The sequence below is a fragment of the Mirounga leonina genome, unplaced genomic scaffold, assembly GCF_011800145.1.
Source record: "Mirounga leonina isolate KUSES-001 unplaced genomic scaffold, KU_Mleo_1.0 Mir_127, whole genome shotgun sequence".
Lineage (NCBI taxonomy): Eukaryota > Metazoa > Chordata > Mammalia > Carnivora > Phocidae > Mirounga > Mirounga leonina.
The window spans coordinates 60133736-60205824 of NW_023270316.1; the positions used below are offsets into that span (position 1 = coordinate 60133736).

Consider the following 72089-nt stretch of genomic DNA (forward strand, 5'->3'; position numbering starts at 1 on the left):
AGGGGTTCCTCCACACCACTATGCAATTCTTTGACACCAGTTGGGTGTTCTACAATTCAACTGAATTCTGATACTTCCAGCCAGAGAAAGCATCAAGTTAACCCACAGGTTAAGAGCTCAGTCCCACAAAATGCCTTCCCCAATTCAGATGCCAATCCCAAGCCCCAGCTGATACCTGTGCTTCTGACTGACTGGCTGAAAATCAGATGTTCCCATCAGCTCCTCCTTGGGTTCTATTAATTTGCTCCCAGAACCCAGGAAACTAACACTCACTAGATTATTGGTTTATTACAAAGGATGTTAAGGGATATGAATTAATAGCCCAATGAAGAGATACACAGGGCAAGGTCCCAAGGAAAGGAGCTCTGCCCTCAGGAAGTTTGGGGCCTGGCACATGGAAGCATTCTAGTTTGCCAACCTGGAAGCTCAGAATGTTGTCTCAGAATTGAACTATATATATGTGTATGTAGCAGGAATTCCTGTATTCCATACACATATAGTTCAATTCTGAGACACGTTCAAAATGCGAACTCTGTCACATTTTGTGTTCTTATGGAGGCTTCATTATATAGGCATGATTGGGTATATCATTGGCCACTGGCTCTCTGTTCAACCTCCAGCCCCTGTCTCCTCCCAGAAGGTTGGGTGGGACTGAAAGTTCCAACTCTCTAAACACAAGATTGATTCCACTGGCAATTAGCCCCCATCCTGTGGTGCTTTCCAAAAGCACCTCATTAACATAACATAATACACTTTTACAGTTCTCAACACTTAGAAAATTCCAAGAGTTTTAAAAGCTCTACAAGGTTTATCTCATTTTCTCCCTTTTTTGGTCTTTCAAACAACATTGCCTCAAGGCAGGAAAATGGATAGAAGAGCTTTATTCATATTCTTCTAGGTATAACTATTCATTCAATGTGAGTGTAAACAGTATCCCTGCTATGTACACATATAGTTCAATTCTGAGTTACACAGGAAATAGGTGACTAACAAATATCATATAGTCTGAGACTATATGAAAGGCAAAAGAAAATATGAAAAATTGAGAAAAAGAACCAGAAACCAACATCCATTTATTTATGTATAAAATAGTGTTTAGATACAAAAACCATAATGCAGTTAATAGCCTTATGAATGCCTTTGCCCTCAAATTCTATGGAATATGGTCCAAGACATGGAGAAGATTGAGACTGAGAGGACAAGATGCTGAAGACAGAGGATTGAATGAGATTGTGTATAAAATACCTGTCACATCAGCACTACCCAAATTATAAAGGTGACATGAACAGTTTCATGTGTGAGAATCATTGTTATTTTTCATTTGAGCAAATCAGCAAATGAACCAAACTCATTTGATGAACTCTTCAAGGTGAGTCAGTGAATATCTCCAAGGACATTAACTTTCCAAATTATTCTATTGCTTTCTTCATGTTTGGGATTACAGCACCTCATCTCAGATGTACTTCCTTGCCTTCCCACTAGCCCAGACACACACACACGCACACACACACATACACACACACACACCAGATTTTTCAAAGTGTATCCTGTACTCTTAAGCTACATTCAGAGCTGCAGTGACACATGCAGGAAAGAGAAGGGGATTTTGTAGAACCTCTTTTCTTCTCTTTGGATCAAACTTAAGTCAGTGGTTTTCTGTGACTTGTATCTAGGATCACTGTGAATTTACTTCTGTACCAGATACTCTTTAAGCTCCATAGACTTTTCTTAATGCTTTTTTAAGGAAAAAGACAATGAATCCATAATGATTATCAAAGTCTTCACCAAGGCAAGGGGAACAATTAGTGTTACTTCTGTGCTGGAAAAATTTCTGCCAATCTTGAAAGTATCTCCTGACTTACGACTAAGATCAGATATGAGCTTATCTATAAGAAGAGAAACTTATAAACTATGGCTCAGCTTTAAATATCACTTCTCTTGAGTATAGTAGTAAACAAGTCACATCAGACAAAGGTAAGCTCTCTGGTAACACATGCCAGGGCTATCATAGCCCAGACCTTTGGTTCTTATGTGTATTTAAGTGCAACCAGGACTGTGGTAAATTTTTTGGCTGTAGAATAGAATACTGGGATCCCTAGTTAGGATACCCAGATTATATGGAACACTTCTTATTTGAAGTTCTGCTAAATTAAATGTGTCTTGAAACTCATGGGTCCAAAGAATTTATATTCCTCTCAGATAGATTTACTACATAAGTATCTGGCACTGGAGCATGAAGAACAATGAAAAATGGTGCTGAGTGTTGGAGGGAATTTTTAGATGTGAAAGGCTTGATTCTCACAGTCCTATGCTCTGTTTGAAACAAGTATCTTACAGTTTTCTACTCACCAAAGACCTTCATTTAAACCAAGAACACTAACCTACTTTGGAGAGAAACTATGCCAGTTAGAAGAGTGAGAGAGCACTTATATGGGGGAAGAGAACAGATTTAGAAGAGGCAAAAGAAAATGGAACACAGCCAAAGGAACCTGAAGATAGTTTCTATGTCAGCATAAGGCATGCCATCAAAAGATGTAGAGGAGTTTGATCTGGAAGCTCATGGAACTTCCAAAGAAGTAGAGAAAGCAGTGAGGAGACCATCTAAGGAAGAGAGAAGGTGTGTAGATACCATCTTGTCATTGTTTGTCCATCCCTACTTAGGAAGTTCCCAGTATGGCCCCTATTTTTATTCCATAAGCAAATGTGTTTCCACCATCCAGAAATCTGTTATGGAGCTTTGAAACATAAGAGTCTAGAGGAATAGAAGCATGAAGTATCCAAAGAAATCCAACAGAGAAAATATCAGATGACTCAAATTTTTCTCAACATTATGAAGAGACATCCAGAATCTGTCCTTATGCAAATATCACATACTGCTTAAGGCACTACATGGTCTTAAACAAACAAACAAAAAAACTACAGCCTGACTCCAAGATGCCAAATCTCTCCAGACATTGCTGGAGTCACAAAAATGTGGGAATTTTTATTAAGATTGTTGTTATTGTTGTTGTTGTTGATGATGATGATATGGCTATGGAAGAAAATAGCCCACAATAATAAAGTTTAAAATGTGCCTTTTTAAACAGACATTTATGTAACATTCAAGGTAAAGGGAAAGAGGAAAAAGACTACAAGGAAAAGCTGAGGAAAAAAGGACTTCTCTTCAGAGTGACTTTGTCTGGCCCTGTCATTTTATGAGCATCATGATCATTAACCATTTATTGAATAGTAGCTACATGACTGTTTTTAACCCAACACTTAACCAAAATGTTCTAAATAATTTAATCCTTAAAATTGTCCTTTTAACTTTTTACTTTGTGTTTAGATAGTTACTGAAAGATGTAAGACTAGGAGAATACTGGAGGGATCAAATCCCCCATTAAAATGCCACTTCTGATGGCATTTAGGGTCCACTCAGATAATCTCAGAAAATCTAATTTCATTATCTGTAATTTAATCACCTCTGTTACTATCTAAGGTCATAATTATTTTGGGGGGGATATATGGTAATCATCACACATTCTCCTGATTAGGACATGGACATACCCTTTGGGGGCCACCATTCAATACACTACAATGGTCAATAAGCACATAAATTTAGGCCATTACAGGATGGCCTTATGAAGAAAACAGAGCAGTGAGAAGGGATAAGAGAGTGACAGGGGATGCTATCTTTGATAAGGGAGGGCCTCTTTAATGAGGGGCATTGGAGTAGAGACCTACTTGAAGTAGTTGGGAAAGAAGTCTTTCAGGCAGAGGAATGAGTAACACAAAGGCCCTAAAACTAGTTGTGTTTGAAGAGGTGAGAACCGATGTTGTTAGAGTAGAAATGTAGTAGGAGATGGGTCAGAGGCAGAATTTGAATTTTATTCTGAGTAAAAAGGGAAGCCATTGGCTTGACAGTAGAGGAGTAATTAGTCTGATTTATACTACTGTGACTGATAGAGAATAAATAATAGGGAGAGGGCACTGAACTAGTGTGACCATTTAAGAAAGTACTGTGATACTCCAGGCAGGAGTAGGACTAGCGTAGTGGCTATGGAGATGGTGAGAAGTGATATGATTTGGGATATATTTTGAAGGTTGAGCCATTAGGATTTGCTGACTGAGTGGCTATATGTGAGAGTAATAGAAGAGTCAAGGATGATTTTAATGTTCTTTTTGTGTATGTGGCTGGAAGGATATAAGTCACCACCAAGTAAGAGTTAGAAGATGTGGTGGGGAGAAAAGCAGATTTGGGGATCAAGAATTCTGTTTTGGAATTGAAAAGCCCTTTAAACATTCAAGTAGAGATACTCTATAGTGATTTGGCTACAGGAATCTGGAGTTCGGGGTGAAAGACATATGTCTTGGCATCATTGGTGAATAGCTGGTATTTAAAATCACTGTGGAGTAAGTGTAAAATAGAAAAAGGACCAAGACCAAGACTGAGGAACTCTAAAATTAAGAAGTCAGGGCAATGTGGAGGAAATAAGAAACAGTTCTGGGAGTGAGTTAGTGAAGTAAAATCAAGAAAGTCTGCTGACCTGAAAACCAAAATAAGATGACTCAAGGAGGGGGTGCCTGGGTGGCTCAGTTGGTTGGGCGACTGCCTTCGGCTCAGGTCATGATCCTGGAGTCCCGGGATCGAGTCCCGCATCGGGCTCCCTGCTCGGCGGGGAGCCTGCTTCTTCCTCTGACCCTCCCCCCTCTCATGTGCTCTCTCTCTCTCATTCTGTCTCAAATAAATAAAAATAAATAAAATCTTTAAAAAAAAAAAAGACTCAAGGAGGGAGTAGTCAACCATGTCAAAAGCTGCTGATAGATCAAGTAAGATGAGGATTGAGAATTTACCATTGAATTTATCAGTGGGCAGTCAATGGGAGTCGTGACAAGAACATTTTTGGTGGAGTGTGGGCACAAAATTCATCTAGAGTGAGCTCAGAAGGGAATTGGGAAAAAAAGAATGGTAGACAACTAATTTGGACAACTGCCATGAGTTTTCCTCTTAAGGGGAGGAGATAAATAAAGTAGTAGCTGGGGGAATTGTTTTTCAAAGATTGGAGGAATTACTATAAGATAATAGCATGCTGATAGAAATGCTCCTATTGAGAGGCAAGAATTGATACTGCAGGCAAAAGAATGAGTACAAAAGGGAAGTGCTCAAGTAAGTGAGAGGAAACAGGGTCCAGTGCCTGAGTGGTCAGTCAGCTTTGGGCAGGAGTAGGACATGTCTTTCTTATAACAAAGGGGAACTCAGTATATGGTTGATCTGTTAGTGTGAAGATGAACATGTTTTTCTGAGGGCTTTTATTTTCCCTATGCAATGAAAGACAAGGTCATCAGCTGAGAATGAGGAGAATGGAGAAGAAACAAGTGTGAGAAGGTGTGGAACAACCTTCCTGAGAAAGTAAATTGTCAAGCACAGTGTTGAATTATCTAGTGAATTTTCTAGGACATCACTATCCATAGAAATAGAATGCAAGCCGTGTATGGAATTTCAAACTTTCTAGCAGCCACCTTAAAAGGGTAAAATAAAACTGGTAAAATTATTTTTAATAATATATTTTATTTAACCAAATATGTTCAAAGTATTATCATTTCAGCATGTATCAGTATTAAAAAATGAGATCTTTTACATTCTTTTTTTTAGTATTAACTTCTTAAAAGCCAGTGTGCATTTTACATTTTCAAGCATATCTCAGTTCAGACGAGCCATATTCAAGTGCTCAATAGCCACATGTAGCCAATGGCTACCGTACTGGATATTGCAGGTCTAGGAAATGAAGTAGTACTAATGGATAATATGAGGTCCCCTTGAGATTGGGAACCATGAATTGAAGTGAAATTTGCATGGCTGTGTGTTGTACTCAAGCTACATTCAGAACTCATATAGAGATGTGGAATAAGCAGAGAGTTGGTCTTGACCAGGAATGGAGTTTTATCTACAGCATTCAACCAAAGGAAAAGAGAAGGAGTTGGTGACATGTACAACCAAATGATCATACAAATTGAGCATAGCACATAAGCCACAGAAGTAAGAGGTGGGGGCAGTGTGAAAAGGTGATAAAGACACAGAAGTTCTAGTAGAGTCAAGGAACTTTTAGAATTGTAGTTGTTATGCAATATACAAATATGTCTAAAATAATCCCTGCCCTCAGCAAGCTGATCTTGGTTGCAAGTATACCAGTAGCCTTGGTATAACATGGTATGTAATAATACCAGTATGAGTTCAGAGGAAGAAGAATCCATGTCCTACTAGGATGATCCAGGAGAGTGCAATGAGGAGGTAGTAGGTAAATCAGGACTTAAAGTATGAAATAGGGTTTTAATTGGTCTATGGGAAACACATTGCAAAATGAGGGGGAAAAAACACAAGAACAGATAGAAAGAAGCAAAAATGTTTAATATCTCTTGGGGATGAGAGTAAAAAAAAAAAAAAAGCCTTAATGTTAATATTTATTTAGAGAGAGCTATTGACTACAATGGGGAAGGCAGCCTATAAATAATGATAGGTCTTTAGAGAACAGTCCTGGGATAATTTCCCCAGGGAAAGAAAGACTTCACTGTAAAATATGGTGACAGTCCCAGAATACAATGTTTCCTAGGAATGAGAGAACTAAGTACCAAAGACTGTTTCCAAGAAATAAATGCCCTTCTTTTCTGGCCCACCTCACCCTTATACACACACACACACACACACACACACACACACATACCTTTCATCTTTCATTTAGAATTCAGTCCCATAAATGTAATTCTCTTCTATGGAATGGTCAGTTACATCTAAAGAGAAGGAATATATTTACCTTTCATCATTATATCCTGGGATAAAATTTTGGAACCAACTAGGATTAGAATATGTGGAATTTAAAAGGCTTTGACTACTACTAACACTTTATTTTTTAAAAGCAGATCTACTCTCACCATACAGACCTAGTTTTTAATTCCTTCAGAAAATAAGCTGCACGTAGACAGTGTACTCTTTTTTCTAAATCTGATGCCATTTCTATTAAACTTTTAAGAGAAAGGCAGCATTGCAATTTACTTTGGTTCTCAATACAGTCATCATTAAACAACAGGAAATTTAGTTTTTCCTAAGCATGTTCAGATCACTGGTGCAAAAAAAAAGTTAGCCTCTCTTTTCCTAGCTCTAAATATTTAGGGAAACCTGCCAGGGTATCCACTCCCTCCTGTTTTTCACAAGAATTTCCTACTTCAATTGGAATATTTAGAAACAGTAAGAAGAGCTACATGTTTCCACATGAGACTTTAATAATACTGTACTTTGTATTTACATATCATATATCCTTGGTACTTCGTAGCTCATTATCATTGTAAATTTACAAATCAGTATATGAAAGCACAAGGCTTAGAAGCAATTCTTTTCCTGTCCAACAGTAAGTTATTAATGCCAGCATCGGAACTCATAATTACTGACACATGTGGTCCTACAACATCTAAAGATGATTTTCATAACATAAAATGAAATCCTCAGTAAGTAGAACATATCAATTGTCAAATATCCTATTTATTCAAGATAATTTTAAGAACCATGAAGCTTTAATCATATAACCATATATAAATAACCATATTAAATAACATATTAAACCACATAGGCCTACATTAATATAAGTATAGATAAATGTATCATTTGATCAAAACTAATACTTAATATGAATTAGTAAATATATACATATATAATCCTATCAGTTCCACAAAGTAGAATATATTTCAATCAAAAAGTAAGCAAATATCTCAACATACTTAAAAATGTGAACTACTGCTTTAAAAAATTTTCACCAACATGCTATAATCTAAAGGGTACAGACGCCATTGGTCAGACTGCTGTATATGTCATCAAGTCTCTCCTTGCTGGGGATAAAAGCATCCATTGTCTGCTGATTGAATTAGGAAGGTAAGATACCCAGTTCTCTTGGCAGTACCAGCTATGGTTTTAGTTCTGGTGTCTTGAACATCATATGTCTGGGAGATTCTGTAAGATCTGTCTCAAAGAAGCACAGGCTACCACGTGGGCATCTGAAGGAAGATTAGCAAGTGACTGAATCAGCTTCTTGACTATTGTCTTCAAACACTGGTGGGCAGCATTCAAATCTCTGTCAAACTGTTGTCCTTGAATTTGTAGAGCCAAATGACTGCAGATGTTTCTAAACTCAACACTATCCTGAAATAAACAGCAAACACAAGCAGTTAGATAGGTTATGGGGACATTTGTTGTGTTTTGTGTACCCAGCTTCCATTCCCATTTCTTCCCATCACAGGACCTCAATTATTTTCTGAGAGAACTACTGTCCTCCATTCTCAGCCTATGTGATTTGATCAAAGCTGACCCACCCACTCTACAACTCCAGGACTAGGCCAATCAGAGACTACCACCCCTCAATCACTTTGGATTGGTCAGGAATGGACAAGTGACCTAACACAGACCAATAAGCCACAGTTCTAGAATGTCTGTTAGACTGGGAAAGAGAAGCTCTCTTTAGCTGGGGCTTTTGGAAGGCATCCTGCCACCATAAGGGGAGAATCCAAATGAGAATGAAGCCAGCACTGAAAAAAAAAAAAAAAAAAGAACCAAGGGATTAAAAGAGATTGATTCTAATTACATTCTCTGAGCATATTGATCCAGCTATACTTGAAAAATAAACCCCAGGATTTTTTGGTTATCTGAGTCAATAAATATGCCTTTTTTACTTAAGCCATTCGGAGTTGAGTTTCTGTTATTTGTTCCTAACAGAGCTTTAAAGAATACACAAACAGCCTCTGTTCCTATTATTCCATACTCATAGTCTTCAAAATTCCAACACAGGATTTGGTATTTAATGAACACAGAGTCAAGAACTTTCCAACGCAAATTTAGAAAGAATAGTTCCCAGGTAGTTTAAAAGAACAAAATAACTAAATATATTTTTAATTCCTAAATGTTCCACATTCTAAAATCCATTGTATAGAAATGGTACACTAAAATTATTCCAATAAACAAACAAACAAACAAATGAAATTATTCCATGTCAGAGATAGTGTTGAATATATAATTTATTTTAAATACATGTAAATGACTCTCCACAGACTTCCAGTTCTGGTAACATGGCACACTTAGTTTCCCCAAAACCCTTTGGGGAAACTGAATTCTAAATAAAATAGAGCAAACATCCTTTCTGATATTGCAAGAACACAGTGGAAATCCCTAGGGGCCAGAGATAAAGGAAAAGTAGATTATTTTAGCTGCCCACCAATATTCATCAAAAAAAGAAAGTTAATCTGGAGCTGGGTTTGGGGTAGAGGATAAACTTGCCCCAACAACGCATAACTGTTGACTTGTACTACACAACAGCTGAAGTTGGGAGCTGCCCTCTATACCATCCATATACATGTTCTGGGAACACTCATGCTAAGAAATTAATTTAAAAATTGGAACTGGGCTGAAATATCCATGGATACATGGTAAAAGGAAATAAAAGCCTGTTCCATGGGGACACATCCACAACCCATGCCCCACAGAAGTATTCCCATAATACTCTGTCAAAGACAAACTCAGAATATGAAATTTAACATATCCACCATGATACAGCAGATACTAATACAGGGCAGAATTTCCAAGTATTTCAGCTAGAAACTATAAAATCTGTTTAAAGTGATTAAAAATATAAAAGAAGGAATAAAACACTTTTTAAGTAAAAACAGGCTTGGAAAAGAACCAAATACATTTCCAGAAATAACAACTATTTTGACAAATTAAAAACTCAATAGACAATTTAAACACCTGAATATATTCGAACTGAGGAATAGTAAACTGGATGATGAATATGAGAAAATTACTCAGAATGTAAGATAAAAAGCCAGACATAGGAATTATGAATGGGAAGTTAAACAACATGGATGATAAATAATGAAGCCCAACAGATACACTTCCAGGAGAAAGAGAGAGGTTGGGGGAGAAGAGGGGAGACAATATTTAAAGAGAATAATGAATAAGAATTATTCAAAATTGATCCAAAACATGAATCCAGGTTCACGAACATAAATTCAGGAAGTAAAATGAGATTCCAATCTAAACTTATTAAGGCAAAACTACTCTTAAAAGCAACCAGGGGGTGGGGGGGAAGACTGATGGCTTTCAAGGGATGACAAGACAGACTGCCAACTACTAAGCTACAATGATTGAAGTCAGAAAAGAATGGGATAATTTTTCAAATAATTGTCAACATAGAATTTTTTTTAATCCAACAAAACTATTAATTAAACATCAGGGCAAAATAAATATGCCTTCATTTAAAAGGACAATAGGCATTACCACCCTCACTGTCATATTTTCCTAGAGATGTAATTCAGAAAGGGGACATTCAATTCAGAAGGAAAGAATGAGACACAAGAAGCAACAATGAACAGAGAAACTTAAAAATATGATGTAAATCTAAAGAATTGATTGTTCAAAACCAAAATTATAACAATTAACTTGGGACTTACAAAAGCAAGATGGTTCCAAAATGCTGAATAGTAGTAACATGTGGGATGGAGTGGCATTCTAAGGCATTGTACTATTTAGAAAAGTGGCAAAGTTGATAAATTTCAGACTTATTTCAGTATGCGTGTGAGAAATATAAGGGTTATCATTAAAGGACAGAAATAATATGTAAAACTTCAAAGCAGACAAAAGGAATATTAAAACTTAATTGATTCTATTTTTAGAAGGTAAAAATGAAGAAATATATAAACATAAATCAAGGGGAACAGAAAACACCAAATCAGACAACTTTTGAAATACAGTGGTTACCAGACTGGATTTTAAAAGATCTGTTGATAAGTTCTTTACAAGAAACACATTCAAAACTAAAAATACCAAAAGACTTAAAGTAAATGAATGCTAAAATATATACAAGGCAAAGAGAAGCCAAAACAAAGCCAGGAAAATCATTATTAAGGATAAAATAAGCTACAGTTAATAAAAGGAACCCCAAGAAGGTATAACAATTTTGTACTTTGTGTGTGCCTAATATGATTATCTTAATTTACATTCAATCCATAAACATAAAAAACTGATTTCTACCCAGCTTTCTGAGACACATAAATCAAACAACAAAATGATCAGCCTGGAGAGAAAAGACTGAAACACTAATCACAAGCTTGGCCCAATAAAGATAAGCAAATACAAATTTTCCCAAAGATATATGGAATATTTATGAAAGCTGACTGTATTATAATATGCCAAAAGTAAATTCTTAATGAATATCTAGTAGTCTATATCATACAAATCACAATGCAAATAAATGAGAAATCAGTAACATAACCTTCCCAATACATACATGACTTAAAAATCTACTTCCAAATAATCCATGGATCAGTGAAAAAATAATTGAAATTTTAAAATACTTTACACTGAACAATTATGGACATAATATATCACAAACTTGTGGGACACACCTGCATTGAGAAATTCATACACTTAATGCTATTTAAGTAAAGAATAATCACTGAAAAAGCATGAGCTAAGAATTCAACTCAAGAACTTAGGAAAAGAAAAAACATAATCCAAAAGAAAATGAAAGAAAGAGCTAAAAGCTGAACTGAAGTTTTTTTGTTCTTTTAATTTTTTTAATTTTTTTTTTATTTTTTAAATTTTATTGTTATGTTAGTCACCATAGAATACTGACCTGAAGTTTGAAACTAGAATTTTCTTCCTAATTCTGTGTAGAAAGAGAAGCTATTCTTCTCCCTAACAAAAACTCTGTCACTTGGGTTAGAAGGACCTGCGTCTCTGGCAAAGTGTTTATTAGAGAACATCTTCTGGGAAACAAAACAAACTTTCATCTATTGAGTTTGGCCAACAATGGCAGCAGGACCCCAGTGTGAGTAAAGTGCTGGGATAGAAAAATCAACACAACACGCCATAGTTCCTTTACTCAAGTATTCACAGGCTACCATGCTTCTTGTTTTTTCTTCCTCTTTAAAGCATTCTAGCTTCCCCGCCTTTGCGTGTTGCTCATTTCTGCTTAGAAGGTATCAAGGGGCTACTTAGATAATCTCTCCCATAGTTTTTGGAGTAACCTATATTCCTGGAGCATATTGCTTGAGAATGGGAAAGTAGAGGGGAAAAATATGCCTCTGGACTACTTCCCCTAGATCCACATCAAGGGAAATTGTCTGCTTGCTTTATAGAAGTAATCCAACTCTAAGTACAAAGTGGAAGGATCAAAGACAACATGCAAAGGGAAATTCAAAATTGAAGGAACCACTGAAATGTGTGCTGACGTGTGCCTATTAGCCAGTCTGCAAAGGCATTCATCACCCAAATAAGATTAAAATGCCTTTAAAAATATGTTTGTGGGCCTAAAATCTGAAGTCAATTTCACGTTTACTGTAAAGAATCAAAGAAGGCATCACTTGGGGCAAAGTATACATGTAATAAAATTCCACTCCTGGCCTGTACTGGTCCCCGAGGCCGTGGGTAAACTTCAGATCTCTGGCAAGCTTTGCAAAGTCTCTTTATTTTACTCCTTTAGTACAGTATTTCTTCTTAATCCTTTCTCAAATATATTAACAGTCAAAGAAGACGAATTAATAGGCATGGGCTTTCCATGGGACTCTTAAGCCTGGGAATGGAAAAATAAAACAGGTGGTTGCTTCTCTTCCTTTCTGAAGGGTCTGAAGGCCAACTGTGGATCCAATGATCATGGCCTCCAACCAAACCTCTACTGATTCTGTTGCATAGGCGGGGGCCAAAAATTCACAGCATTGAGGCAGTGGCATATTGAATGGTTCATGGGCTTTCAGTAGAAAATCACATGATCAATATTCATAATGATTTTGTGTATGGTGCTTTCCATTCAATGACAGAACACATCCTCCCAGCAGCTTTTATTTAGCAAGTCCCAGATGCTTCCAGAAATGATGAAATAGCCTACGTAGGGTTTGAGCATGCTGCCAGAATTAGAAAATTATGACTTAGCAATCTAAAGACAGGTTTTGGAACTTCTAAAACCTTGTGTAATTTCAGACTCTGGATATGAAATGTATTGGTTGTTACAGTGGTTCAAACTGATAGGGGGCATTTACATTTTATAGTGACTCAACCAATCTACTGCGGCAATGGCTTCAGACTCAGTTAATGCAACAGTTACATTTCTTTGAAACATGTGAAGTCTCCACTACATGATTGACCACACTGGGTAAAAAGCAGTAAGACACGAGTACCTAGTCTCTAAAAAGCTTTTAACCTAGTAGGAGGATTGAGGCACATAGAACATATACCCAAATGTCCAATGAAATGGAATGGGGGTTCTGGTAAAAACACAAAAACCCAACCTTACAGAAGAATAGACATTTATAGACTCATAATCCAAGCACTTTAGAGAGTTATACAAAGCTCTTCCTGATGTGTGAGTCCTTTCTAGAGCATACCTGGTGTCACACTGTTTGCCACACAGGAGAAACCCATGTGCTTAGGAGGCAACTCTTGGCTCTAGTTTCCAGAACATTTTTCCCTTAATTCTTAGCTGAAATCTGCCCTGTAGTAGACAGAATAATGGCCTCCCAAAGATGTCCATGTCCTAATCCCCAAAACCTGTGAGCATTTTACCCTATGTGGCAAAAAGGACTTTCCAGATGTTAGTAAGGATCATAGCCCTCCAGGCACCTGAAAAGACCCCTGGGATGCTGGGGTTATTCCTTCACAAGCACTGGACTTGCCGTCGGAGGCCTGGTTCTGTCCCTTTGACAGGACATCCATGGACAAGACATTTTATCTATGGAATAATCAGTTTTCTAATGTGTAAAATGGAAACAAATAGCTACCACATGGAGACACTGTGAAGGTCAAATAAGCTCATGGTCATGCAAACTTTGAATTTATAAGGCACTCCATCCATCTAAAGTTGTGCATAAAGTACTCCACTAGATGGGAGGTCAGCAAGAAGGAGAGAGGGGGAAGGAAGGACAGAAAAGAAAAGAACAATATGCTCTATAGAAGGTGGGAATCTAACTGGTGGAGATGAAACTATTCAAGCTGTTCAGAAGAGATGTCACACAGAATAAGATTAAGGCTCCGAAAGAGTGGCCAAGCTCACCTCGTATCAATCAGGATGACTACTATCGAAAAAAACCCTGAAAATAGCCAGTGTTGGTGAGGATGTGGAGAAACTGCAGCCCTCATGCACTGCCGACAGGAACGTAAAATCACACACACGCCACTACGGAAAACAGCATGGAGGCTCCTCAAAAAAACGAAAAACGGAATTATCATATGATCCAGCAATTCCACTTCCGGAATATGTATTCAAAAGGATTGAAATCAGGATCTTAAAGAGATATTTGCACACCCATGTTCCTCACTATTCACAATAGCCAAGAGGTGAAAGCAGCTCAAGGGTCCATTGACAAACGAATGGATGAACAAACTATGGTGTATACATAGAATGAAATACTACTTAGCCTTAAAAAGGAAGGAAATTCTGGAACGTGCTCCAACATGAATGGACCTTGAAGACGTTATGCTCACTGAAATAAACCAGACACGAAAAGATAAATACCGTATGATTCCGCTTACTCGCAGTACTTAGAGTCATCAAACTCACAGAAAGAGAGAAGAATGGTGGATGCCAGAGGCAAGGGGAGGGGGAAATGGGCATTTGTTGTTTATTGTGTACAGAGTTTCAGATTTACAAGATGAAAAAAATTTTGGAGATCGGTTGCACAATAATGTGAATGCTCTTGATACTGCTGAGCTATACACGAAAAATGGTCAATTTTATGTTACACTCTTTTTTTTAACCACAATAAAATTAAAAAAAAAAAAAAGTGGTCAAGACCATCAGAGTGCTCTAGCCTTTGCAGAAGGGACTGAAGTTTAGGATGAGGCATCAGGGTAGGCTGTACAGATGTTACAAGACAGCTGGTGCAGGGAATGCAGTCTTTGCCTCTCAGGCAAGAGATGGCCCTCCCGGTTAGAATGAACAACACAAGCAAAGGCCTGAAGTCAAGTAGGGGCTGGGACTGGGAGGAGGCCAGTCTGAAAAGAGCAGAGCTTTGTGCTGGGAATGAGGACACAAACTAGTGTGGGAGCCTTGAGTGCCACAGTAAAGTCCCTGATCACTTCCAAGCATGGAGATGACATGGCAAGCCAGCATTTTAAAAACACTGGTCTGACTTAACCTGCTAGGTACAGGATCCAAAGCCAGGCTTCTGATCTACCTTGTCTCACTCAAGCCTCACAATGGTCCGTGAATGACCGATGAAGAAACGTGGCTTAGAGAGATAAAGCAACATACCCAAGTCGCACAGCAAATGAGGGGCAGAGCTTGAATTATCCTCTCTTCCCAAGCTCAAATTTTCATCCAAGACCCGCCCCAAATTTAGAAACTGGGCTGGGTACAGTGATGACTCCGAGAGCACAGCTCACTACCCACGGCGGGAGACAGACTGGGGAACTTGAACTACAGGGCCTCAGATGCCCTAGTGGGATGAGCAGGGATATCATGAAAGCAAGCAGGGGAAGCACCAACCTAGCTTTGAGATGGAACAAAAATGTCTACAAGTGAATGTTTCTTTTTTGGCCATATTCATACTATTTTTCTTGAGGTTAACTGAGTGTTAACGAAGCTCCAATTGGCATTGGTCACATCCAAATTGAAGATTGGTCTGTTGGCCCATCCCTCTTCCCTGCAACATAATTGAGAGGGTTTGGCTGTCTGGAAGATATTCAAGGCGTGGAACCTTCTACACCCCATGTCAAGCCAACTCCTAGCTAATCAGAGACCCTCCCTAACTGGAGCTCTCTCTTCCTCCATTCTGTTCTCTCCTGCCCAGTGTAAGGGAGGTCTCTTAGAAAAACTGCCACACTTGCACTTTTCTGCATTATGCATTGTGTTTATTAGGAATGCACACATCTGGAATCTTTGAGCAACTGCAAATGCACCTGCAAAGTCCAAAAGGGAAAAAAAGCTGGAACTTTTTTAGCTTTGTACTGAAAATAAGCACTCCCATCAAAACTGTAGTCTTGAAGGCAAGAAGAATCTGGCATCAACAGTCAGCTTCAAAGCTTATTTTCTGAAACCAACACCAATGGGTAATCGAGTAAAAAATACAATATGACTTTATAGGCTCTACAATGCAGATCACTTTTAAACAATCCACAAGGAAGATTTTTGGGTTTTTTCCTACCTCATCACCTTCAAAATCACTGCTCGATCTACATAAACTCTAAGTCAGCTCATATCCCCTTCACCACTGGCTTTAAAATAAGTTGGTTCTTTTCAAGACAGTCACATCTTGAGCTATACTCTCTTACAATGGCCTCCACAAATTTGTTTCTTCTCACATTTTCCTTTCTCGCTCCCCCTGAATGCTTAATGCTCCCTATGGAGAGCACTGAAGAAAGAGCTCTTCCCAGCTTTCTGTGATGGGGCCTCCTGACCTTAATGAACTTCAGCAGACCACTCTCCACTACAGGTCCCCAGGGCTGGGCCCCCCAAAGGAGCACAAATCCCTTCCCCAGACCCATCACGATCCTCCATACTGGATGTGTACCTAAAATGGGAATGCCATTTCTCTATTTAGAGGGATGTTGTGAAAACCATGCTGTCAGAAACAGTATACTACAAATTGCCCCCTTGGTTCATCAACATCTGGCTTTGAACTACAAATTCACAGGGCCCAGAGGAGCCACCAGTTGCCTGAACCCAAGGTCAATCTCAAATAGATATGTAACCGTGTGTTAATAAAACACTCAGTGAAGAACTAAAGTATCTGCCAGTCACCATAAAAAGTCTATTGTCCACAGGAAATTAAACATTTTTACTTGTGGTGTACCCAGTGTAAATGCTCACAAGTAACTAAGGTTTTTTATGCATTTGCTTTGGGTATGGTACCATTTTCATTAGAAAAGTCCAGTTAAAACACTTTATAATGGATATAAGCACTTAATTCAGGTATGCTCATAAGGCAAATCCCAAAATTATAAAACAAAGCACGGCAGCATTTCCACTAAGATGTTAAACATAAGTAGTTTTGTTTTAGGGCCTTCCTGCAACATCTTTCCCAAAATTTTCATTTTGGCAATTGTAAATGTCCTGATTTTCCTATCATTCACATTATGAGCAAGGACAAAGCTATAATTAAGCTACTTGTAGTCACTGGGCCTTTTTGTCACAGAAAACCACGATTTTATCCCAAATGAAGAGCAATTCTCTGGCTATGCTATTTTTTTTTTTTAAGATTTTATTTATTTATTTGAGAGAGAGAGAATGAGAGAAAGAGAGCATGAGAAGGAGGAGGGTCAGAGGGAGAAGCAGACTCCCTGCCGAGCAGGGAGCCCGATACGGGACTCGATCCCAGGACTCCAGGATCATGACCTGAGCCGAAGGCAGTCGCTTAACCAACTGAGCCACCCAGGCGCCCGCTGGCTATGCTATTAATCATATAACCCTGAGCATTTATTTCTTCAATAGTTTGCTAGCAATTTTTAAAGACACGATTCCCAAATTTGCAGAAAGTCTTCACACTCATGTTAATGAGGAAAAAAAGCACTCATCACCAATGTCTTCCTCTGAGTGACCCAATGTTCACACCTGCAGTTTGCAAAGAGCATTAGCAGTGACTGTGAAGCCAAAGCCAGTGGTTTTATAACTGCCGTTCTTGGTATGTAGAATGAGAAAACCAGCAACGATTACTGAGCTTGATGGAACAACTGGTACCAGAATCAGCTAATTGGAATGGGTGAACTCACAGGCAAGTTTAATCTGTAATAGCAGGAAAGTTCTCCTGCTTCTGAAAGTTGGCATCAGCCATAGTTTCCATGAAACTTGCATCAGAGCAGAACTCTTGGAAACTATAAGTGTTTTTGACTCTCAAAGGAAGACAGAAAAACTCAATCAGAGTGACTTCATAATTGGCTTGGTTAATGGTGTCTATATGAGTTGGTCATTTTTAGGCAGTTCTTAAAATCCTAGACTGGCTTCCATCTGGTCCTGTGCACATTTCTATGCTCTGAGTGGTGAGTGCCTAAGACATTCATGATAGTTATTACTAGTTTGATAATCATTTCCTACATTCAACTGGTGCTTTGGGTCACTATGTAATGTGGCCATCATATAAAGAGACACACAAATCACCCAGTATAATGGGTTAAATGGTGTCTCCCCACAAAAAAAAAGTCCATGTGTTGAAACATAACCTCCAGTTTGACTGTACTGGAAATAGGACCTTTAGGGAGGTAATTAAGGTTATATGAGGTCATAAGGGTGGGGCCCTAACCCAATAGGGTCAGTGTCCTTGTAAGAAGAGGAAGAGACATCCAAGATCTCTCTCTCTCCCTCTCTGCATGCACAGAGGACAAACTATTCAAGACAGAGCAGGAAGGTGGCAGTCTATGAACTAGGAAGAAAGACCTTACTAGAAACCAAATTTTTGATCTTCAGCTTTCCAGCCTTCAGAACAATGAGAAAATAAATGTCTGTGGTTTAAGCCACACCATCTATGGCATTTTGTCATGACAGCCCAAGCTGACCAAGATACCCAGTCTACAAGGTGACTGTTGCAGCCCAAGCAGTGTGCAGTGCACAGCCCGTCCAACGCTGCCCTGTCTACCAACCAGACACACTCATGGAATTTATTTCTGCATGACATTCATCACACCTCTTTAATCCAGCACTGTGATTTGGTAGAAAAAGCCAGATAAAACCATGTTTGGACCATGGGCCATCACTTTCCAGCTGTGAGATCTTTAGCAAAATCCTAAATTCCTCTGAGTCTCAGTTTTCTCCTGTAATAAATGTTTTCTAGCTGGTTAACTCTAGCCTCTCCAACAAATTTAACAAGACTCAGTACTGTGAAGCATTTTTTATCCACTCTAAAGAAACTCACTTCATGTAGTTTTTGCACATGTGTGATAATCTCTAAATATTCAGGAAGAATATTAAGTGTCGGTATCTTTAAGAAAAGAGTAAAATGCTATAAAAAGAAGTCCATTAGTATTGTACTGAGAATTTCTCTGCCTTCATACCTGAAAATTTCACTTCCTTAAGCCTCAGTGGTTTGATCAGCAAGTCATTTGGGGACAACATCTCTAAGTCAGTCATCAGGCATGTGCTAAAGCCAACCTCTGGATAGTGGAGGCTTCTTGGAACTCTCCATGGGTCATCCTAACTTTGCTTTTGTCAACAGTCTCAGAAAAATCAATAGAGTCCATGGGTCAGATCCATCAATATCAGGACTGGAACTCACAACAATAATAGTCAATGAGAACGTGAGGCAACAACCTGTTAATAATAATAATAATAAAAGTTTAAAGGTATTGAGAGTTTGTATGGGCAGCCACTAGCTAAGACTTCATGTGCATTATCCTAATAACCCTGTAAGGTTAGATACCTCTATCCCCACTTTAAGGCAAGGAGACTGAGGCACAGGAAAGCTAAATATTTTGCCCAAGGGCCTACAGCAGGAAGTAGAATGGTAGGTTTGAAAGGCTCTGCAGGACCAGATCACTGGGCTGTGCTGCGCTGTCTCTACTTTGGGTCCCTAATGCTTTTCATCTGGGCCGTGGGCTTTCATTCAAGTGAGTCCTCCTCCTCTCTGTGGCAAGGGTAACACTGTGGGAGAGAATTGATGTTAGAGGGATAGTTTCCACACACTTCCAAGTGATACACAGGTATTATTTCCATTAGCACAAATCCTCCTGAAATCATTCTGTGTCTAAAATCAATCCACATGTTCTTAATTTAAAAAATATAGAAAACGTGAAAGGAATTGGAGAAGACACACATAAATGGAAAGATATTCCATATTTTTGGATTGAAAGAATATATATATATTTAATATTGTTGAAATGTCCATACTACTCAAAGCAATTTACAGGTTCAGTGAAATACCTAATCAAAATTTCAATGGCCTACTTCACAGAACTAGAACAAGTAATTCTAAAATGTGTGTGGAACCACAAAAGACCCCAAATAGCCAAAGCCATTTTGAAAAAGAACAGAGCTGGAGGTACCATGCTCCCTGGTTTCAAGATATACTATAAAGCTACAGTAACCAAAACAGGATGATATTGGTATAAAAACAGACACATGAATCATTGGAACAGAATTAAGAGCCCACAAGTAAATCCACATAGATATGGACAATTAACCTACAACAAAGGAGACAAGAACAGACAATGGAGAAAGGACAGTCTCTTCAATAAATGGTAATAAGAACACTCAACAGCCACAGGCAAAAGAATGAAACCAGACCACCATCTTAAACTATACACAAAAATTAATGCAAAATGTATTAAAGACTTGAAGGTAAGACGTGAAACCATAAAATTCCTAGGGGGAAAACAACATAAGCAGTAAATTCCTTGACATCAGTCTTAGGAACGTCTTTGTGGATCTGACTCTAAAGGCAATGGAAAGAAAAGCAAAAATAAACAAATATGGGCGCCTGGGTGGCTTAGTTGGTTAAGCGACTGCCTTTGGCTCAGGTCATGATCCCAGAGCCCTGGGATCAAGTCCAGCATTGGGCTTCCTTCTCAGCAGGGAGTCTGCTTCTCCCTCTGACCCTACCCCCTCTTGCGCTCTCTGTCACACTCTCTCTCTCAAATAAATAAATAAAATAAAATCTTTAAAAAAAAATTAAAAAATAAACAAATGTGACTACATCAAACAGAATCTCATTAGATTCTGCACAGCACAGGAAACCATCACCAAAATGAACAAACAACATATCGAATGGGAGAAGATATTTGCAAACCAAATATCTGACAAGGGGTTAATATCCAAATATATATAAAGAACTCCTACAACTCAACAACAACAAAATAAATAAATTACCGGTTAAAAAATGTGCAAAGCATGTGAATAGACATTTCTTCAAAGAAAACATACAGATGGCCAAACAGGTACATGAAAAGATGCTCAACATCACTAATTATTAGAGAAATGCAAATCAAAAGCACAGTGAGATACCTCCCAACACCTGTTATAATGGCTATTTTCAAAAAGACAAGAAAGAACAAGTGTTGGTGAGGGTGTGGAGAAAAGGGAACCCTTGTGCACTGTTGGTGGGGCTGTAAATCAGTGCAGCCACTATGGAAAACAGTATGGAGATTCCTCAAAAAATTAAGAACAGAACTACCACATGACCCAGCTATTCCACTTCTGGGCATTTAACCCAAAAATATGAAAACACTAATTTTAAAAGATATATGCACCCCATGTTTATTGCAGCATTATTTACAATAGCCAAGATATGGAAGCAACCGAAATGTCCAGTGATAGATAAATGGATAAAGAGGTAGTGTGTGTGTGTATATATATATATATACACACACACACAAACCCACACACACAGTGGAATATTACTTAGCCATAAAAAAGATTTTATTTATTTATTTGACAGAGATTGCGAGAACAGGAACATAAGCAGGGGAAGTGAGAGAGGGAGCCCGATGCAGGGCTCGATCCCAGGACCCTGGGATCATGACCTGAGCTGAAGGCAGACACTTAATGACTGAGCCATCCAGGCGCCCCTACTTAGCCATAAAAAAGAATAAAATCTTGCCATTTGCAACAGCATGGATGGACCTTAAGGGTATTATGCTAAGTGACATAAGTCAGACAGAGAAAGGCAAATACTCTATGATTTCACTCATACGTGAAATCTAAAAGATGAAACGGGGCGCCTGGGTGGCTCAGTTGGTTAAGCGACTGCCTTCGGCTCAGGTCATGATCCTGGAGTCCCTGGATCGAGTCCCGCATCGGGCTCCCTGCTTGGCAGGGAGCCTGCTTCTGCCTCTGGCCCCCCCCCCTCTCATGTGCTCTCTCTCATTCTCTCTCTCTCAAATAAATAAATAAAATCTTTAAAATAAATAAATAAATAAATAAAAGATGAAACAAATGAACAAACAAAATAAAGACAAAGTCATCGATGCGGAGAACAGACTAGTGGTTCCCAGAAGGGAAGGGGGTTGAGGGGGGGTGAAATGGGTGAAGGCAGTCAACTGTATGCTGATGGATGGTAACTGGACTTATGGGGGTGATCACTTTGTAGTATATGCAGATGTCAAATTAACACTAGTAATAATGAAGCCAAGTCAGGATAACCAGCCCCCTGGAAAGACAGACTACTGTGCCCTTAAGTCTAAGTTCTTTGTAATCACTACTCTACAAATAGAGATATTACCTTTTCTCCAAACAGAAAACCAAGCAAAATTCCAAGATGTTGGCCAGGAGGCAAATCATCCAGAGAAACCTCTCCCTGTTTCTCTCCCTTCTGAAAGCACTCCCTATTCACTCAAAACTCATTATTCCCCTGCAGGTGAACAGGAGACTCCAGTAGAAAGACTACTTTGTGTTGGGGGTTGGGGGGACCAAACAACATTTCTTTATAAGAGACAAGAAGGAAGATGAGTAGAAGTGAGATTTTTTAGGTAGAGAGGAAGATATTTGTGTCCAATGGCCTCCATTTTCTCAGAAGAGGAGTGAGCCGGTTGAGGTTTGGATAAACAAAGCTTGAGAAGGATGGAAAATGTTGAGGACAAAAAGTCAAGTAGAAAGCGTTAGAAGGATTACCAAGTAGAAGTGATGGCTACATGATGTTCGAGTGGCATGATTTGTAGGCCACAGCAGAGAGCTCCAGTGCATCCGAGCTGGGCCAGGCCCTTGGAGAGTGGTCTCCAACCTGATCCCCCAACTGCAACCTCACCTGCTGTGACTTATCTAGGGTCAGGTCCTCGCCTCAGTCATTTCAACGGTTACCTTTGCCTGCAAGACAATTCAAGGCCCTCTGCATGACATGCAGGCCTTTCTTGCCATCTGACCCCACTTACCTGTCCAGCATCCTGTTTTACCTTCTGCCATAGTGAACTAATTTTAATTCGTTCACCTTTTCATTGCTTCTGGGCCTTGGATCACACAGCTCCCCTGAAATGTTTTTTCCTTTTCATGTCTGTGGGACAAACATTCTTTTTTTTTTTTTTAAAGATTACTTCCTCCAAGAAGCCTTCCGAGATCACCTAAGGTAAAGCCGATCACTCAGTCTCTCCTTTTGCCAACATACATGTGCCCTGTATATGCCCCTAACATCACACAGCCCTTCCTATTTCAGCAATTCTAAGATGCACCCTTTTTCACATTTCAAAAATCTCTGACGTGATCTTACAATAGATGGTGCGTCATAGTTTAATTGGCAGGATTTTTTATTTCTTTGTGGTATCAAAGAAAGGTGCATTCTACACGAGATCATTAGTGAAGTGCAGCTTCATTTTTTAACTTCCTAACGTGAGTGGGGCCGTGCTCCACCTTTGGAGGCGATCTTATTTTCCCTCCCCCCAACACACATTTGGGAATATTTGGTTGTATCAGTTTGTTGGGGGGGTGGGTAAGGCTGCTGGCATCTCCTGGGTTGAGGCCAAGGATGGTGCTAAACATCCTATAATGCACAGGACAACCCCACAATTGTCCAGCCCAAAATGTCAACAGCAGGAGATTGAGAAACCATCGTGTTAGAGTAACAATACTTTTTTGGGTGTATCATAGCCTTTATTATATTTAATTTCAAGTCAGTCTTTTACAGTGTATAGTAATCTAAAACATAGCAATTTTTTCCAAATCTTGGCTTGTAGAGCAAGAATAACAACTCTTGGGAACTGCTCTAAGCTTTCTTCATCATTCCCCCCTCATTTCCTTCTGCTAGCCTCCCAAGGGGAAGGAAGGAAGCAAAATTGGAAAGCCAAAAGACCTCAAAGAGATCTGTGACCTTAAACCAATTAGGCTAGTTAATGATAAGGTGGAGACTGGATCCCAAGACCTCCAGATTTCCACAGCCCCACTCAGCCTGAGAGGCAGCTACTGTGCTCCCTGGCTACACGGACCAGCACAGTTTGGTACCATGAGAGGAAACGGGCCCTACAAATAGGAGCTGCGTGACTTAGCAGGAGTTTAGCATTAGTATTTACGCTTTGACACCCGGGATCCACCCCGCTCTCACCCCCCTTTATGAGAATTTAGGTTGACTCTGTAAGGCCTCTGAACTCTGTGGGGAATTGGGTTTATGCAAAAATAATTTTGATTCTTAAGTGTGAAGGAACTTTAAATAAATCTAGGTGATTCTGTCATGCAAAAGGCAGAGGGGACTTAATAGGGGTATTGAAGGCTCTGGAGTAAGGGTTATTAATTTGGAAGCGGGGAGCAGGGACAGCTGTCCTCCATCCCAGGAGCTGCGCAAGTGGAAAGGGCCTTGGGCTAGAGCAGGAAGCTGATTGATGTGAGAGGGAGAAAGGAGTTCCAGGGGAAGGTTTTGGCAAGGCCTCCCCGCGTCTCAGTTCCGCAATCAGCTGGGCCCCAGGTGGACCCCGAGTTCCTGGACTCAAGTCCCAGGGCTGTCACCTCCCGCCTTCCGTCTCACAGACGCTGAATCCCCTGGACCGCTCAGGTTTTCAATGGGTGGCCCCTCCGGGCTTTATCCCGGCCCTGCAGCCCCGCCCTGCCGCGGGATCCTGCGCCCCAGCCGGGTGCTCGAGGCCAGACTCACCTTCAGATGGATGGGGAAGGACCGCTCCTGCTGGAGGGGGCCCAGCAGCGTCTGCTCCACGCTGACCAGCTCCGAGGTCGAGTCCACCACGCGGGCCAGCGCGCTGCGCATCGCCATCTGGGCCAGGGTGCAGGGCCCCCGACCCCTGGGGAAGGGCAGCAGCTCCGCGCCCCCTTCGGCGCCTCGCACCACTTCTACTTCTGGGGAGCTTGCCCGCGCCCCAGACCCGCCACTCCTGGGCCCCCGCCGCCCTCCCCCCTCTTCGCGCCCGGGCCCCAGCCGGGCCCTCCGCGGGCCTGTGCGACGCGCTGGGGCAGCGGACACGTGGTCTGGATCGCGCGGGATCCCCGCGTCGCCCGGACCGTCCCCCCAGCCCCACTCCTGCTGCAGCAGCTGCAGAGTCTGCAGAGCCACCATTTGGTGGCTGATGGAGGCCACTAAGGGCGCAGGGCTAGCCATCGCCTCTGCCGGCGGCTCCGCGCGCTCCGCGGGCAGGTGTAGCAGTGAGCGAGAGAGGCGGGGGCGTTTGGGGTCGCCAGGGTCACATTTCCCAACCCGCTTGTTGGCCTTGTTGCCTCTCGAGGGTGGAGCCTGCCCCGCAGGAGGTGACCAGCGCTGGCCCCCCGAATTCCTATCCGAATGGGCGTGTCCGGACCCAAGGCTGCAGGAGGCACTGCTCCCGGTGCGCTCGAAAATCAGCCAATGCTGAGCGCGGGTTCTTCCTCTTCTCCAGGGCTTTGCTGGGAAAACCTGCTGCTTGGTGCAGAAGCATCTATCGGCAGGGATACCCCGCCCCCATCTCCTTTGAAGGATGCCTGTCAGTGATCATTCATGCCTTGGGTGCTGGGGGTGGCAGGTTAAAGACCTACCCTGAGCAAAAGTGCCAAAAGCCAGAGAAAGCTCGCAAAAGGAAGACCGATCCCGATCCTCCTCCCTCCCTTTCCTAACCCTAGGAGAATTTTCAGCAACTTCTTGGAGTAACCTTCAAGGCCTCGTGTCCCCAAACAAAAGAAGGGGACTTGTGTATGTGGAAGTTCTGCTCTTCTCTGCTTTGCTCAAGCCACACGCGCTCAGGGAATCTGGCGGCTAAAGAAGCATCAGGGCACAGCTGGGGAGGCCCGCTTCCCCAAGTGACTGGGGAAGCGCGGGTTTGGCACTGCCCAGACCAGGAGCCCAAGGACGTGGGCAGCGGGGTTTGAAGCTAAATCCTTTTACGAGCCATGAACCCAGGGACAGCTGTACAAATAGTTGCTGCTTTTAATTAAACCTAACTTTGCTGCTTCCTTGGCTTAGGAGAAAAGACTGGGAAATTTACGCTTTGATAGATTGGAACCTATTGTGATTACATTTTATTAAAAAAAAAAAAAAAGCAGCAGACATTTGAGGAGAATGGTGTGGAAAAGTGTTACCGAGTAGCATGGTTTTGGCTTTCTTCCTGCATGGAAAACCACTGAACATAACTTCACAACACAGGGAAGCGAGTACCAGGGGTGCAGGCACGTGACAGACACTGGACCCTCCTGACCTGGACAGTGGGATTTCCTGCTTCCTTTAGAAGGGAGAGTCCCCCCTTGGTGTGGTGGAGTAAGAACTGGAGAGGCCTTTGTGTGGGAAAGCTGCTCCAGTGAGTCTATTAGTCTAAAGGGCAGTCATCAGAGATATGCGGTGGAATTCAGGGTCCTTCAAGGTTTCGTCAACTGTAGGATAACATGACCCTGTATAATCCTCCCAACTCTCCAGTGAAGGTTCCTTCTAGTTCTCAGTGTTTTCTTCGCCTATGAAAACAAATCTGAATGCCAAGGTAAAGAAAACCTTTCTTAAACAAAAACGAGTATGTTCACACTAATTATAACTAAGTGAAAATGCATGTCTGTGCATTGACAGGAAATTACTTTGGAGGGAAGTAAATAGTTTGATGTTAATTAGATTCTCTTGATGAAGTTACTTAAGGTCATGATAAAAAAATAGAAAAATTCTTCTTTGAGTGTGTGTGTGTGTGTGTGTGTGTGTGTGAATCCTCAAATATTGAAATGCATTAGGGTTAGCAGAGACTAACCAGGAATAGCAAAAACTAACCCCTAATTTTCACAGAGCATGTCAGATCTCCAGGGGTGCTCCTCTTTCCAGATAGGCAGGAAATCCAGTTTCATGGACTAACTCTTCCACTATCAAATGGCTGACTGCAAAACCTTCTTGACAGATGGAATTCCAGCCAACAGCAGAATTGAAATCACTAGACGCAGCCTGACCTGAGGCCCCACTGTTCTACGTCCCAGGCTGACTCTGAGACCCATGAGATGAGCTGAACTTCAGGGAATATGAGAGAAGGGGCCAGAGAACCATGGGACCTATGGGATGGTACGTGCAGCTTCAATCACTGTCTGCGTTTCCTCATATCTTTTAGAGAGGCCTGGACTATCTAGCATCTCAAGGGTTGTTTGTCTTGGCCACGGACCACATTTTTCTTTGCCATGACCTTAGAATGGCTGCTGTTCCAAAGGCTCTGAGTGAGGAAAAGTATTCATGGGCTAGTGAGATGGGTCAGTGGCACAGCAGATCTGCCTTTGATCTGAACACCTCCGAAGTTATATACACTGGGCTACCAGACCAAGTGCTGAATTACACACTCCTTACTCACCATACTGACAGGTCAAAGCCACAGTGTAATAGAAGGCACACTGAAAGGGATGCAGTCCTGGACACCTGATATCTTGGATTCCTAATATCTATTTCACTATTTTATGGAAACATACCCTCATTTGCCAGGAGATATCGCTCCTCCTCCATGTTCAGTCCATACAGTCAGGAAAGAGGAGGCTGTCCCACTGCAGAGTGGGCTGGGGCATCTTAGGCTGGGGCCAATTACACATCATAGTCTCATGGTGAATGGTCAGGAAGGGGCATGTGACCCACCTGGAGCCAATATGACAATAATATTTAAGATGCTTTCAGCTGAATGTACTGTATAAAACAAAATAATGGAACTAGAAGAAAGTGTAGGCCAAAAGATGAAACAGCAAAAAAAAAAAAAAAAAAAAAAAAAATTCCTTTGAAAAAAAAAAAAAAAAAAAAAAAAAAAAAAAAAAAAAAAGAATTCCTTTGTAACAAGAAAACTTAATATAAAGTCATTTAATCAATAAGAATAAATTATTGTCTCCCATCACAAGTCTTAAGGTAGTATGGCTCCAGGGCTGGTTAATCTTGAGGAGTGTCAGATCTCCAGGCATGCTCCTCTTTCCAGATACTCTGGAAATCCAGTTTCATGCAGCTCACCCTTCCACTATCAAGTGGCTGACTGCAATGACCCCTTCTGGATGTGAAACTAAGAAGATGTAAGTTATGGAGCTTCTGCAGGCCTCTCGTGAGTCCGAGGGGAGAGCCTGCAAGGAATGATCCAACACTAACGAGAGAACGCAAGGGATCTATAGAGAGAAGCTGGCGGTCTTACAACACCATCTGAGGCTTACGTTTAGCAGCATGAGGAGACAGCCCTACCTTTGAGCTTTTCAGTGATGCAGGCCACAAAAATCTCTTTTGGCTTGAGCCGCTTTAGGTTGAGTGTATGGCCTCTTGCAACAGAAAGTCACAACTAAAGCAAATTGCCTGACGCGTACTCTAGCGCAGATATGATGTTAACGGAGCAATCTGTGACCCAGAGCCCCTCAGGCAAAACATCCTTAAAAGGTCCCTCATGGCCATTTCCAGCAACACTTCTGTCATTCACCTAAACTTTCCACTATTTCAGCAATTGTGGGAAAACCTCTTTGAGCAACTCTGGTCATTGCCGACAACTGATGGGAGCATTAATAAATGAGCAATGGAAATACTCATGACCCTGGGTAATGTGAGATGAAAACTCAGTGAAGTGAGAAGCAGTGTTTTACCTGTTAATAAACATGAGAGAGTCTGGCTAGAGAAACAAGTATTCTGGCCCTTTTGTGACTCTAAAGGTTCTTTTCCACAGGATTCTTTCTTTTTTCTCCTTTTATTATTTCTTTTATTTGAGTGTAGTTGACACACAACATTACATCAGTTTCAGGCTCACCACAAGTGTAGCAAGATGGGAACTTGCACACGGAATCCTGAAGAAGGCTGGCCCAAGTGAGAACAGAAGGGAGATGGAGGAGGGTGCAGCCATGTGAAGCCTTCCTCAAAGGACTCGGCAGGGCCCAGGTACATTTGAACCCTCCTTATATACTTTGGCACTTTTCTCCAAATGGGATCCAAGAGAATTCCAGAAATGGAACTGTTAACCTTCAGCACACCCTGGCAAAGTTCACAGGCGGGAGCAAAACAAAACATGTCCAAAGAGACCAAGGAGTTATTATTTTTGAATGAAAATTATAGTTGAGGAGAAACAGATGCTGAAGAGATATACCAAGATCTGAAAATGTACTGTAAAAAAGAAAACAATGGCACCAGAAAAGATGGAAGCCCAAAGAAGAAAGAGCAAAAAAGATCAAATTGCCTTTTTAAACATACAATGGTAATGTTTGAATATGCCAGGTCATAAAAATGCACATGCAATTCCAGCTTTGGCCTAAACATTTGATTTTCAGAAAAAAAAAAAAAATGCAATCCTGCCACGAAACCTCTGAATTGCCAAAAACAATTGTTTACATAGGGCACTGTGTTTTCAGGACATCATATATGCACTGCCTGCCCAAACCCTATTAAACTGGTGAAGCTAAGTGAGGTTTAGTACAACTAAATGTAGAAAAATAGGCAAGTGTAGCGAAGGGAGGGAAAAGAGAAGTTTAAGATGTTGAAGCTCACTTGCGTGTGCCAACATAATCTGATGTGCGATTCACCTCCTTAACACAAAATGCAATTCTTTCCAGATGTATAAATCATTTTACTTGGTTCTGTCTTACCAATAAGTTTATTTTCCGGAGGAAATGGCAGAAAAAAATCAAGAAAGGGATTTTAAAAGAACAGATATGATTTTTCCTAATTCTTGTAGCTTTGGTGGATGATTTTATGTTGAAGAGTGATGGGGTGGCCAGGGATTTTCCTGCTGCCTACACGTAATTTCAACAAGACAACTTTGCTGGGTTTTGCTCTCAATTTCTGATTACAAGTAAACCCTGAGACTATCCTTTCCCTGGGAAGGAAGAATTTAAAAGCTGCTTAATTTCCTGAACTATTTGCAGGTTCTTTAATCTTAACAGGGGGAAAAAAACATGTGACCACCCTCATAACTTCCCATGATCACCTAGTATTTTCAAGTTCTAGTAGGTACTCTCTTAATATGATTGAAAGAAATGCTTGACTTGGGTTAATATACTTAAAACTTAAAAAAAAAAACCCTCCCCGATTCCTTTCCTTATATTTATCCTCAATCCCTTTTGTACTTTTTTCCTCTAAGAAATTTTCTGCTCTCGGGATGCCTGGGTGGCTCAGTCAGTTAAACGTCTGCCTTTGGCTCAGGTCATGATGCCAGAGTTCTGGGATCGAGTCCCGCCTCGGGCTCCTTGCTCAACAGGGAGCCTGCTTCTCCCTCTCCCACTCCCCCTGCTTGTGTTCCCTCTCACTCTCTCTCTCTGGCAAATAAATAAATAAAATCTTTAAGAAAAAAAAGAAATTTTCTGCTCTTGTTCCCCAATTTCTCTTCTGTCAGGCTTTATGGTGAAATAGACGTTCAGGTTTTATCCATCCTCTCATTTCCTCCTCTCTCCCTTCTATTTTTCCAGAGTTTTCTTTCCTAAGAAAAATGAGAAAAAGGGGCAGGGACGAGGGATTTTGGAGGCACATGGTTCTTCTGTGTAGCAAGATCACTATGCTTATGTTTCCATGAAGTAAAAACTTCTTACTGGGAGTTTTGGTCCAGTTTCCAACTCTTAAACCCTGAGTGCGGCAAGGGGGAGGTCATGCAGTTTTGGGAACTGGATTAGTGCCTTCCCACATTGGCTCTCTGCGTTAGGAAAACAAGAGAGGCCGACAGATCTGCTTGTTTTATTTGTTTGGTCATCTCAATCCTTTTGTTTCAAAATATTATGGAGAATAGTCAGAAGAGTTGAAATAAGGTAAACGACATTTTAAAAATAAAGATTTGTTGAACATGATTGAAGTGATCCATTTTTTCCCAGTGGAGGAAAAAGATATAAACTATTTTAAAACTTATGTTTACATAAAAATATGACATTGCATATTTTAGCATAAAGCATGTCTGTATCTTAATTCTCATCATCTGTTTTTTTTTTTTTTGACTGCTCACTGTTCATTAGCAAGTGGTCTTATAGATGTGAATCTGACCATAAAATGCAAACGGTCCATAGAAGTGATCAAATTTCAAGCATTTGTTCAAAAAACATATGTAAATTTTATTTGGTCTGTACTTCCCATTTGAAAATTGAAAACACTTTCAATAGGATCTTTAATGCCTCTGTTCAAATATCTAAGCTTACACTGGCTTAAATTGTAGTCTTTGATGGATCATTCATAGATAATGGTAGATAATCTGTTAAAGCAGTGAAGGATTTCTTAACATCCTATTCATTTCAGCTAAGAATAAAATCTAATGCTTTCCATGTAAATGTTAATTTTAATACAAGATTCTATTTTACAAAGACTTAGTTTTAAAGTCAGCATAAAATATAAAATGCATATGATGGGCTGCCTGGCTGGCTCAGTCGGGAGAGCATGTGACTCTTGATCTCAGGGTCATGAGTTCAAGGCCCATGGGCATAAAGCTTACTTAAAATGCATGTGATGGGTGAAAAATATACCTTAAAATATCTTATTTTATTTATCACAATTTACACTATGCTTCAAAATAAAACTTTTGTTAGCTTTCTTAAATTTCCATGCTAATATTTAAATTCCCAAATTTAACATTCACAGGGAAGCAGTGTAGCATGGAAGCTAACAGATTGGGCTCTTATGGATGATAGAAACATCTGCCTGGGGAATTCAAGAAATCAACTTAAAAACTGTAAGAACAAATGAAAGTTTACTTCAGGTGTATGTAGTCAACATACAAAAACTGATCAGCTTTCCTGTATCCCACAATAACTGATTAGAAATGTCAGGGGGAAGATGGTCCAATTCATAATAACTACAAACCTACAAAATAGCTGGAAATGCAGTGAACATGAACATTTTCAAGACTTATGATAAAAATTGTATATAAAACAAAATTATTAAAAACTGTGAGAGAAGGGGCGCCTGGGTGGCTCAGTCGGTTAAGTGTCCGACTCTTGATTTGGGCTCAGGTCATGATCTCAGGGTCACAGTATCAAGCTCCATATCCAGCTCCGTGCTCAGAGGGGAGTCCGCTTGAGAATTCTCCCTCTCCCTCTGCCCCTCCCCTCCCATTCTCTCTAAAATAAAATAAATCTTTTTTAAAAACTGTAAAAGAAGATCTAAATAAATGGAGAAAAATACTCCCTTTCTGATCGAACAGTCCAAGTTTATAAAGCTATACATTTTCTCTAAATTAAATAATTCAATACAATCCCAGTAAAACCTCAATAGGATTTTTATGAAATTAACAAGCTCATTCTCAAGTTCATCTGGAAGAGAAAGCATCAGAATAGCTAAGAAAATTTTGAAATAAGAATAATTAGGGGGCACCTCAGTCAGTTAAGCATCTGCCTTTAGTTCAGGTCATGATTTCAGGGTCCTGGGTTAGAACCCTGCACTGAGCTCCCTGCTCAGCGGGGAGTCTGCGTCTCCCTCTTCCTCTACCCCTCCCCCAATCATGTGCGGCATGCACACACCTGGGGGTGCTCTCTCTCTCTCTCAAATAAATAAGTAAAATCTTTAAAAAAAGAGAACAATTAGGAAAGATTTCCTCTACTGTGTATCAAAACGTGCTATAAGCTATACTAATTTTAAAAGTGTGATAATGTAAGAAACAAAACAGAGGATCATAGGGGAAGAGGAAAAAATAAAACAAGACGAAATCAGAGAGGGAGGAAAACCATAAGAGACTCTTGATCATAAGAGACAAACTGAGGGTTGCTGGAGGGGAGGGAGGTGGGCAGATGAGGTAACTGCGTGATGGACATTAAGGAGGGCATGTGATGTAATGAGCATGGGGTGTTATATAAGACTGATGAATCACAGGCCTCTACCTCTGAATATATTATATGTTAATTAAATGAATTTAAATAAAATGTTTTTTTCTAAAAAAGTGTGATAACGGTACTAAAATGGACAAAGAGTTCAAGAGTCAGAACCAGGGCTGCACATGTGGAAAGGGCTTCAGCAGGAGCAGGAAACTGACTTACGTGAGAGAGAAAGGACTTCCAGAGAAAGGTTTTGGCACGGCCTTCCAGGAGCTCTGTTCTGCAGTCAGGTGGGCCCTGCGTGGGCTCCAAGTTCCCTACCCCAAGTGCTGAGTGCTCATAAATATATACAAGGTACAGGATGTATACATCACAAAGGAAAACCTGGATAGATTCTACTATATAAAATTATAAAACTTTTATTTGATGAAAGACCATAAATTACATTTAAAAACTAGTGCAGTCTGAAAAAATATATTCGCAGCATAAGGATCAATATATGAACATACAGAAAACAACTATACAATTTTTAATGATACAGATTTTGATCAAATATAGGCAAAAGATATAGAGAAAATCAGTGGTCTAATAAACATATGAAGAGATAGTCAACTTCACAAGTTCTCAGGAAAATGCAGGTAAAATCAACATTGAGATATGGCTTCCTACTCCTCAACCCCCAGACTGGCAGAAATAAAAGCTGAATTATACACACGTGGCCAACAATATTGGATAATGGCTAGTTTCATATGTCATTAGTAGGAGTATACGAAGTCAATCCTTTTGGAGGATAACTTTTATCCTACAGAAATAGTCACATGTGAGCACAGTTGTACATACAGGAAAAACACAAATAACTGAAATGTCTATCTATAGGGGAATGGATACATGAAATCCCGGGACACAAAGACGGTATATATCCCTGTTACAAAGAAAGCTGATACCAAAAAATAGGTAGAGCCATAATCATTAACACGGAAAGGAGCAAGCCACAAAGCATTCACCTGACAAATATTAATACTGATTGACTATCTCAACTGGTCAGGCACTGTTGTAGATTTTGGGATATAGACATAAGTAAAACAGATAAAATTCCTCCCTTGAGCAGCTTATATTCTAATGTCAGTTTGACAATAGACAAATCAACAAGTAGATGTAACTGATAATGCTCAGTAAGTGTTTTGAAGAAAAATAAAGCATAGTGTGTCATTTTTTACTGCATTCAGCTGTAGGAGAAAACCCAATTAGCCAAGGCTTAAATAAATAAGGATTTATTTATCATGTATAACAGAAATTCAGGTAAGAGAGAGGGAATCTGGGGGGTAGCTTACCAAAGAATGAAGCTCCTTTCAGCTTCCTGCTCTAACAACCTCAGTATGTGGTTTTTGTCCTCTTGGTTACAAAAAGGCTACTGGTCATGCAATAGGTCAGCATTCCAGGCGGGGGACTATTTTTCCTTTTTTAGTAAGCTCTACACCCAACATGGGCCTTGAATTCCTCAACCTGAGCTCAAAAGTCATTCGCATGGGAATGAATATGAGTGAAATCATATGGTATTTGTCTTTCTCTGACCAACTTATTTCACTTAGCATTATACTCTCTAGCTCTATCCATGCTGTTGCAAATGGCAAGATTTCTTTCTCTCTATGACCGAATTACATTCCATTATATATATATTTATATTATATATTATATGTATTTATATTATATATATCATTATATACATATATATTATTTACAATAACCAAATTATAGAAGCTCCTATTGTAAATAATGCTGCTGTAAACATAGGGATGCATGTATCCCTTTGAATTAGTGGGTTTTTTGTTTTTGGTTTTTTTTTATTTTTATTTTTTTGGTAAATCCCAGTAGCATGATTACTGGATCATAGCGTAATTTATTTTCAATTTTTTGAGGAACCTCCATACTGTTTTCCACAGTGGCTGCACCAGTTTGCATTCCCAATAGTGCAAGAGGGTTCCTTTTTCTCCACATCCTCACCAACACTCATTCTTTCTTGTGTTTTTGATTTTAGCCATTCTGACGGCTGTGAGGTGATACCCCTTTGTAGTTTTGACTTTCATTTCCCTGATGATGAGTGATGTTGAGTATCTTTTCATGTGTCTGTTGGCCATCTGTATGTCTTCTTTGGAGAAATGTCTGTTCATTTCTTCTGCCCATTTTTAAATTGGATTTTTTTATTTTTTTCTGGTTTTGAGTTGTATAAGTTCTTCATATATTTTGGATACTAAACCTTTATTGGATATGTCATTTACAAATATCTTCTCTCATTCCATAGGTTGCCTTTTAGTTTTGTTGATTGTTTCCTTTGCCTTGCAAAAGTTTTTTATTTTGATGTTGTCCCAATAGTCTATTTTTGCTTTTATAATTCCCTTGCCCCGGGAGACCTATCTAGAATAATGTTACTACAGCCAATGTCAGAGAAATTATTGCTGGAATTTTTAGGGTTTCAGGTCTCACATTTAGGTTCTTAATCCATTTTGAGTTTCTTTTTTATGTATGGTGTAAGAAAGTGGTCCAGTTTCATTCTTTTGAATGTGGTTGCTCATTTTTCTCAGGAACATTTGTTGAAGAGACTGCCTTTTTCCCATTGCATATTCTTTCTTGCTTTGTCAAAGATAAATTGACCATATAATTGTGGGTTTATTTCTGGGTTTTCTATTCTGTTCTGTTGATCTATGTGTCTGTTTTTGTGCCAGTACCATACTGCTTCGATTACTACAGCTTTGTAATATAACCTGAAATCTGGAATTGTAATGCCTCCAGCTTTGCTTTTCTTTTCCCCAAAATTGCTTTGGCTATTCAAATCTTTTGTGGTTCCATATAAATTTTAGGATTCTTTGTTCTATTTCTGTTGAAAAATGCTGTTGGTATTTTGATAGGGATTGCATTAAGATTGCTTTGGGTAGTATGAACATTTTAACAATATTTGTTCTTCCAATCCATGAGCATGGAATGTCTTTCCATTTGTTTGTGTCACCTTCAGTTTCTTTCATCAGTATTTATAGTTTTCAGAGTAGAGATGTTTCTCCTCTTTGGTTAGATTTATTCTTAGGCATCTTATTATTTTTGGTGCAATTGTAAATGGGATTGTTTTCTTAATTTCTCCTTCTGCTGCTTCATTATTAGTGTATAAAATGCAACAGATTGCTGCATGTTGATTTTGTATCCTGCGACTTTACTGAATTCATTAATCAGTTCTAGTAGTTTTTTGGTGGAGTCTAGGGTTTTCTATATATACTATCATGTCATCTGCAAATTGTGAAAGTTTCACTTCTTCCTTACCAATTTGGATACCTTAGTGTTTCTATTTTAAAATTTTGGGGGGAACTCCATACTGTCAAAACAATTTTTAAAAAACATAAAGTCTGAAGTCAGACAGATATGGATTTAGGCTCAAAATATCTATTACTAGCTGTGTAAATTGAAGAATTTATTTATTCTCTGTGATATAAGTTCCTCATCTGAGAACAGGGAGTAATATTAGTATTGTATGAATTAAATAAGAAAAAAATACGTAAAATGGTACACAAAGCAATCTCTGAATTCTTTTTTATTTTGTTGTCTTTTTTTTCCCTCATAAGTTTCTAACTGCACTCTTTAAAATAGTGGCTTCTTTCTATCAGATATGCTTATTATTTTTCACAGCTTAAAATTTCTATCTTTCTCAGTCCAGCTTCCTACCTTCCTTCACTTCTTGAAAGACCTGTCTATTCTCCCTGTGCTTGCCTCCTCACTTCTAACTCCATCCCTACGCTGCAGGGATCTGCCTGCCAGCCTTCCTCCACTCCAGAAATGGATCCTTCCCAAGGTTCTGTCATCTTCCTGTTGTCAATTCAGTGGCCACTTGTCAGTCTCTTAACCTTTCCATTCTTGGAAAGCTCTCTTCTCATGGCTTCTGCTACCTTGTCTATGGATGCTCTCCCAAATCTCAGGCTGGGCCTTCCCTGTCTTCCTTGTGGGATCTTTTGTCTCTTTGGCCCTTAAATGTCAGTCTTTCTCTGGCTTTAGTCCTTGGCCCCCTTGTCTCTTGGCTCCAATAGTACATCTCCTCAGAGAGTTCCTTCCCTGAACACCTGGTCTAAAACACAGAGTCATTCTCTGTCATTGCATACTGTTTCTTTTTAGCACTAGGACTATCTGAAAATCTTATTTATTGATGTGTTTACATGTTTATTGTCTATCCCCAGAGGATCCCCCTCTGGATTATAACTTCAGTGATCAACAAACCTGCATTTTCAGTGCCTTTTCCCCAGTGCTGACAGTGAATGACCAATTTGATGAATGAGTGGACTCTGCACATTCTTCCTGAACCATTTCTTTATTTTAAGCATTACATAGCACCTTCATGATAATGACATTCCCAAATAAGACTGACTTAGCTCTCTCTAGAGCTCTGTGGACACATGACAACTTGCTAGGAGATGTGGGAGATATCCCTTGGATATATCATAATCACTTCAAACTCAACCTATTCAGGACTAACTTAATTTTCTTCACTCTTTACAACTGTTCTTTCTCCTATGTTCCCAGCTCCTCTTCCAGTGTCCCAGACAAAAAGCTAGGTGTCATCCTTGACTCCTCTCTGTCCTTCACCTTCTCCATGATATCAGGCATTATGATTGGTTCATCTGCCTCTGAAATATCCCTGTAACCAACCTACTTCTCTTCACTCACTGCCTACACCCTACTCTAAACCATCATCATTAACTGACATCTGGGTGACTACTTTCTCCTGTTTTTTCAGCTTCTGTTGTTACTACCAGCTAAGTCATTTTCCATAGGGCACCCAGAATAGTCATTCTAAAATACAAATCCAGGAAAGACACTTTCCTATTTAAAAAAAAAAAAATGTTCACTAGCTTCTCATTACCCTGAAGATAAAGTATGAACACAGTAAAACAGCTTGTAAGATCTTCATGAACTTGTCCCTGTTTAATTTCCAGCATTTTATCTTTCTGCTTCTCTTACCTATTACACTGTGGCCACTTAGTGTCATATCCACACTCAGTTCCTCAGATGCAGTATACTTTTTCTTGCCACTGGAGCTCTTTCCACACTATTCTTCTCCCCACCCCCACCCCACCCCCATCCCATGCTGTTCTTTTTGTCAGCTACAGGGAGCCATTCTCCCTAGTCTAACTTCTTTTTCATCAATGCTTATCTTAAGTATTATTACTTCCAGGACACCTTCTATCACCTTCTAAGGATGGCTAATTGTATCTTCTACATGCTCTCAAAAACCCCTGTCATACCATTATGTTAAACATTGAAACAAGTAAATTTTAAATATTCAGTAGTTTAACAAAATAGCAGTTTATTTCTTGATTGAATGACAGTCCAATGAAAATGCTCCTGGTCAGTGGGGACAAGGAAGAAGGACGCTCACTATGCATTTTATGTACCAGTGAAAATAACAACTGTGGGGACTTTAACACTCCCAGTCACTTTGAAAGCTTCACAGGAATAGAAGTGCAGAGTTCAATCTCAGGGATGTTGGTGTTGCATTTTGGTCCTGTAGGGATGTGAAGTGCTTTCAGTTATGAAATTTTAGCTCCAACCTAAAATTTTAGTCTATGTTGTGGTTTCAAAGACATGGCTAAATATTTTGCCTAAGATAGGGTATTGGGCATTATGTGGCTTGAAGAGGTATCAATCAGAGAAAAGTAACAGTCAAAAAGTCAACATCACCGCGGACTTTCCAGTGCCCTAGTTCTCACAAGGCCTGTGGTCCAGTTATGTCCCTGCAACTCATCACATGTGAGATCTCAAACAGCTAATTAGCTCTTTGGTCTTCATTTTCCCTATTTGCAGCAGTTACATTTGTAATTTCCAATATCCCTGCTAGTTCTGACTCACAGTTTTTTTTCATTTATTTATTCTTTTATTCATTTACTCAACAACTATTACTGAATGTCTACTATGTATAAGGCACTGTTCTAAATATAGCAGTGAACAAAAACAAAATCCAAACTTCTTGGAACTTACATTCTCTGAATCTGCTTCTTTATCATTAACAAAATATAAATTATAACTGGTCAGTATGCAAATTTTATGATGCCTTAGTTGACTGTGACTTACCTTTCTTGATTTTTCTGTGTCTAAAATGAATCCTCAGTTGATAATATCCTGGATTAGTGAGGGTATGGAAAGAGGAATGAACAGTCTCAGCCTATAGGTAGGATGTAAATTAGGTCAGCCATTTTGAGGATGGTTTGGAGGTTATCTACCAAAATTTTAAATGCACATGTATTTTGATCCAACAATTCCCTCTGTAAGACATTTCTTATGGAAATAATCACACATAGTCACAAAAATGTATCACTTGTAATATGTTTCACTTACAATATCAGTGTTTATTGTTTAAAACACACATTTGGAGATCCACTAAATATCTCTATTTAGATAAATAGGTAAATAAATTATAGCATATTATATTAAGAAATACACAGAAACTATTAAAAAGAATGATATAGTGTTAACATGGAAAAATAACCAAGGCATATTTTATTTGATAAAAACTCACAGAACTTGTATACAATGATCCCAATTATAATTTTTAAATTCTACAAGAAGATATATATCAATTGCTACTTCTGCTAATGGCAAAAGAGTAAACTGGTTACATGAATCCTCTCTTCAAATAAAAATTACACGAATTGGATAAAATAAAAAAATTAAGACAGTGGGACATCCAAAAGTGGACTGAAGTTGCAGGCAAGTTCAAGTTTAAAATTTCAGTTAGGAAGGGTAAGAATTATGAGGTTGTGTTTTTCTGGTCCAAGGGCACTACCCAATCCCAGTGTCTGTGGCTGCAGAAAATTATGGGGAAAAAACCCCACATCTTTATAGGTAAATATGCCAGAGATAAGATTGAGGGATGGAAAAGCAGCTGGAAATTTAAAGGGGAAATCTTAGCAGTAAGAGAACAAGAGAAAAAGTGAAATACAAATTGTGAATATAAACTCTTCCTAAATCCATAATGGCTAAAATCTACAGATATTGGAGGAGACCTTAGGGGTCTAATAAACAAGCATGCAGAAGGACATCTACTCCTGAAAGATAAAATTACATTAAAAGATTATCTAACAACCAAAATATGGAAGCCAAAGGGCTTTGAAATGCTGAGGGGTATAAAAATGTCAGCTTAAGAATTCTATATCCAGGCACCTGGTGGTGGCTCAGCCGGTTAGGTGGCCGACTCTTGGTTTCAGCTCAGGTCCTGATCTCAGGAGCCTAAGATCAAGCCCCACATCAAGCTCCATGTTTAGTGAGGAGTCTGCTTGTGGGTTCTCTCTCTCCCTCTGCCACCCCCCGACTCCTGCTCTCTCTCTCAAATAAATAAATATCTTTTTAAAAAAGAATTCTATATCCACTGACATTATCCTTCAAAAAATAATGCAAAACAAAGACACTTTTAAATAAGTAAAAGAAAAGAGTTTGTTGTTGTCGTGCTGTACTGCACTATAGTAAATGAAAAAAGAAATCAAAAAAACAAGAAACAACTTTAGGCAGAAGGGTGATGACACCAGGTAACAATTAAAATATATAGAAGAAAATGAAGAACACCAGCAACAAAAATATGTGGGTAAATAAAAATTACTATAAGTTTAAAAAAAGTCATTAAAAGAGGTAAAGTTATTTAAAGAATTAATTAATTATAATATGTAGATGGGTTAAAACATATAGCTGTCATGTATGTGACTAAATAGCTCAAAGGAGGGATGGTTGGGGTGCCTGGGTTGCTCAGTTGGTTAAGTATCTGCCTTCGTCTGGCTCAGGTCGTGATCCCAGGATCCTGGGATTGAGCCCCACGTTGTGCTCCTTGCTCAGTGGGGAGCCTGCTTCTCCTTCTCCCACTCCACCTGCTTGTGCTCTCCCTCACTCCCTCTCTCTCTCTGTCGAATAAATAAATAAAATCTTTTAAAAAAATGGAGGGATGGTAAGTGGAAATATACTGTTGTAAGATTCCTACATTGTACCTGAAGCCAGTCAATATTAACTCTAAGTAGCCAGGATTATGTTCAATATTGTAATACGTAAGTAAAAAATAAAAATGAAGCAAAGGGTTATAGCTAGAAAACAAAGAATAAAAGTGGAATACTACAAAATATCTGATTTTAAAATAAAAATGAAGAAAGAATAGAGAAACAAACATAGATGAGGCAAAAGAACAAATATCAAAATGGCAGCCCTAAATAAAACCACTGCACCGTTATACCACTGCAGATTCTACAAATATTAAAACTATATTTTAAAAAAGTATATCAAGAAATAATTATGAACAACTTTATGCCAACAATTTTAACAACTTAGATAAAATGGATAAATTCCTTGAAAGACACAAACTACCGAAGTGCATAAGAAGAAACAGATAACCTGATTAGAGAAAAGTATTCAAAAAATTAACATATATTTACTACAGAAAATTAATCTATAATTAGAAACTTATCCATAAACAAAACTCCTTGTTCAGGTGGTATAGTCCACCAAGCAATTAAGGAAGATATAGTATCAGTTCTATACAAATTCTTCCAGAAAATCAAAAAGTACAGAATACTTTCTAATACATTCTATGAGGCAACTATTATCCTGATAACAAAACCTGGCAAAGATATTATAGGAAAACTGCAGACCATGTCTTTCATAAATAAACCTCATAATTCTAATAAAAATTTTAGCAATATAATATACAAAAATTGTAACACATCATAGCCAATTTATGTTTATTCAGGAATGCAAGGTTGATTGACTATTTAATAATCATTTAGTGAAACACACCATGTTACCAGTCTAAAAAAGGAAAACTATATGATTATATCAATAGATACAAAAAAAGGCATTTGACAGTATCCAACATCCATTCTTGATAAAACTTGCAGCAAACTAAGAGTGGAAAAGAACTTCTCCAATCTGAAAATGTACATCTTTGAAAAAATTACAGTTACACCATACTAATGGTAAAAGACTGAATGTTTTCTCACTAAGATTTGAGATAAGGAAAGGATATTCACTATTACCACTTCTATTCTATACTCTTCTAAGAGATTTTGGTCAGTGTTAACAAGACAAGAAAAATTATGCATCTAGATTGGAAAGGAAAAAGTAAAACTATCTTTCTTTTCGCATTCAACATGATCATCTATGTATAAAATCCAATGGGAACCTATAAAAAAAAATCACTAGAACATGAATATAGCATGTTTACAGGAGAGAGGTCAATATTCAAAAATCGGTTGTATTTCTATACATTTGCAACAAATAATTAGAAATTGAAACTTTAAAAGAAGTATCATCTATAATACAACAAAAAGTAAGACATAATTAGGGATAATTAACAAAATGCACATTAACAAAATATGTGCATTACTTGTATGCTGAAAATGATAAAACAATGGTCAAGGAAATTAAATAAGATCCAAATAAATGGAGAGACATACCATGTTCATTGATTGAAAGCATTAAATGTTATTAAGATACCAACTCATCCTAAATGGATATACAGATTCAACACGATCTCATTCAGAATTTAAGCAGGCTTATTTTTTGTATAAATTGATTCACTGACACTGAAATTTATATGGAAATGCAAAGGCCTAAAATAGTCAAAACAACTTTGAAGAAGAATAAAGTTGATTTCAAGACTTTTTGTAAGTCACAGTAGTCAAGATGGTGTGATGCTGAAATAAGCTAGGCAAATAGATCAATGAAACAGTAGAGTCCAGAAATAGACTCATACATATAATCAATTGATTTTTGACAAAATTGCTGAAGTAATTAAGTGGGGAAAGAAAATCATTTTAACAAATGGTGCTGGAATACTTGCAAATGATTTAAAATAGTGAGAATTAATTCTGAAAAAGAAGAATGAAACTAGAGAACTTTTACTATATGTATTATATATATATTTTTTTTCCAGGTGATTTTTTGACAAAAATCTATCAATGGGGAAAGAAAAGTCTTTTTTTTTTTTTAAAGAAAAAGATTTATTTATTTATTTGAGAGAGAGAGAGAGTGCTCATGCATGTGTGAGGAGGGGGAGGGGCAGAGGTAGCAGGAGAGGGAGAGAGAATCCCAAGCAGACTCCCAGCTGAGCACAGAGCCTGAAGCAGGGCTCAATCCCATGACCCTGAGATCATGACCTGAGCAAAAACCAAGAGTCAGACACTCAAACAACTGAGCCACCCAGGCACCCCAGGAAAGTCTTTCTAATAAAGGGAAGTGCTAGGAAAAAACTAATATCTATATTTTAAAAATAAACTTCAACCCCCATGTCATTCAGTAGAACAAAATTAAGATAATCATAACCTTAAATATAAACAATATGTAATTATACAGCTTCTAGAAAAAAATAGATATTCTTAGAGGGGGCTCCGAAAACACTAACAATAATAGCAAAAATATTGATAAGTTGGACTTCATGAAAATTAAATTTTCTGCTATTCAAGAGCTGTTATTGAGAAAATGAATAGGCAAGTCACAGACTGGAGAAAATATTTACAATTAATATCTGACAAAAGACTTGTATCCTGATACACACACATTAACAATTGAGAAAATCCTATTTTTAAAATAGAAACAAAATTTGAACAGACATTTCACAAAAGAGGACATTAAGAGCCGACAAGCACAAGAAAAGTAGCTGAACATCGTTAGTCATCTGGAAAAGGCAAATTAAAACCACAACGTGCTACAATTTCACACTCACTAGAATGGCTTAAAAAAAAAAAGAAAGACTGGCAATAACAAATGTAGAAAGCATATGGAGCAGTTGAAACTCTCATACATTGCTGGTGGAAGTGTAAAAAATTGTACAAGCAACTTGGAGAACTATTTGGCAGCTTCTTATAAAATTAAACATACATGTCCCCTATGACTCAGCAGTTACATTCCTAAGTACTTACCAAGAGAAATGCAAACACATGTTAACTAAAGGACTTGTAAAAGAATATTCACAGCATTCTTATTCACAATAGCCAAAAACTGAAAACACACACATGTCAATCAACTAGGAGAGTGGATAAATAAACTATGGTATATTCATAGAATGGAATACTTCTCAAAAAAAAAGTTTAAAACTATTGATAATTGCAAAATATGCCTAAATCTTACAGATATTAATCTGATTGCAGCAAATGAACAACAACAAAAAAGAACCTTACTGTAGGTGAGAAAATTTTGGCTCCATGACCTTGGTCATATTGTTATGCTTGTGAATATGTTACATTACTTGGCAAAGGGACTTAGCAGGTGCGATTGAGGTCACTCATCAGTTGACTTTAAGGAGATGATTCGGGATTATCCTGGGAGGCTCAGTTAATCACAAGAGCCCTTAAAAACAGAGGCTGAAGGGGGAAGTCAGAGAGATTTGAAGCTTGAGAGGAACTCAGAGTGGTTTGAAGGTGGAGGAGCCCACGTGGAAAGTGTGAGAAAGAAATGGATTCTGCCAACAACCAGTGCTTGGAAGAGGACCCTGAGACCCAGATGAGACCCCCTCAGCCAACACCTTGATTTTGGCCTTGAGCAGAGAACCGAGCCATGCGCGAACAGATTTCTTACCTATAGAAACTGTGAGATGATAAATGTCTGCTGCTTTGAGCTGTTACATTTGTGGCAAAGTTTTATGCAGAAATAGGTATAACTAATACACTGTATGATTTCATTTATTTTAAATACTAGAACAGCAAAACTAATCTACAATAATAAAAGTCACAAAATAGTTGCCTGTAAAAAGAGAGGAATAACTCAAAGGGGCACAAGGAAAATTTCTGGGGTATTAGAAATGTTCTGTATGTTGTTTTACATGGTAATTGTATGGTTATAAAATTATCAAAATTCATTAACTTTATATCTCCATCAACAACAAAGAAACACAATGCCCACTAGAATGGCTCAAAAAAAAAAAAAAAAAAAAAAACCAACACACCCACACAAAAAAACCAAAACCAAACAAACAAAACACTGACAATAAGTGTTGGCAAGAATGTGGAGCATTGCTGGCGAGAGTAAAAATGGTACAACCAATTTGGAGAATGTTTGGCAACTTCTCATAAAGTTAAAGATACACTCTCCCCATAACCCAGCAATTCCACTCATAGGAATTTATCCAAGAAAATTGAAAGCTATGTCCACACAAAGACTTGTGCAACAGTGTTCAAAACAATCTTATTCATAATAGCCCCAAATTGAAAAAATAACCTAATGTCCACCAGCGGGAGAATGGAAAAACAATTTGTAGTATATCCGTACCATGAATACAATGTCTACTCAGCCGCAAAAAACAGTGATACGTCAACATGGATGAATCTTTAAAATAGTATATTGAGCAAAATAATTTCTGCACAAAAGAATGAATACTGTTGATTCAATTTTTGTGAAGTCCACGAGCAGTAAAAACTAGCTACGGCGATAAAAATCAGAGAATGGTTGCCTCTAGGTTTGGGAGATGGGTAATGAATGGGAAAGGATCAGAAAGAAACTTCTGGGTGATGGAAGTATTCTACATTTTGTTTTGGGTAATGATGACACAGGAGTAAGTGATTAACAATTATTAGACTAATAACATAATATATACACTTGTCAAATCACTAAATTGTACACTTGAAACTAATGTAACGTTGTGTGTTAACTATACTCAAATTAGCACCACCACCAAAATTATTAGACTGAGTACTTAAACTCTGTGCATTATTTATATATGGCAATTGTATCTCATTAAAAATGGAAAAAAAAATCCTAAGGAGGCAGGGAGAGTATTTATTTAGTTAGCATTTACTCTCAGTGTAGTTAGTTGAGTGTCTACCATTTGTCCAGCCCTATGCTGAGCCTTCACACTGGAAAACCATTTTGTTTTGATATTCTCTGTCCTGTTACCTGATAAATGTGCCTCAAGCCAGACATATTCCCTTCCTTAATGACAAACTTTATACTTTCAAACGGGTCTTTATTACATCCATAGTGGAAAGTTACATATTATAAATATACTATTAACCTGAAGCCTTTGTATTTCCCAGAAACTACAGTATGAAACAAGATGTAGCTTATTTCCATAGGAAATAGAAATTGTGTATCTGAGAAATGATTTGATTTAGAATTCTGAGTCCAATATAACCGTATGGGTTTGAAAGCTTTGCGATTAAAGTGAAGAAAGATAATGAGATTTATATTCCTTTTTCGCCCATCTTTACGCTGGCAAGTTGTCTGCTGTGGATGATTGACTTACTGCTCCCACCCTTGCTGATACCATCCAAGAGGTTTTTAATATCGTATTGCGGTGATTGTAAAGATTTGAAAGTTTGGTAGAGACTAGAAGGATTATTATAGAGATATAAAGTTTACTTAAAAATTCCATTTTTCCCTTACAGAGCATTTTGCTTCAAAATTTAAAGCAGGTTCCAAAAGGAGAAATACAACTGACTAATAAACATATGACAGAAGTTAAGGTATTCTAATAACAAAAGAAAAATAAACTGTAAATTAGAAACCATGTCTTTTCCTCTCAAACTGTCACATTTTTAAGTGATATTATTGGAATTTGGCTAGGATGCACCATAGGTTGCTAGTGGAAATATAAAGTGGTACAGTTTTTGAAGGGCAATATGGCAATGTATCTAGCCATAAAAATGCCGGTGGCCCTCTCTTTTTCATGCTGTCATGCTTAACTGAAACTCAATCATATGAGAACCATATAAAGAGTGTCTGTAGGGCGCCTGGGTGGCTCAGTCGTTAAGCGTCTGCCTTCGGCTCAGGTCATGATCCCAGGCTCCTGGGATCGAGCCCCACGTCGGGCTCCCTGCTCAGCAGTAAGCCTGCTTCTCCCTCTCCCACTCCCCCTGCTTGTGTTCCCTCTCTCACTGTGTCTCTCTCTCAAATAAATAAATAAAATCTTTAAAAAAAAAAAGTGTCTGTATTGCTTTAGATACAAAAATCCCAACTCCCAAGAATCTATTTTTAGATATTAAATAGGGATGCATGGAAAGATTAACTCTAAGTATATTTATTGGGGCATTATTTATAATAAAAAATGGGAAATAATCCACAATAATCCAACAATAAGGAATTGGTTAGATAAATTATGCCTGCTTCCCTATAGAGGAATGCTACACTTCCATAAAAATCATGTTTTCAAACAACAGCTAAAAACATTTGGAAATGCTTATGATATAATATTCAATGAAAAAGCAGGATGCAAAAATTACATACAGAATGATCTCAGTTTTATGTGCATCTGTGCAATCATGCTCCCAAGGAATATACACACATGATACTATTTTAAATTGAACCAAAATGTTAAGAAGGTTTTTTCTGAGTCATGAGATTATGAGTAATCTGTAATTTTTCTGATAAGTTTCTATACTTCACCAATCTTTGCTATGAAGCTATACATTTTACAGTACATTTTAAAAATCTGGAACCGTGTAGAGTAAAAAGTTAAATTTTCCACCCTATGTCCCTATACGGAGGTGACTATCCAAACCATTTTCTGTGTACTTGCATATGCATAAAGGTGTCTATCCGTATTTTAAAAATGACTTTGTTGAGGTATAAGTTACATACAATAAACTGCATCTGTTTAAACTGTACAGTTTAATGAATTTGACAGATGTGCATCCCTATTAAATTGGCACCGTAATCGAAACATAAAACATTCCCGTCACCCCCAAAGGTTTGTTCATGTCCCTTTGTGACACAATGGTCCCTCCACTAATCATTTTTTTGTTACCATAGATTTTCTTTTTCTAGAACTTTATATAAATGAAATTATACAGTATATAGTCCTTTGCATTTAGTTTATTTTACTCATCATTATGGTTTCAAGATTCACCTGTGTAGTTGTGATATAAGCAGTGCTTTTTTATTGCTGAGCGGTATCTAATCACATAGATACACCACGTTCTATTTATGTATTCACCTGCTGAAGTATTAGGGTCATTTCTAGTTTTTGACTAATGTGAAAAGCTCTGCTATTATCATTTTTGTATAATATTTGTGTAGACATATTTTTATTTTTCCTGGGTACACACCTAGGAGTATGTATTAGTCTGAGTTCTCCAGAGTAAAAGGAAACAATTGAATAGCTAGATAGCTCAATAGACAGATCTATAGATAAATTTATAGACCTATATATCTATACATCATATCTACATACATGTATACACATACATTATACATATACGTATATGTATAGTACATAATATGTATATGTATAATACATATATACATAACATGTGTATATGTATAATACCTAATAAAATGATCTGTGTCATTATCTCTTGGTCTATCTTTATGCCAGAACTACTGTCTTGATTAATGCAGCTTCATACTCAGCTTTGAAATAAAGTAGTGCTAATTCTCCAACTTTGTTCTTCTTTTTCAGTTATTTTGGCTATTTTAGCCTCTTTGCATTCCTATATGCACTTTATTGTTTTTTTTCCTATATGCACTTTAGAATCAGCTTGTGATTTCCTACAAAAGAGCCTTTTGGGATTTCAATTGGTATTGTGATGAATCTATAGATCAATTTGGAGATAATGGTATTTTAGTATTAAATCTTTCATCTATGAACATGGTCTCAGTATCTATCTTAAACTTTGTTAAAACTATCAAATGCTGCTTTTATATATGACATATAATAAATATCTACGTAGAAAAATATATAAATTTTTATATAATTTATAGATAAACATAAATATGATATATATGATAAATATATAGCTATCTAATGTGTAAATAATATATAGATAAATTTATATGTATATATCAGCAGTGGGTACACATACGCATACACACATTGTTAAAACTACTAGACACTGTTGAAATACATAGCAAATTTTATGTTGATGTTTTTTCTTTTCTTTCCACTTTTTAAAAATGTTATTCTACTATCTTCCGGCCTCCATTTTTCTTTCTAAAGAAAAGCAGTCATCATTCTTATTGATATTCTGAATGTAACATGTATTTTTTTCTTGGGATATTTTTAGGATTTTCTTTTTATTTTTGGTTTTCAACGGTTTGACTATGATGTGCCTGGATGTGTTTTTTCTTGTGTTGAGGAAGACTTGATGTACCTCTGGAGGATATTTTTCAGCCCTTCTGCCCTGACACCAACTCCCAGTGTACTACCCCCATGTACTCAGGGCTGGCTGAGTGGGTGCAGACTGTTCGTGAGAACCTCGTGATTCTAATACATTATGCCCGCCCACATATAATCATTGAATGTGCGTTTAAAAGTAGACTGGTCTCTTCCTTCCTTTTCTATGACCCTTCCAAACTGTCCTAGAGATGAAAGCAGCGTGGGACTCCTCTTCCAGAAAGTACTTGATTCTTTCTAAAATTTAGTCAATTTAGTCGTTTTTGCCTCATGAATTCTCTGATGGGTATAAAACAAGTAAACAAAAACGGCAACAAATCCAACTATGATTTTGTAGCGTTTCTGGCTATTCTTCTTTTCAGGATAAGAAGACAGACTTGTAACTTGCGGTGTCTTATCCGGAAATTAACTCTTATCCTCTCATTAGATGTGCATTGTCCTCAGGGTATAAGTCGTGTACCTGTCACAAGGTTACCTGAAACACACACACACACTCTTTTTAAATGTGTCTAAATAATGCTTTAAAACCTCAAAGTTCAACATCCATACTAAATGTGAAGGAGCTTAAACTTTCCTTAGTCTTCAAAAATGCCCTCTAGAATCTCCCATATTTGGGATATAAGTGTTTATTGAGTGCCTACTATGTGCTGGGGACTCTCCCAGGGCCTGGAGGTACAGGATAAAAGTCCCGTGGAGCTTACGTTATAGTGGACTTCTAGAAAAATAAAAGGATCATGAGTTAGATGGGAGAACTCCCACAATGTACAAGTTCACCATGGTCTAACATCTGAAACAGCTATTGCAGGAGCCAAATTATTAAGGATAATTTATTCCAGATCTCTGCTGAAATAAACAATGCTTCTGAGTTCTGTACAGATGCGTAGCCAGCAGGGAGCCGCCTGATTCCATCAGTTTCTAGACATCTTTCAGCAAAGTCAGAGCTCCACATGGAAAGCTGAGTATTCAGGGCCTCTGTGCATATTCAGGCATGCCCTGGGGTCACAGGCTAATGAGGGGATTACACTCTTCTCTGTGTGTAATTTTTTCATTGGTGACAGATTTAATGTGGATAATAATGCTCACTTAATAAGCAATCCAGGATAATTTAACAGAAGTTATGAATATAAGTTAAAATGAATCTTCATCTACAATTTTAAGAGTATCACATCTATGGCAGAGAAGAACAGTGAGCGAAGAGCTAACCTAGAAATAGTAACATCCTGAATTACGTTATTGCATTCATTTCTTTTACTTAAACTTCTGAGACCATGAAAAGCAGAAAAATGCATTTCATGTTTTGGGTATACTCTTAATAGCTTAAGCCAAACAATTGTACTATTTACCAAACATACCATAAGACATGAAATCATGTTTACTCACACAGTTTTAGTTTATCGACTAACAGCAGGTTCAGCAAACTTTCTCTGAAGTTCCAGGTTGTGAATAGTTTAGGCTTTGTATACTTTACCATCTCCGCCACGACTATTCAACTCTGCTATTTCATGTTATAGCATGAAAGCAGCCATAGACAATACGTAAATAAACGACCATGGCTGTGTTCTAATAAAACGTTATTTACAAAAACAGGCAGTGGGCTGGATTTGGCATTATGTGCCAACCCTTGAACGGAAGAGTTGACAGCATTGGAGTTAAAGTTAGACCCTTCAGAAGAAATTCCAGGTCATGCACAAAATGTGTTGATCCATGGCTGGTTATAGGCAGAAATCAGTGGCTGTCGGGTGTGTTATGCATAAAATATGACTCTATCATGCAGATATTTCCAGACCTATACGATGGGATTTATGAGGGTTATCATATAAGTATATAATGATGCTATGCCGGAGGGTAGTCAGGGAGATAGATTCTCAGTAGCTGTAGTAGCTTCCCTGTGGGTGGGGAATAATTAATTAGATTAAGATCGCTTCAAAGTTATTTTAAATTATAGATGTTTTCAACAGCATTCCTTCGTTCAACCAGCACTGATATTGTTCACATCATGCTGGGATCTGGGGATTCAAAGATAAACAGAAAATAATATCTGCTCCCAAGGGCACAGAGTCTAGTGACAGAAAGTGATGAAAAACTAACAATTAGAAGGATTTAATAAGTTCCATAGTAAAAGAGTGAACAAGGTACTCTGATATGGGGAAATGGAAGCTCTCAACTTTTCCTGAAAATATTAAGGAAGACTGTGAAAAAGTTGTCATTTATCTGGTCTTTAAAGACTAAGTGTTTGCCAGGCAGACAAATGGAATAGACAATTTTAGACAAACAGGCAATTTCATTTCACTTTCTTCACTTTTTCTTAACTCCTTGTCATCTGGCTTCTGTCTCCACAACTTAAACTCTTCTGTCCTGAAGGACAGCAATCCGTTAACTGTTTCTCAGGCTGCATTTTCTCCTTGACTGTTCTGCATCATTTCACATGATTAACCACTTTCTCCCCCACTCTTTTTAAAACAGATTCCTGCTTTGGGAAGACCACTTAGCTTGAAGTATGGAAAATACTTCAGGGAGTACTGTGCTGTGTAATTCAAAGTAAGAAACGAGAGGCCCTGACCCAAGCCTTGGAGTGCTAATAGAGAGAAGGAGTAGGTTCTAGAGTTATTAGAAAAACTGACCCTAGGGAGTAGGGACTGGTTGGAAGTGGCACTGTGGGAGGTGGATAGGGTATGGCACCACCAGACTGAACTTGGTGTCTTAGAACCTTGACAGAGCAATGGACTTCTCTCTCAGAGGGGCTTTCATCCCTGAACACATTATAAAACAGATCCAAACATAATTTTGCTCATTTCTTTAAATTATTTTAAAAATTGTCTTAAAATACACATAAGATTTACCATCTTACCTGGTTTAAGTGTCCAGTTCAGTGGTATTATTATGCCACCATCATCGCCATCCATGTCCAGAACTTCTCTCATCTTTTGCAAAACTGAAACTCTGTCTTCATCAAACAATAACTCCCCATTGTCTTCTCCCTGTATCCTTGACCACCACCACTTGCATTCTCTTGCCATGAATTTGATTACTTTAGGTACCTCCTATAGATGGAATCATACAGTATTTGTCTTTTGATCACTGACTTATTTCACATAGCATAGGCGAACCTCAAGTTTCATCCATGTTGCAGCGTATGTCAGAATTTCCTTTGAAAGCTGAATAACGTTCCATTCTACCTATATAACATATTTTGTTTCCTGTTTATTCATTGATGGATACTTGTGTCGCTTCCACCTTTTGGCTATTTACTTACTTTTTAAAACTTAAAATAACATTTTAAAGATGCTTATACTATTCCAAATTAAAAACACCTGCAAATTATCCATTTTTTAGGAAAAGCATAAATTTGTCATTTTTTAACTGACTCACATAATGGTAAAAAAGAGAAAGGCACCAAATATGATCTCAAGGAGCACAGATTTCTCAGTATCTTCCACCTTCTATTTAGGCTTTCTGTTATGTTCTCCACTTTTCTCTGTCTTACCTTTTATGATATAGTTAAGAGGAGATTGGCTATTAAATAATGCTAAGAAGAGCCAACATGCATTATGATTATTGTTTGATAGCCAATGCTTCTTTTGTTCCACTTATAAAAAATTTTTTCATTTAAATTCAATTAACATATAATGTATTATTGGTTTCAGAGGTGGAGTTCAGTGATTCATCAGTCTTATATAACACCCCGTGCTCGTTAAGTCACGAGCCCTCCTGAATGTCCATCACCCAGTTACCCCATCCCCCACCCCTACCCCCTCCCCTCCAGCCACTCTCAGTTTGTTTCCTATGATTAAGAGTCTCTTATGGTTTGTCTCCCTCTCTGGTTTCATCTTGTTTTATTTTTTCCTCTCTTCCCCTATGATCCTCTGTTTTGTTTCTTAAATTCCACATATGAGTGAGATCATATAATTGTCTTTCTCTGAGTGACTTATTTCGCTTAGCATAATACCCTCTAGTTCCATCCACGTCATTGCAAATGGCAAGATTTCATCTTTTTGAGGGCTGCATAATATTCCATTATACACACACACACACACACACACACACCCCACATCTTCTTTATCCATGCAACTCTCAGTGGATATCTGGCTCTTTACATAGTTTGGCTATTGTGGATGTTGCTGTTATAAACATTGAGGTGCAGGTGCCCCTTTGGATCACTACATTTGTATCTTTGGGATAAATACCCAGTAGTGCAATTACTGGGTCATAGGGTAGCTCTATTTTCAACCTCTTGTTTTGTTTCAGTTGTATCTTTGCCAAATAAAGCAAAGATGCACTGCTTCTTACATCCTAATTCTCTCATCTGGTTTTAATTTTCTTCTTCCTGAGGTATATCTTTCAGTAGTTCTTTTAGCAAGGATCTAGTAAATGTATTAGGCTTTGTTTCTTTGAAAGTCTATTTTGCCTTCACTCTTGGATGAAAATAATAAGACCATAGCTAGACATATCACAGGGAAACTTCAGAACACCAAAGACAAAGAAGTCTAGAAACTTAAGAACTTACATATAGATATTTGAAACAACATTACAAGTTAGGAGTCTTGAGGAAATTGGCTATTAAGACAGATGAAAAACCTAAATGTAAGAAAAGCAATATTATAAAAGTTTGGAAGAAAATAGAAAATAATTTCTTTATGGCATTGGAATAGAGAAGTAATTATTATGTAAAATTCAAGAACATAAACCATAAAAAATATAGTACACTTGAATATCTTAAACTTAAAAAAAATCCTCCACATAATACCGTATAAAAGTAAAAAAGCAAATAAAACAAAAACAAGATTTAAAAAACCCAAAACAAACAAGCAAAAGTAAAAAAGCAAGCAACACACTAGGATATTTGCATAGCACAGAGCAATTATTAGTGTGTGAAGAATTCCAACAAATCAATAAGAAAAAGTGATAACCCAATAGAAAAAATGGGCAGAGAATGTGAATAGGCAGTTCACAGAAGATAAAATGTGAATAACCAATAAGTAGGTGAAAAGATGGTTAATCTCACCCGTACTCAGAGAAATTAAAACTAAAACAACACTGAAATGGTCCATGACACTCACTGGCTTTACAAAGAAAATATTTTAACCCGACAACACAGAATGCTGGTGGGGAGAAGAAAAACTCACAAAAACCTTTGGTTATAGAGTAAATTGCTACAATCACTTTGGCAACAACTTAGTACTACCACAGGAAGTTTACTGGGGAGTGCCCTCAGGATCAACACCTGTAAGGGAATGAGGGGAGCTGAGCTGGCAGAGGGACAAGTTGAACCACGTGTCAGCTGTAAAAGAGTCTGAGTTAATTCCATGGGGAGCTCTGGAGCTGGATCCCCCCTCAGAGTTGCCCCACACTGAGGCAAGAGGCCAGGTCTTTCGATTGGCTCTCCTTCCCCATCCAGATGCTCTCAGGGAGGGGGTGTGACTTTGGGCAAGGTATTTCCCTTTGGCCAGTGGAAATTCTCAGAGAGGGAATCAACCATGGCCAACACTCCCAAATGGGGGGAGTGTACCTTGTCCTGAAGGTCTGGGTGATCACATCACTGTGTCCACTACAAAGAATAAACTGAATATTAAATACATTTACAATATTGATGTAGTTTATAAACATACAAAAAAAATGTATGTTATTTATCTTAAATACATACTAAAATTACAGACGACCTTGTTCATCCTCCAGTTAGGTTAACTGAGTCAATCAAGAAATGTTCCTCATAGCTTCTGCTAGTTTCTGATTGGATTTCTGTCACTTGCAACCAAAAGAACCCTGCCTAATGTAGACCACTTCATTGTGAGGCGTCTCAAGAATTTTGTGGAATTATCAGAGGAGGAATAAGAAATAAAATAAAAGCATTTATTTAAAAAATGTATTTGTTCATTTATTTATGTCAGATAACTGGTCTATTTTCAAAGTAATTTCACAGTATCTTGAATACATGTTGTAAAGAATGACACTGTTAGATTTGCTCTTCTTTATAAAGCCATTGAGGCAGTCCTTCAGTTTCTTTATAAAGAAAAACAGATGATGCTCATGCCTAAGGGGCTCTGCCATTTGAGGGGCCACTGTATGGATGTGCTTCTTAGCAAGGGACCTCAGAGCAGGACCCTCAAACTGGCAGACAGTGAGGTGTGGGATAGAGCATTCTGGACCTGGGACTATAGGAGAACAGGAAGGCTCTCAACTTCCCCTACTCTGTTTCCTTATTTATAAAATGAAGATGATAATAATAATAATAATAATAATAATAATAATAATAATAATAATACCTATTCTATTCTACCTGTCTCCCAAGGTTTTAGTGAGGATCCAAAGAAACACTGTGTGAAAAATGCTTCGTAAATAGGAAACAAATATTCTGTAATAGTACAAAAAGTTTTCCATTTGTGGTCATTGGGGCAGTGTTGGTGACTTGAGATCTGTTTTATCTTTTCTAAGAATATACCATGACTATTTCAGCCTTCAAGGCTTCCCTCGCCTGGAATGGCTTCTCCTCTTTCCTCCACATAGTGAAATCCTCAGCATCTTTCAGGCACACTTTCCCCATGAAGGTGCCCTTCTTTTGAGCTTTTCTGAGTCGCTTCAGTGGAGTTTGTGGATCACTATGGCATACTGTCTTTCTCTGGCCATTGCTTTGGGTATCCTTCTCCTTTGTCAGGGACATTATTTTATACACCCTCTCCTCCCATGGTACATAACAAAAGCAGTGGACTTACAGTAGGTAAATGTTTGGCGAGTAGTGTTAAAAGATAAACTGAGGTATATTACAATTTTTAAGGGTTTGAGCAAAAAATTGATTCGAATCAGTTAGTATCCAGTGTAGCAGATAGAAAAGAACTGAGAAGCCATACAAAATGAAAGACTTTTACAGCCAGAAGGGAGCAGGATAAAGGAAGTGATACTAGGCAAAAAGGACGTTGGTTATTGCAAGATTATTTTCCTTTAGGGGAGGACAGGGGTCTATCAGACAGTCTGCCTAACTAGTACTGATCAGGCGATTCCTAATTGACAGTTTCTGGAAAAGCCAGAACTGTAAGCAAATCTCAGTTTGGTGATGTGGGGCTTAGCATAAGGGACTCCATTTTGGATCTGTTTCAGCTGTTTCAACTGTTTTCAACAGTAGTTTAATAATCTCTGAGGTGGCATGTACCTGCTCCCAAGAGCCCATTATGCATATCATTTCCCAATTTTAGATTTAGTGATACCAAGGTGATAGCTTGAAAATGGCAGAGCTGGGAGGATTTATACCACAGAAATTGGCAAATGCTACAAATTGTACCCGCACCTTCCCCCCAGCCAACTGTTAACCTTTACCAGCACACCACACACTGAGGCAAATATAAGGAAGGTCTGCAACAGGGAAGAAAACATAACTCCTAAGATGGACTCACAGCTGGTAAAGCTCCATGCAGGAGGGTGGCCTGAACCTTTAAAGAATGCCCACATTCAAATTAGATCTCCATAGTCCAAGTACTCATGGAAAGGCTGCCAAATTTTTCTACTATAATTCCAGTGATGCCCTGTTTTCATGCTGTTTCCCTGTTTTCAAGAGTATTACAACTATGATAAACATGTAAGAATGGGAGAGGTAAGGTGTTTTTATCATTACTGTCAGAGGTGTAGAAGCAAAAGTTTATGTTTTAAAAAAAAATCTTTGAAAATATATTTGAAGGGAAAATACAAAGGTTTGACCAAACTGTACAATTACCTAATCAGTTATGGGGGAAAATGTGATTGCTGGGCCTTTGTATTTGAGTCTTATTATTCATGACATTAAATATGTTAGTATAAAAGAGATTTTGTTTTGAATGAAAAGAAAGTGAGAGAGGATATAATCTCCTGGATGGTACAAATGGCAGCCTAAGGAAGGAGAGCATGGTGACCAGCCTGGGCTGATCGGGAAGAGAGTAGGTTGGGACAGCATGATCCATAACCTTTTATATTAGTTTTTTAGTCTCTTAATGCCAATTATCCATTACATAAAGCAAGATAAAATAGAGATTTTTTTCCCCAAATTAAAGAATAGGGTTAATCTAAATCTTATGTTCCCCTTCTATGAATTGGTACTTTTTTTTCAAAGATTTTATTTATTTATTTGAGACAGAGAGAGAGCACGAGTGTGGGGGAGGGGCAAAGGGAGAGGAAGAAAGAGACCACACACCCCCTCCAACACCCCCCCCCCCCGCCCGCTGCTGAGAAGAGGGCCTGTGGTGGGTCTCCATTCCAGGACCCTGGGATCATGACCTGAGCTGAAGAGAGATGCTTAACCAACTGAGCCACCCATGCACCCAAAATTAATATTTTTTAAAGACATTTTAGGAAAAGAATACTTTATGGCAAACCTCCAGCCAAATGCCTATCAAGATAATGTTATCCACGTAAGTTTAAGTCTTCAGTCATCTGATTGATTATAGTGTATAAATTATAGTATCATAACCTGTCACCATTAAGGGCAAATCAAGAATAAAGGCCAGCATTTTGGTCCAACCACTTCCCACTCAAAGAGTAACTTGATTATTTTCAAAATATTTGCTACAGGGCGCCTGGGTGGCTCAGTTGGTTGAGCGACTGCCTTCGGCTCAGGTCATGATCCTGGAGTCCTGGGATTGAGTCCCACATCGGGCTCCCTGCTCCCCTGACCCTCCTCCCCCTCATGCTCTCTTTCTCTCATTCTCTCTCTCGCAAATAAATTAAAAAAAAAAAATCTTAAAAAAAAATATTTGCTACAATCTCAGGCATCCATGCTCCCATGCATAGTCCCGCCCTCACCGCCACCCAGGAAGCAAAGGGTGTCCCTGGGTAGCGCAACATGGCACAGGGATGGTGCTCATTGCCTCCTCGCTCTTGCTCTGCTGTGTGGATGCTCGGCTGCAGCTCACAGGACACTCATTTGCTCTGAGAAATCTCTCCCTATATTAAAGAACCATGAGTCAAAGAGGGGAAAGGAAATCGAGGAGATGAAAGAGAAAAGCAAGAAGGGGAAGATGAACTAGAGGGTCCGTGGTTTTGAAAGGCAGAGGCTGGATAACAGAAAATTAAAACAAAATAAAGAAATAAAAAATCAAAAGCTTTGGAACAAAGTAATGAGAGAAATAAAGTTTTAAATCTGAAAAAAGACCTCTGATTATAACAAATAACAGGAGACTGAGTCTAGAACATTCTGAAATCTCAATTACAGAGAAGGAGGAACTGGACCAACGTGTTTCTCATGGTCATTTTATGTCTGTAAGGAGCGTAACTGTGAACTTGTGAATGAGGAAACATAACCTTGTAGAAGGAATCAGAGGGCTCATTTGAGTTGATATGAGCCTGTACGAGTTAAATACATTCACTTTCTCTGATGGCTCTGCATTAGTCAGTTTTCTGATTCGATGAGACCATTACAATTCCAGTTATTCTTGGGGTTCTTTCACTTCAAGTGTTGGTACCAAAGCCTTACAAATGCTGTTTGTATAGAGAAATCAGCGGTGTTAAGAAAGCAATCATTTGTAAGAAAAATTCCAAAGGGAGCAGTAACGTAAAATGATGAAAATGCCAAAGATATGAAAAATAAAGACAATTGTTACAAGACGCAATAACTCTGAATGTTTGCTTTTATGTGACAGATGTTTTTAACCAAAGCTCAACGTTGGCAGTTTGAGTACACTTATGATTTTAATTTGTGTTCTATTCCCTTTTCATATTGATGTCTACTTACAACATCTGTGAAGGCTCTGTAACCTGAATTTGACAGGGGAAAGTGAACAGACTGCTTTTGGAGTGTTTCCATTAAGTCCACATAACAGACTGTTAACAAAAATCTTAAATAGCTATTCTAATCATCAACAGCAATCTTACACAAATTAAATTAGACCCAAAGGGCCCGATTAACTTTAAAATGCCTTACAGGCATGTAACATAAATTTAACTTTTTTTTTCCCCCTTTGGAGTAGAAATAGGATTTTTCAGTGTGAGTCAGATACACAGTTAAAAAAAAAAAAGTTAGCATGCATGTTAGACTCATAATGACATGGAGACAGGATTTCATTTTCTTTATCAGGAAACCACACTTCTGTGCATAGAAATTCAGTTAGGCCGCAACCAAGCTCCCTGTTTATATGCAAAGTAGAGGCACTGAATGAGGTAGGAAACATGGCTTTTCTAATAAGCTCAGGAGGTTTTATTGCTAAAGAAAAGAGGCACGTATCAATCAGCATTAACGTTAAAATGGTGCCATGAGCCAAGGTAAAGCTGAACTAGAATTTCTGCGGTTCATCAACCCCACCTACCAAGAAATGGGCTCAATTCATGATTTAAAGCATAATTATACCATTAATCAAGGAAAAACCATTTTAAAAAAATATCTTCCCTTCTCTGCTTTAGCCAAATCCCCAGGGTTCTGTCCAAATGTTCTTGAATTTTCATTTATCCCAAATCCCAGCCAGCAGGTTCCCCATCTATACATTTAATAGTCTCCATTCCTCACACACAGTGGGTAACTGCTCATAGGCAGCTTCCTTCCAACTGCATGGAACATGTGATTTCTGCTCAAGTCAGTAGCCATGAATGAGAAACCTCATACTGAAGAACATGAACTGTCAGAATTACCAAAACTATGTTTTGGATGACCTATTAGTTTGAGGAAGCTGTGTCCTTTCAGCTCTTAGAAGACAATCACAGACACCCTCTGTGGCAATAACCCTTGTGTTCTGGTGTCCTCAAGGTAAGTGTTTTCAGCCATTAGGAGATGCTGTCTTCTCCCCACCTCTCCAGATGCTATCCAGATGCTAGATTAAGAGTCTTGAGAGATGTTCATTGCTTGCAGAATATTCATTAGGACCTTATAGAACCTAAGTGCTTTTCAGAACCCTACCCCTCTTCCACACGTCTCAGGGGGCTTTGACCACCACCTGGATCACCAACAATGAACCTGATTAGTTCAAGTTCAAGTCAATGGTGGTCCCCCAGCCACTGTGATGAGGCCAGGCACAGCATCTGACATGATAAAGGCAACATAAAAAGGATTTGTATTGTGAGCACAAACAGAACAAGTCTTAGGAAACTAATGCTTCTCTACCTTTGGAATCCAGTTATATAAATAAATATTCTGATTGTTTATGCCTGCTTAAGTCAGGGATTTTAATTCCTTGGAGTTGAAAATACTCAACCTATTTAAGTGGTCTTCTGAGCAATTTGTACACCAATATCTCCAAAGTCTTCCTAGAATTCCCCCACCTGTCCAAGAGGGCTGGGCCACAGAGACTCTAAACAGTAGACAATGTACTGCCTATGCTCTCCATTCTCCAGTGCTGGAGAACTGTTTTTGAACCGTGTGTGTGCTTGACTCTCTAAGACTGAGTTATTTTCCCAAGAGACTTCTTCCTCCTGCAACTGGGACTAGACTTCTACTCACCCACCAAATATGTCCAGGGATGCCCCCAAATATGCTTGTTTAGGTTCAAGTGAGCACCCCAGATACATAAATAAATGTATTTTTATATAAAGTCTGAGCTGAAAATTTTTGGTTTTGTTTTTGTTTTATTTTATTAAACTTAATTCCCCTCAGTTTTAGATAAAACCTAGACTGGGGAAGTGACTTGACCTGACTTGACTCAGGAAGCGCTGAGGAGACACAGAGACAGGACAGAGCCCACATTTCCTGCTCTGCACTCGGTGCTCAGCTCACTACTCTCCAATATTGAGTCTTAAGCGTAACCCCCATGCCCTTTCCCAGTGGCAGATGAGCAGTATGTAAGCATTATGTTGGGGATCTGACATAAAACTGCTGAGATTCTATATTTAGGAAGGCTGAATTTTTCATTTCTGCCATGTTAAAACCACTACTGCTATTTTCTGAGAAATCACGCTTAGATGCAATGAAAATCTAAAGAAAAACTAACCATCAGGAAAAGGTTTTAAGCTCCAGGTTAAAGCTCAGCCTAAATTGTCTGACTGGTGAGAGGGCTATTCTTTTCTTCAGTGCGTTCTAAAACAATTAAGAGTAGTCATTTCACGAGAGCAAGAATCCTAAATTTTAATATAAAAAAGAAGCAGAAAAATATGCAGACCTTTTATTTTATACCTAATCCACATGAAATATTTCGTTGTGAAAATTGCTGCCAAATAAACCCTGGAAACATGGTTCTCAGTACATCCCTGCCCGACTCAAGAACACACACTGGCTTTGTTCCCCCATCCCATCCTTAATGCTAGAATTCTCTGGCTGGCTTCCAAAGCATTCTGTGACCACACACCGCTAATCAACTATTTCACCTCATCACTTCCCGTGTTCTCTGAAACACCTGCACTATAGCCATAACCCTCCATGAACAGCGTTCTCTGATATTCATGAATATTTCTCCCTCAGGTCTCAGCCTACATTTAGCTGACATCTGAAATGCCCTCAACTCTTCTGTGACTGTTCAAGCCCCATACATCCCATAGGGGCTCATCATAAATCCCTCCTTAAGGACAGGCAGCCCAGCCCATAATTTTTCCTTGCCTTCAGTAGCGCTCACCCTTGATTATCAACTGTTGTGTTATGTTTTTCTAATTATTTCAAACGCGGGGGTCTTCTCTAATTTGCATACTTTTTTAATAACAAGCAGTGATGTCATTCTTTCCTGTATTCATTCTGCGGAGCACCTTGCACAGTATGGATTTCGAATGCTCCTCTACAAATGCTTGTTGACAGGTGGTTAGAAATAACCTGGCGGACACATGAAGCTGCACCTTACCCTGCATCACTCATTCCCAGAGCCCTGCTCGCCACTGGTTCTTCGGGGTATGACAGCTTCTCATTAGCATAGGTTCTTATGAGGACTGAGGACCAAGCTTTCTTCTTCTCTTCCTCAGTGTCCTTCCTGCCTTGCAGTAGATTCTGAGATCCGTTAAGATCTTCTTCTCTGTAGAGTTCACAGATCGAATCTCAAATTTCAAAGGATATCTATGACACTGATAATCCTTTCTAGCTCCAAGTAGGCTAGGATCTCAGCTGTTTCAGCAAAGCTCTTGTTCTCCAAATCCCTAGGCAATCTTGAATGTCTTACAGAGATACACAGTTATTTCTAGTGTTTAATCTAAATCTCTTTGGCTGAACTCAAGTCCGTTCCCTTTATCACAACCCTAGGTGGAAAAAGGGACCAGGGCTTTCTTTGCTGAAAACCATGTCCACACCACATAACTGATTTTTAAAAATGTTATTTACCAGCCTGTCTTCTTTACAAACTGAGGATGTGGTATTGTGTTTTATATCTGGTCTCTGTTTTAAAGTAAATAGCCATCTATACTACTGACTATAAAAAGGCAAGTCCTTTAAATTTTCAAGCATTCAGAATGTACAGAGAGATTTTGTCACATTTGCTTTAAATATTTTATTTTAAAAAATAAGATATTAAGGATATAATTGATGCCCCTTTTACTACTGCCTGTTCTCTCTCCAGAAGGGTAAGGACTATCCTGAAGCTAAGTGCATATTCTTCCTGTCCAGTTTTTAGGTCACACATATATATGTATATCCCATATACATATACATATATCATATACACATGTCATATACATATATGTATTATGTGATACAATAGGCACCATGTTTGAGTGTTCATATTCTTTAAATCACAGTGTATGTATCACCCTGAAATTTACTTACATGTAAGAATGTGTTTTTAAGATTTCTCCAAGTTGGCAATATGGTTTTTCCTTGTATGACAATGATATAATTTATTTACTCATTCTTCTATTGATGGACATTTAAAACGTGTCCAATTTTCCTCTATTACAACTATATATTTAATATATATGTATGGATCAGAATGTGCACATATTTGAGAGTTTCTCTAAGATATAATACAAGTGGAAATGTTGTATTATAGAATATGTACATCTTGAATTTTACCAGATAATAAAATTTGCTCTCCAAATTGCCTATAGAAAGTCACACTTCCAGTAGAAGCTTTTGAGGTTTTCACCACTTAATACTGTTCGTGTTTTAAAATTCTTCCAATAACATGTAAACTTGGTGTCTTATTTGTCTTTTCTCTGGTTGTTTATGAGGGTAAGTGTATTTTCTTGTCTGTTGATCATTCGGGTTCCCTCTTCTGTTAATTATTTGTTTGTGGCATTTACCCATCTGTCTGTTTTGTCATTCTTATTGATATGCAGGCTTTAAAAATATATACATTCTGTTTTTCTAATCTTTTGTCAGTTACAGACATGACAAATATCTTTTCCCAGTCTGTGGATTGTCTTTTAAGTTTAAGTGTCATATTTTACAGGTTTTTAAAAACTGTTTAATGTAGTCAAATTCATCAGTCTTTTTTTTTTAGAAGCTTTCAATTTTTGCATTTCATCTTATGTTCATAAAAGTTTCTTCCTAACAATGAAGAACAAGAACACTTATCCCACCTCAAAATCAGGTGGTATGAGAGAGAAAACTCTGGAGGGCTTCCAGGAAAGCGCTTTCCTTGGGTGAACCAAGTTTGCTTTAGAGCAAGAAGGAGAAGCAAATGTTCAGAGAAGAGATTGTGATATAAAGGATTCAGGGGGTGGCCACGGTGAGTTCCAGTGGGCATACTGGAAGGTTCAGGAGTTAGGGAGAGGCAGGAGATGGAGACAAACTCTGTATGCACTTTCCTATCAGGACTCATATACCTCAGTGATTCTTGAATATACTCAGCCATTATGTCTCCAAATCTTGCTTCTCTCCCATTCCCTGCAATCTTTTCCAGAACTCTTGCAGGAGCCTCTCAGTCTAGCCACCATGTTTACCAGCTGCCCTTTCCTATTTCCACCAACTTGTATGTGTGCTTTCTTGTTCCTCGTTACTGCCTTCAAATCCACCGCTTCTCTACTTGACTATGTCCAGCCTCGAATTCATTCTACTTCGTGCATTTATTTCAATGCCTGTTTTTTTTTTTTATTTTGAGGAATCTAAATGGATTATATATATATATGTGTGTGTATGTATATATATATATATATATATATATATACATACACACACATATACACACACACACTTGTTCTCAATTTCCATCAGTTTTTATTTTATGATTTCTTGTCTTTTTTTATGAGGATGTTCCTTTATCTTTTTGGGACTCTGAAACATGAGCTATGCCTTTTCAATTCTTATATCATATCTACAGTGTTGTTTGGACTAGTGTAGGTGGGGACTTGAGGTATGAACTAACTGCAATCTTGAGCTGACATGTTTCTGACCTGAATAGCCAGGGGGGGATCTGAAGCACAAATGGAAAGAATGGCCTCACTTAGGCTTAATTTAAAAATTAATTTAATAACTAGTAGGAACTTGGGCATGAAGATGAGACTCAAGGAAAAGTGGCTTCATTAAGACGTTCTGAGAATTTGTGGAATATCAACAAATTCTTGATTTGTGAGAAATTGTTTTGTACTTTGTACTTTAAAGGTTCAAAATCTTTGGATAAAGTTATCTTTATAAGCCAAAGTGAATCATAATTAATAATCATTAATGATTTTTCCTTTTATAATTATCCTAAAGCAATTGTTCTGTGTTTTAGACTTCAAAAAACTTACTTATTTATCTATTAACAAGCATTTACTGAGCATCAATTATATGCCAGGCTCTTGTTATGAGTAAATAGGACAAGATAGAGTCCTTGTCCTCATGGAGCTTACAGACATTAAATAAATATGTAATCACAGGGGGAAGCTTTAACTATACCTGTGATAAGTGCTCTCCAGTGCCCTTTTTCCTTTTCTCACATAATGTGGCTCCTTTCCCTTCAGGGTTTCATTGAAAATGTCATATCCATTGACAATCCTTTCCCCACCTGCTGTTATTCTCTGGTTTGGTTCAGAGCCCAGATTTGAGAAGCTTATCACAACTTACTATTATTTTGATTATTTATTTTAAGAAGTCTGTCACCCTAACTAGACTATAAACTCCATGAGGACAGAGGGCCCATTTTATCTTGTTCTATTGCCTTACTGTCACTCACTAGCATGATGCCTGGCTCATAGTGGGAATTCAACAAATATTTGCTGAATGAATGAGTACGTGAATCAATAAGAGAAAGAGACCTAAGAAATGAGTAGCCTTTGGCCAGAGAAATGGAGGATGTGGGAGGAGTATTGGGTGGGGATGGAAGGAACTTTCCTGACAGAGAGAGCAACCTGCATCAGCTCTTTGAGGGTGGAAGCAGTGTGGCATGTCGCAGGAATATAAAGAAGACCAAGGAGGCTAGGGTTACATGGAGGAAGTAATGGGTAGGGGTCAGCTCGTCTTGGCTTTAAATATCAAACTGAGGGCTTTAAATTTTTATTTGAAAGGTCATTGGAAACTTGGTGGAGTTTAAGTGGGGAAGTGACTTGCTCAGCTTTTCCTTGTAAAACTGTTCTATCCAATATGGCAGCCATTAGTCTCACATGGCTATTTAGATTTAGATGAATTAGGAATAAACAAAATTAAAACTTCATCTTCTCATACAGTCCACATTGCAAGTGCTCAAAAGTCACAAGCAGTTAGTGGTTATCTTAACAGAAAACACAGATATAGAACATTTCCATCATTGCAGAATGATTCATTGGATAACACTGTTGAAAAAATTGGACACTGCTGTGTGGTAAGTGGTTCAGAGGGGATGATTCCAGTGTACTGTAAAACTTGAACCTAAAGACCTAAATGTGAGATGTGAAGCCATAAAACTAAAAGAAAACATAGGCAGTAATCTCTTGGACATTGGCCTCAGCAACATATTTATGTGTACATCTCCTTGGGCAAGGGAAACAAAAGCAAAAATAAACTGTTAGGACTACCCCAAAATAAAAGGCTTTTTTTTTTTTTTTTGTATAGAAAAAGAAAGCAACAAAACAAAAAGGCAACCTACTGAATGAGAGAAGATATTTGCAAATATCCAATTGCAAGTATCCAATAAGGGGTTAATATCCAAAATATATAAAGAACCTATACAACTCAACACCTCCCCCCAAAAAAATAGTAATCCAATTAAAACTGGGCAGAGAACCTGAATAGACATTTTTCCAAAGAACACATACAGATGGCCACAGACCAAAGAAAAGATGCTCAACATCACTAATCATCAGGGAAATGCAAATAAAAACCACAATGAGATATCACCTCACAGTAGTCAGAATGTCTAGTATGAAAAAGACAAGAAATTATGAGTGCTGGTGAGGACGTAGAGAAAAGAGAACCTTTGTGCACTGTTGGTGGGAATGTAAATTGGTGTAACTACTATGGAAAATAGTATGGTTCCTCAAAAAATTAAAAATGAAAATACTATATGATCCAGTAATTCCACTACTGGATATTTATCCAAAAGAAAACAACAACACTAATTTGCAAGAATATATGCACCCCTATGTTTATTACAGCATCATTTTCAATAACTAAGATATGGTAGCACCCAAGTGTCCATTGATAGATGAATGGATAAAGAAGAGGTGGTTTGTGTGTATATATATACACAATGGAATATTACTCAGCCATAAGAAAATGAAATCCTGCCGTTTGTGACAACATGAATGGCCCTAGACGGCATTATGCTTAGTGAAATAAGTCAGACAGAGAAAGACAAATATCATATGATTTCACTTATATGTAGAATCTAATAAACAAAATAAATGAAAAGACAAAAAAGAAACAGACTCTTGAATACACAGGAGAAACTGGTGGTTGCCAGAGAGGAAGTGGATGGGAGGATGTATGAAATAGGTGAAGCAGATTAAGAATTACAGACTTTTGGGCGCCTCGGTGGCTCGTCGTTAAGCTTCTGCCTTAGGCCCTGGGATGGAGCCCCCCTACACACACTGGCATCAGGCTCCCTGCTCAGCCGGAAACCTGCTTCTCCCTCTCCCACTCCCCCTGCTTGTGTTCCCTCTCTCTCTCTCTGTGTCAAATAAAATCTTAAAAAAAAAAAAAAAAAAGTTACAAACTTCCACTTATAAAATAAATAAGTCACAAACAAATAGACTTGAACATATCCAGTGGCAAATCTAAGAACTTTTTGCAGGGGAAAAAATATTTAAAACTATAATCTCATTGAAAGCAAATTTTGAGTTTTAAAAGAGCAATTTAACAGGCCAGAAAAGTACCAGGGCTTACATGTTCATAAAACAAGCTGCTTTTAAACATTTTGAGAAACTGTCAAAACATTTTGAGAGGCAGTTCTAAAATTTGTATTATCTAATATATATATATATATACATAAAGATTGGTCTGGAGATAATGAACAAATATCTATTAGCAAATTTACTAATTAGGGTTACATCTATGCTTTTTTGGAAACATTAAACATGTGTTTATTTGAAGAAAAATCTCTTTAGCCAACTACCATAAATATTGGCTGCCTGTCAGAGATGATGTACCCAAATCTCACATGTTTTACATTTCCTAATAGCAATCCAACCTACACAGTGTTTTTATATAATGACAGCTGACATGAAAGCAGAAAATCTTATAAATACGTTGGATTTTGATTAATGAGCTAATGGTGGTTCCCTGTTTAAAGTCATTAGGCCCTAGGTGGTGTTTGGCTAAAGCAGGCTCAGAGTTAATGACCTTGATTACATCGTCCATGTGTTAGGGAGGAGTCAAAAGGATCACATTACTGATAGCAATGCTCTTTCAACTGCAGATAAGTAGTATTGCATGGAAGTCTTGGTTTGTGAAAACCTTTAGTTGTGTGTGCCTTTTGTATGAATGCTGGGTCATGCTGTAAAATGTATTTCTTCCTGTGGATTACAGTGAAAATATTCTGAGCAACACTGGGCTTCTTTCAGATTTGTAGCTGCAAGGACTCTTGGTTGTCCTACCATTTTCCCTTGGCCACCTGTTGATCAAAGTCCTTTTCTGATGCATTTTTGCACTCTCTTAGCACTCGTTGGTCAGCCCTCTGAGGGATCCTATTTGTCCCCCTTCAGTGGTGGGCAAGATCCTCACTTCTCTAACCTCACCTCTTACTACCTCCCCCCTGCTTACTCCACTTACGGCACACAGTCTCTTCTGTTGTCCTTGAATGTGCCATGAGAGGGACAGCATGGGCCTTCCCATTAGCTGTTCCCTGTGCCTGGAACACCCTTCCCTTGGATATGTACCTGCCTAATTGCCTTTCTTCCTTCAAGTCTTCGCTCAAAGGTTACCTTCTTCATGAGGCCCACTCTGACTTCTTGATTGACAATTGCAGCCCTGATCCTCACAACCCCCCCTTTCCCTGCTATATTTCTTTCCTCCATAGTGTTAGCGCTCCTCGGTTGTACTATAGAATTTATTTGTTATGTGTATTACTTGTCTGTCTCCCTCTACTCCATGTAAGCTCCAGGAAGACAGGTATTTTTGCGGTTTTGTTTACTGATAGAGCCCAAACAACCAGGACAGTGTCTGGCACAGAGTAGATGTCAATAAATACTGTAGATTAATTTAGATTGGGCCCACATCAAGAGGGAGAGAGGCCAAGCCCTCAGATTCAAAATTACCAGGAGATTGTTACTGCATTCATACGCTATTTCCTGCCTTTTTTTTTTTTTAATTTTATTATGTTATGTTATTTCCTGCCTTTTATCAGAACCTTCTCTTTCTAGAAAGCAGGCATTCTAACTTATGCTTTCTCCTTATAAGGCCTGGTCGTCCTCTGACTCTATAGGCCATTAGACCAAGAGCCTCCAACTAACTTCTAGGAATCCATCCCAGAGGAGTGTAGCACAAGTTAAGAAATGAGCCTCTGGTTACAATTTATAGACTTAATAGAACTAATCTAGGTAAAATCATCAAAACATGCACCTCTGCTGAGCTCACTTAGTTATCCAACATGGAAAATGAAATTGTAAAGGAGGTCAGAAAATAAATTACAGGATCACTTGGTTTACCACATAAAACTTCGGGAGAAAAGTAACAGGATCAATGGGATGGGCCCTGAAATTTTATTTCTGGAGCCACCCAGTTCAGGGAAGAAAAGTCCCTGGCGGAGTTGGCCCTGCCACCCAGGCAGGAGAGTTATGTATTTGGTACATTTCATTTATTTCTCACTTCAAACTTTCCAACATAGAAGCAGGGACTACTACTCCTGGTACCTAAGGAAATCAACAATGCCTTTCTGTACTTACTCCAAAAAAGGTACCTGGATCTAGTTTGCGTTACGAGGATCATATATGAAGTAGTTCAAGTTTTTTAAAAGCTAGAAGATTGTGAAATAAATAATTCCAGGAAGAAACCATAGAAATATCACTTTGGGGTTGTACATGATTGCCCTAGGGATGCCATTTATAAGATGACTCACAGAAGATATATTTGATGTTAGAAATCACAAAAGGAAGGGACTGCAAATAGACTGACATCATAGAAATTAGCACAAAACCCCAAAACAAATATAACAAAAAGCTTCACAAAAGGGAGGACTAAAAATTTGGCCACTTCTTTTAATCATTATCTTAATCTGTGCTTCTTTATTTAGCATACTGTTACAATTATGTGAGAAGCTGAAAGCATTATCATTTTTCTTTTGTCCCCAAAGTGATACCTCCTTCATTCCAATCTGTACTGATATTTGAGCAATTTGAACATAAATTCAGCTGTAAAGCTCTCTTCTGTCTCAGTGTTTATCTCGGAAGCCAGAAGCACTGCACCATACCTTGTTCATACTTTCTTTTTCTTTTTAAGATTTTATTTATTTATTTGAGAGAGAGTGCATGCGAGCACGAGTGGGCAGAGGCAGAGGAAGAGGGAGAAGGAGAAGCCGACTCCCCACTGAGCAGAGAGCCCAATGCAGGCTGGGGCTTGATCCCAGGACCCTGAGCCTAAAGCAGAGGCTTAACTGACTGAGCCACCCAGGCGCCCCTTTGTTCATACTTCTTAATATTGTTTTTATTTTAAGCTACATTTTAAATAAATGGAAACATGTCTCGATGGATCCCACCTACAAGAAAGATGACAGAATCTGTTTCATTATAGGCTTGTCACATTTTAGTCAATTTAGTCACAGTTTAGTCAATATTGCCAAAGCTGTGGAATAAAAACTGCAGTCTTGGGGCACCTGGGTGGCTCAGTCGTTAAGCATCTGCCTTCGGCTCAGGTCATGATCCCAGCATCCTGGGATGGAGCCCCGCATCGAGTCCCGCATCGGGCTCCCTGCTCCGCGGGAAGCCTGCTTCTCCCTCTCCTGCTGCCCCTGCTTGTGTTCCCTCTCTCGCTGTGTCTCTCTCTGTCAAAGAAATAAATAAAATCTTTAAAAAAAAACCCACAAAACTGCAGTCTTTAAGTTTAGGGCAGTTCTTTCACAGTTTAAGTCAATGTTATTTTTTTTTTAAATCTCTTTGTTTTTTTTCCCAACTGCAGAACAAGGGGTACTTATTTGGTTACACCTTCTTTACCTCTGGCATGATCTTGATAAGAAATACATGGGATTCATTTGTTCTGTCTAAAAGTTTTGATAGGTTTTTTTTTAAGTGCATTTAATATTTATGCTAAAAAATAAAAAATTATAAGCACTTTTAAAAGACAATTGTTTTATTAATTTCATTAAGTTCTTAAAGAATTAGGGGTATTCATGAACTAGCAACATTCATTTGTTCTGTCTAGAGACTTTGATGAATTTTTTTTAAATAGTGTGCTTCATGTTTATGCTAAAAATAGAGAAATGATAAGCACTTTTAAAGGACAGTCCTTTTATTAGGTTCTTAAAGAATTAAGAATATTTCATGGACTATGAAGAAGATTCTAAGATGTCAGAAATGTTACATAGTCAACATAATTAGAACAGTTTATGTGAAATTAAATATTCTGTAGAAGATGCAGAAGTTCCTCTTTAAATAATCGATATTACTAATGTTTGCTGTTGAGCAAAACGTTGGGTGGAAGTCACATTACCAGGAGAAATTGTTAATCTTTTGCAATGCATTAGCCATATTTAGCAGTTGCAGTTCCTACTTTCAGATCGTTTGACAGGGTAAGTTCATAAAATATCTCATTACTATTTGAAGAGTATTTTGCTTGTAGTCAGAGAGTAGCAGAAATGTTCTGCTTTGATGTTATCTGTGAATATATATCCGTAAGCTTCTTAATTGTGAGACCATTGGTAAAAGGAAGCAGGACCAAAAAGGAACCAGAATATTATTGTTTAAACAGATAGAAGGAAGCACAGAGTAAAATGAAACTAGAAATTAATAATAGTTCTATTATCAAATTGAAATATTAACTGAAATAATTAAAGAACAACTATGGTTAGATTTTAGTCACCAGTCTTTTTTTTATTCTTCTTAGTCGTGGTCATACTTTCTATAAGAGTGTGTATCTTGCTTTTGAAAATAAATGGAGTAATGAAAAATAGCCAACATTTTAGCATTTCTCAATTAATTGACTTGCTAGGTAATTCATCGCTTAAAAAAAAAACACATTTCAAAAGCACTGCACTATAGAAAATATTAATAGCATATATAAAAGCAAATTAAGTGAATAACTAGGACATCAAGTTATTAAAATTTTCTGAAGTGTATGGTGATTGCTCAGGCATTCATGCAGCAAAATATGTAACCATATGATTATCTAACTCATTTGATCATGGTAGCCTATCTCTACAGATATTTCAGGCACAAAAGTAGATTTTGGAGCTTGAGTTGCCTGAATTTTCTTGCTACCTTGATTTTATGTAAATATATGTAATGTTTATAACTGTATGCACACACACAGACTGAAATGTGTAAACATGGTGTCAATAGGCTTCAGCAAAAGACTACCAGGAACACACTGATAGCTGAACAAGTTCGGTTTGTTACTTGTTGCAGGGAGGGTGAAAACACGCTATGGAAACTCACCGGGCTTAGTAAGAGGGTGTTAGAAGGAAGCTTTGGAGTTTGGGCTTTGGTTGGGTGACTTGGGGGAGAGTCTAAGGAAACAGGAATTGTCTCCAGACTGGGTGCTATTGGAAAGTGGGGCAGTTCTGGGATTGGGTATCTCAATGAATCTTATCTACAGAAAGGGGAAGCTGGAATGAGGAGAAAGCCAGAAATAGTAAAGAAGTAGCAGTCACTCATTTTGGCTGAGAGGGGAGGTGTGTGGCATTTTGTGGATGCCACAGTAACCCATTTTTGTCTGCGCTTTGCCAAAAGCATGAAGTGGCCTGGCATTGTGTCGTTTTATTCTGGTCTCAGGGCAGACTTGTGTGAGGCTGGTATTCTGGGAAATTGTTTATGTCTCCTGGGAGAGTCACATGGTCCAGCTGTGAGTCCCAGGGCAGCTTCTCCATGTCAGGGGTTGCTCTTCTTCCTTTCGTAATAGCTTCAGTTATTCTTGATGTAGGAAAGACGTTAGGATTCGAAGCCAATGGCCAAGAAAGAATTCTTGAGACGTCTTTGGTGCAAAAAGGTGCATGGGGACAGGACCCGTGGGCAAAAAGAGCTGCAATGGGGTCATGAGGAGTGGCCGATAGTCTACTTTCAAGTTGGGAGAGGGTTAGGGATAGCATAAGTTTCTAAGGAATTTTGGAAGCAAGGTTTCCAGGACCTTG

The 72089-nt window shown here is 38.4% G+C and overlaps 1 protein-coding gene across 1 annotated transcript; it reads right to left on the reverse strand.

Moving 5' to 3' along the window:
* Positions 1–7957: 7957 nt before the first annotated feature.
* Positions 7958–24960, reverse strand: DLEU7 (deleted in lymphocytic leukemia 7). Its single transcript, XM_035002963.1, has 2 exons — positions 24502–24960; positions 7958–8164 (listed from the first exon to the last, which is right to left on the reverse strand). The coding sequence occupies exons 1-2, from the start codon at positions 24958–24960 to the stop codon at positions 7958–7960; spliced, it is 666 nt and encodes a 221-aa protein (XP_034858854.1).
* Positions 24961–72089: the final 47129 nt, after the last annotated feature.

What these genes read in the sequence shown, in the direction of transcription:
- DLEU7 (XM_035002963.1), bottom strand. Translation starts at nt 24,960, where the DNA reads ATGGCTAGCCCTGCGCCCTTAGTGGCCTCCATCAGCCACCAAATGGTG. An exon ending in CCTTCCCCATCCATCTGAAG is followed by an intron (nt 8,165 to 24,501) that starts GTGAGTCTGGCC and finishes TGTTTATTTCAG; the next exon opens with GATAGTGTTGAGTTTAGAAA.